This window comes from Empidonax traillii, unplaced genomic scaffold, assembly GCF_003031625.1.
Source record: "Empidonax traillii isolate 1590-97213 ecotype Southwest subspecies unplaced genomic scaffold, ASM303162v1 scaffold1260:size142763, whole genome shotgun sequence".
Classification (NCBI taxonomy): domain Eukaryota; kingdom Metazoa; phylum Chordata; class Aves; order Passeriformes; family Tyrannidae; genus Empidonax; species Empidonax traillii.
In genome coordinates this window covers 52,555-117,613 of record NW_020956453.1, presented here as the reverse complement: position 1 = coordinate 117,613, position 65,059 = coordinate 52,555, and the positions used below count along the sequence as shown (strand labels likewise).

The window sequence follows — 65,059 nt, the reverse complement described above, 5'->3', positions numbered from 1 at the left end:
AAAAAAAAAAAAGAGCCGAGAGGGAGAGAGAGAGAGAGAGAAAGTAGATCCGACGCAGCCGGGCGCCGCCAATGTGCGGACCGGAGCGCTGCGGCAGGAGCGGGGCCGCCCGCGCTCGGGAGGCGGAGCGGCGGCCCGAGGCGCAGCCCCCGCCCCGGGCGCCCCCGGCCCAGGCCCCGCCCCGCACCCCGCGGGGCCCCGCACGGCCCGGGGCAGCCGCGGCCCGCAGCGCCCGGCCCGGCCTCCCGCGGCCCCTGCCCGGGAGCGCCTCCCGAGCGCTCCCGCTCCCTCCCTCCCTCCCTCCCTCCCTTCCCCCCACGCCCGCACTTTTCCATTTAACAAAGCGGCGCAGCCAAAAGTTACGTTTCCATAGACGACGCCGGCCGCTTCCCAGGCGGCCCCTCCTGGGCTCCTGGGGCTGCTCCGGGAAAACCAGGGGTTCACCCCTGAAGATTAGGGTGGGACTTCGGGGATCCCCTTATCCCCCGCACCCCAGCCTCCCCCCAATAGAATCGTTAGGGTTGGACCTCTGGAGATTATCCAGTCCAACCCCCCCCTGCCAAGGCAGGGTCACCTGGAGCAGGTGACACAGGAACGTGTCCAGGTGGGTTTGGATTTTCTCCAGAGATGGAGACTCCACGACCTCCCTGGGCAGCCTGTTCCAGTGCTCTGACACCCTCAACGTAAAGAAGTTCTTCCACATACTGAGGTGAAACTTGTGCTTTAGTCAGTATTTTGTGATTTAGCTTTCCCTTCCCCCCCCACTTCTAACATTTTTCAGGCTGCTCTACACTTCTCCAAAAGAATCTGGAACGGACAAGCTAAGAAAGCAAAACTTGACAAATGTCCATCTACAAGCAGCTCTTTCCTAATCCTTCAAATGCTCCCTGCCAATTTTCTTCTTCTCCTCTAGAGAGAAAAACAAATCAAGAAAACATTACGCAAGTGTCACTTCATTGGTATTGATAGATACTTGCAAACCAATGGGTCTGCCAATTTGAGTAGTAACGCAACTGCCTTTGTTCAACTTCCCTTCACGCAAAAACCCCAAAGCAGCTGTTGTGTAATGCTTTGCTTCTGTCAATCCTAAGTTTTTCTTTAAATTTGTTCAGGTATCAGACATCTGCAAGACACAGGTTGACACGTTGACAACAATAATGTGACTTGCCTGACAAAGAGAAGTAAGACCATGCATTATGTCTATTTTCTCACTCATCTTAGTACTTTCTTTAAATCAAATTCTCTTCTGTCACACTGAGCTGTAGCTGGACATACTTAACCTTGGGCACCCTCTGTTGTGGACAAGCAAGTAAGTTCAATATTGCCTTATCAGTACTGGTTGGAGAAATTCTCAATAAATGCAACCAGGAACTTAAAAAAAGACCATCTCACCTCTGAGGACAAAACCAGCCCAAATTCCCACACCGATTCACACAGTGGGATCTATCCAGGTAGAGGGAGTGGACCAACACTGCCTCTCCTTACATTTCCAGCTGAAACACACTCCAGGTGCCTGGCCTACAGGAAAGTTTTTATCAAACCAATTCTGCAGAGATGAAGATAAAATTTTAAAAAGAAAGCACTCACATGAAAAAATCTCCAGGTGTTTACTCTGAAACAAGTAACTATTGTATAAGAGCCATTGTGCCATGTTAGTACAGGTACGGACACATAAATATATTTGACTACAAGGAGCTATCAAGCTACAGCTTATCAGCACATCTCTGTAACCACACGTATTAGCACACTCAGTCTGCTGCAATGAGAAGGTTAAATATGTTAGTCTAAACCTTAGCAGAGATGGTAAGTGTCAGGGGTTTATTTTGCAGTAAGGATGGGTTGCTTTGGTCCAACCAACAAGTGGTGAATTGTGAAGCCACTACTGAAACATTAATCACTTTGCCTATTCCCTTTGGTGCTCACACTCCTTTGGGTTCAACCAGGACAATCTCCTCTTGGACATCCATCTCCACAGAGTTTAAACATTTTTCTAATGAGTTATTCTGAGATTAAGCTCTTCTTAAACCAAAGGAGATACCAAACAGCAGATAGAAGCTGTGTATCTCCCAAACTGTATTAAGTAAAATGAGTTTTTCTGTTTAGACTCAGCAGGTTAAGCAAGGCTGGAGCACCAAGTTTACTGTGTGTCATCTATCCCATAACTGCCTATTTTGATAAGCTTCCACTACAACCCTGGTTGCAGTACTGTCTGAGGTGACCACCCAGCAGCAGCATCAGATGAGGCTACATCAATTCACAGGGTTGTTTGTGCTGCTGTACCTCAAACCTGCAGATATTTTCAAATGTTACATTCCATTAAAAAATGCAGGTTTTAACAAACATACCAGGTAATGGGTCACCTGACAAGTTTAAGTATGTTAGCGCAAACAAGTTGTAATTTAATAATAGCTGGTTAAAATAATAATATTAAATTACTCTCAGTACTTTCCCCTGCCCTTCATGTGATCCAAGTTGCAAGTTAACAGGTATGAAGCCATGTTAGCTGGCCGCCTTCTTCCCCAGAGTTCTGAACATGGAGATGCATTTTCTAACACACCAGAGACGAGATTCAGTTCTTTTACTGTAAAAGAACATTAATTGCCATGAAAATCTTAGGAAGGACAAAGTGTAATTTTGCTACAGCACAATCAGACATGGTCCAAACACCAGTCATGTCGACACCACACAAATTATCCATACATTGCACTCAGCAGGATTCCACAAGGAGCTAAAGGAACAACCTGGGCAGCAGTTCTAACTGAGGCTGATCCCACCCCACCCCTCTTCTTCCCAGCCTCCAAACTGTTCCCGTTCAGCTGGATGTTGGATCATGTTGAGAACCAGACACATGGGCTGATCCTGCTGCAGGGTAACCCAGCAAGAAGCAGTGGGGCTGGACACCAAGAAAAGGCAAAGCAATTTTGTCTGCAGCAATTCCCTGCCCCGATTCACACGTCTCCACAAACGTGTGTCGCCAGGATGGCAAGGCAGGAACTGTTTAATGCCAATGCCTCTGCCAAGAAAATGTACATGGGGAAAATGGGATCAGTCGCCTCTGATAAGACAGACTTCTTTTTTTTTGTAAGCAACAGAAGCGATAGATTTAATGATTAAGATAAAAACTTATGTCTATACATATGGTGGACTGTTTTTTTCCAAGCTCAAGTTGATTAACTCAAGGATACAACTCTTGAGTTAATCAAGACACGTTGAGTGAACGAAGCTGTATCTCTCTGTATTAGGCCCTAGTTACAATGCCTAACTTTTGGAGAATGTTTCTTCACAGCAACCAAGAGAAATTCAGAAACGGACAAGTCACCACTTCTGGTACATTCCAATTGGAATTTCAGGTGCAACACATACACAAATAAGAGACATGGGCTTCAAACCAGAGTATTACTAGGTTACTCTAGCTAGGTCATACATCTGATTTTTTACTTCATTCATTTTACAACATACCAAAATGGATATATTAAGAGCACAAAAATGTGTTTCTATGTCCAAGATCATCACTGGATTTCTAAGAATATTATATTATAATCACAACAACTCAAGATTAAGCCCTAAGTATCGAGCTACACAAGGACAACAAGCAAAAAAAGGAAGCGCAAATATTTTTCCTTAGCGTGGCAATTCTACTGAAATGTAAAGGCATTTTACCTTCTAGCACCCCTTTATGCTTCCATGCTACTTGAACCATCCTCTCCTGTGAATAGTTTCTCTGTAAATTCCACCTTCCATGCCAAAGGATTAAACAGAAGACGACTGACTTCTTTTTTTATTGCATTTGAAGGGGTATGGAAGTTCTCAGTTTCTAACCTGTACTAAGTCCCTAGAGGTAGATTCCATTTCTAGAAGTAAAAAAATAAAAATGAAAATAAAGGTTCCAAACCGTTTCCAAATGGTATATTTCCTCTTCCCTGTTCTCTCCTCTTGTGAGCATGAACCAGATCATATCTGGACCCCAAGATAGGTTGGCAGCATGTCACACAGCCAAGAAACACATTTGGTGTATTAACTACATACCCACATTAACATACTATGATGAATTTGATTTAAAGCCATAAAATCTAAGATGTCATATCTAGCAAGCTTGCTTTTAGAAATAAAATCTGAACAGAAATGTAAGTTAGGTAATTGAAATAGCTTTCCACAGAGAAAACATCAAATTCTGTCTCTTATTATGGCTATGAGTGACAAGTTTTGGCAAATATAACTGAAAAGGCTCAAGGTGTCCTCCTTCCCTGATGTCTTTCCATGCTTCAGCCAAAGGCTACTGTCCCAGTGGCAGAGATGGCAGAATGGTTCATTTCAAAGCAAAGCCTACCACTACATTTGATTGACTGATGAATATGAATTTGAGGTAAAAACCCTTAAGAACAAGCCACAGTGTCCCCTTTTGCCTCTATGGCTGATATTTACCTGCAGAGCACCAGCACAAATCTCATAAGGGAGCTCGAGCTCACAAAATGTCACCAGTGTCCAGTGCCACAAGGCAAATGGCAATATCAATGGAGAAGCATCGGCTGTATCAGGCTAAAAAGCATTTCAAAACCAAAATATTTGAAAGGAAAAAAATACAGGTCTTCCCATCTTGCATTACCTCTGGGGATCAGATTTCCTTAGTCACCTCTTCGCTTTCCCAACAGCGCTATTTTACCTGGCACTGAAGCAGCACAGCACGTGGTGCTTTCTTAGAGAAACACCACACAAGAGACAGAGTCTCATGACCCGTGTGTTTTACACCATTGCTGAGTGCTGCCAGGGGTAAACTGTGTTACAAAACTGAAATGGTAATCCCTTAGAATCACAGAATAGTTTGGGTTGGAGAAACCTTAAAGATCATCTATTTCCAACCCTCCTGCCGTGGGCAGGGACACGTTCCACTAGGCCAGGCTGCTCAGAGCTCCCTTCAGCCTGGGTTAGATGGTTTCCAGGGACGGGGCTCTCACCATCTCTCTGGAAAGCCTCTTCCAGTGTCTCACCACCCTCACAGTAAAGAATTTCTTCCTAATATCTAATCTAAACCCACCCTCTGTCATTTTGAGCCATTCCCCTTTGTCCTATCACTACAGTTCCTGAAGAAAATTTTCTTTATGAAGAAAAGAAATAAGGAGGTGAGCGAATTAATTCAGAAAAAACTAAAGACCAATATAGATGAAAACACCACAAGCTGAAAAGAAGATGCAAAAAGAGAAGAGGTAGCACACAGACAATAACCAAACACTCTCAGGCCATTAGAAAATGACTCATTGCTACTGACATGCATTGTTAGCTGCTAGCATAGGCAGGACAAAACTGCTTTCAACAGTGCATGATGGAAAACCAATGAGAAAATAAATTATGACATATTTGCTTTAAAGTAATCAAAATAACCCTACCCTTTTCTAGCAGATAAACTTTTAAATATACTCTTTAAATAGAAAATCTGGAGTGCCAAGTGACACGTTTCTGACAAAAAACATCCCAACGTAATAAGGAAGAAATAATTTATTTAGAATATGTGGAATCACACAGATTAATATATAAAGCAAGTATCAGGTGAAAAAGGGAATAAGGAATGCAGACAATGAAATGAAGAGATTTAGTCAATTATTTTCCTTCAAGAAATAATAGGGGAAAACCCCTACAAAATAAAGGTTATTACACATCATTCACCGTGTAAAAGCAATGGGTAGCACATAAATAATGGACAGGACCAAGAGAAGGCGTGCTCACGGAACAGGATCACACAATAACTCAAGTTGAAAAAGACCTCGGGGTCAGCTGGTCCAACCTCCTGCTCTAAGCAGGTCAGAGTCAGCTCCCAAAACGGTTTACAAACATTTTGAAGTTCAATTCCTTGTTTACATAGCTGTGCAATTATACACAGTGCTGAAATCTGATGGGGGGGACCCTATTTGAAATAAATTACGTCAAGTACAGAGAACAGACATCAGGGCATAAAGGTGATACTCAGACAGCCTAAACACCTTTGTCTAGTATTTCCTACTAGATGGCCCTTGCTAAGACCCAACTCCATCAGAACTGCATTTCAGAGATACCTCCTTCTCTTTTCTGACTAAGCATAAAGAGTTCAGCAGAAATTGAGTACACTTACTCCTCCTGTTCATGAGTAAGCTCCCTTAAAATAGTAAAATAAATATCATTATTCCTTTAAAGCTTTTAAAGAAAACAACTCAGACAGAAACTAGACCATCACAGTACTCCTAGAAAATAAAGCTGGGTGGCATGACTACAGGAGCTAGAATTCAGTCTCTGCCCTGTCCCCAAGGCCCATTACTAATAGCTGTCATGGAATATGCTCCCACACCACATGACGTGGTCACATCCACGCAGCTGTATATTCCCCAGGTTCAGCTCAGGCTACATATTGGGTGACAAAAAGGAACAAAAGAAAAAAAAAAAGAGGAAAAAAACCCAGAAAAACTCAACAACTTGATCTAACAACATTTATAGTCTTTAGATAAAAGCCTGCGAACCAACGCCTATCAAAATACTTTCCCAAATTCTAACTACACAAGGAAAACTGCACCTGAAAAGATACAGGATAGCTGAGAGCCAAAGCTTCAGCTCAACAAGTTAAAACATGTCCAAGACAGTTATGACTTCACTTTTTCTAAGTGTGAGCATGTTAACTAAGTATAGACAAGAAAATCTCATTGGTCTAAAAAAAGGCTTTCAAATAACATGGTCAAGCTAACAATTTAAAAACAGGTTATTTTTGCCTATCAAGACAGTCTAAAGCAAGTAAAATAAAAAGAGACACATGAATTGAAAAAAGTAAACTGAAAATATTGCTAAACAAATATTTATTTATGTTATCAGTAATTTAAAACCCCCACTGACAGTGTCTGGTTAACGAGCCTTGAGATCAAGATTTTCTGCTTGTCCATAAAGTAGGTTCACAACCAACAGTACTTTCTCTGTTCTCTTCTACCAGCATAGCCTTGTCTGAGAAGATCACATATAGAGCACACAAAATATGAGGCAATTTACCAAACAAATATGTTGGTAACAAATTAATGTATCTCCAAGCTGTTCATGGCACATCACAGGGGAAAGGATACTCTGCCATTCCATTACAGATAGAGGCAACAGCATAGTCAGCCATGAGACAGCACTTACTGCTACATGAAAGATCTTAGGCATAATTTCTTTAAATAATCTTGCTTACAGATCATTTCTTTTTTGAGTCACCCTTCCATTTCTGGGCCCACTTCTCTCCTAAAGGGTTTCTGGAAGACACTGGCAGAAAAATAAATTAGAATTCCTGCTGAATCTGTTTTGCACTTCCATTTGTATAGATCTCTACCAGGACACCTGATGCAGGGATAATTACACAAAACGTGAACCAGGAAACATTGTGTGTCAGAAGTAGCACTGAAAGCCAGCATTTCCCAGAGCCCCATGGCTTGTACATCCCATCTCCTCTGCTCCCTCTAGAGCAATTCTGCTGTGAGCTGTTCTTCCTAAACTTGCATCCCTATGGGTTAGAGAACATTAACTGTGGCACAGTGTTTGCCCAGGAGGCTGAAAGTAAAAAGGATGATAATTCTATCAGATTCATTGAATTCCTCCTTTAAAAAAAAAAAAAAAAAAACTAAACCAAAAGAAAAACACTGATTATAGTTATACCAGTAAATTAAATTTAGTTGGTGACGTTGGCCTTGAGGCCAACTAGCACTGAACATCCTCCATCCATGCTATCTAATTCCCAAACTCCCACACAAAGCAGCCCCATGCAAACCACGCTGGGAACAACGTGTGGCCCACAGGAAACCTCGGGCCAGCCTTGAGAGCTGTTTGGCAACGTGGTGGCAGGTCTGGGGCAAAAATGCCTGAGCAACTGCTGGAATCATCTGACAATGGGGACAACAGTGAGCAGTGACTCCAAACATTCCCTGTTGTGTTTCTCACGAGTACAGACAAGAAGCCAAGTGCTTCAGGTGCCAGAACACTGCTGCTGGCTACAGCCATGCCACTCATCAACACAAAAGACAAGCAACAGCCATGAACTAGCCCAATTCACAAATGGCAAAATTTAAGGAAACTGAAATGAGCAGCTCTTTTTATTTTGAATTTTATTTCAAAATCCCCTTTCCTCACAATGAAAAGCATCTGGCCCATTTCTAAGTGAAGTCCCAGTCTCATGCAGATCAGTGGGCCACAGTAAGAAAAAAAAATACTCACTTGCTTTTATTACAAGGAAAGGAAAAGAACAGAGAAGGAAAAACATTGGAGCAGAATCAAACGCATAAGCAGCAGAGAATGGGAACTAGGGAATAAGGAACTGGAAAGGCTGGGAGAGAAAAATTTGGGGAAGCTGGTAAGTCTTTGGAATCAGCTAACAGAAGCTTTCAGAGCACGTATCTTGAGGGTAAGAGAAGGCCTTCATCATCCATACGTTTAATAGAAAACCAAAATAACAGAACAAACAGCCCAACATGTTTGTGAAAACGCTGAGGACAACTGTTTCACAAAGTTGAGGGTGCCAGAAGAGCAGTTACTTCACACTTCACTCTATTAGGGCAGGCTCCATTTTAAACATCTCAATGTGTACAGTGATTTGGCTGGAAGTGGTAACAAGAAGCACTCGCTGTGCCAAGGAAGGGGGAAAGTGAGAGCAGTACAGAAAGGAGAGCAAATTTTTATCTTCAATTAACTGAAATAAGAAAAGCAAATTTAAACAAACTCTTTGAACTTGTTACTAGAATCCCTTGAGACTGCGATTTAAAGGAGGACTGGCAGTTATTGTACTGGAATTTGCACAATGGCAAACTATTCCAAAGCAGGGGAGAGATAGGAAATGTAGTATGAACAATACGGGCTGCATCAAAAGCAGCCAGTAATAAGGGTCTGAAACTAGAAAGAATCATATTAGGAAAGGAAACAAGGGCATTTTAATGAATATAAAGGAACAGTATAAACTGTCAGGGATAAAAATCAGAAGAGATAAAAAGCACAGCATGCAGTATTACCACTGCGCAATATAAAAGGCAAACAAAGTTTCAGAAATATTTTAGAAGTAAGAAGAAAAACACAAAAGTCTGTACAAACAGTGTTAAAAAAGAACAAACGGATAACAAAACAGGCTCAAATGCCATTTTCTGTATTCCAGCCTTCATAAAACAGACTTATTGTAGCTAAAAACTGATTTTGTTACTAGGCTAAATAATCAGGGAAATTCAAGTCAGCAGGACTGGAAGGATTTGACACGATGCTTCAGAAACAGACAGAAGTAATCTCTAAGCTATGGACGATCATCTTCCCTAATACAGTCCTGGGGAAAATGCCCTGAGAGAGGCTGACAACAATGAGCTACAGCACTCAAAGGGTATTTATTTGCAAATTCTTTTCAATCGAGGTGGAAAAACACCACGAGAAAGTCCCTTGCTCCAGGACCTGTATGTGGATATTCACACACGCAGGAGAGGTGCATATGACACAGGGCTGAGGCTGTGAATATTTTAGAGGACAAGACCTTAACAAAAATCATCCCAATAAATTGAAAAGTGGTTCATATCAGCCAAGTGAAACTTAATAAAGATTAGCAATCTTTCGAAGGATAAATCAGGTAAATCAATATTAGGTTGCTATAGAGGTGAAGCTTGTTCAGTGCAGAACAAAGGAGACAACCTCCTCACAAACAGAAGTTTATCATAAAAATTGTTTTCCATTTCAGCTGTGGGGTCTTAACTGTGAGTAATACAGGACAAAAGTAGCTTAATCAGCAGTAAAGAATATTTATTTTATACTTTACAGAATTAGTTACTGAAACCAATTGCCTGGAGATACAGGGAATATTGCACTCACTAAATACTTCAAAAACAAGTTAGAGAACCATTTGTCAGAAATGGTACAGACAACACAACACAAAAGGATGAGCAAGATCGCCCTGAAGTCCTTTTTGGCCATACAATTCCATTTATCTGTGGTGACATAAGAAAACTAAATATTAATGTTATTTAAAAGAATTTCATTGTGTTTCTGAACTCCACAATGGGGGGGGGGGGGAAGGACAAAACCAAAACATCTAAATAATTCACATTCTATGACTTGGCTTACTAATCTCCAATTTTTAAAACAGAATTGCTCCTCCCTTTATTAATAACAAAATGGAGCCACCCTACCCCGTTTTGTTGAGAAAACATTCCCTAAGAACACTGCAGAGTCTTCACTCCAAGCCAAGAGAGGGAGGTAGACACAATGATTGGAACATCCCTGGTTCCATGAACCCTGGGACGTTCCAGAAGTCATTCTGGATTAGCTAAGGCTTCCACATGGCACTCCCAAAGAGTCACCTAAGAAGTCAGCAAATGTTCAGTGGCAGAGACAGCACATTTGGACCAGGGCTTCGCTACCAAAAATTCCTACTATCTTATTGTGCCATAGATGTGACTCAACTGCATATGCTCCAAGGAAAACAAAAATATAATAGGTGAAATAAAAAATTGGTAAATTTTCCTAAAGCTGACTGTTGGTTTTTTTTCCTGATAGCCTAATTAAAGCTGGTTTTGGCAAGAATTTATTTTCAGTAACGACGCAGCAGAAGAGAAAAAGGCCTCTTTTTCTCCCCCTGCTCAATGCCAAAAGTCTGGGGGGGAAGCATCCTAGTTTGGTAGGGCTTCCAACAGTTTCTTCAAGAAAAGCAATTAGAATGTTGATGAATACAGCACTGAAAATTAGTAATTATAAGTTCATATTGGAATGGCTGGCAATAGGATTTAGACCACGTGGGATTTAATAAAAATACTTCCAAAAAAATGTGAAAGGAAAGAATATTCTGAAAGAAGCAAGATCTTGTGTGATTTTATTATAATGCCTATATATTGATATACTTGTAGGAAGGAGCTTTTAGAATATTGCTAACTATTGCTAACATAAAAAATTTTACTTACACTGTTATTTTAGGGAACTGTGAATGTTCCATTTAAGAATGATTCTGAAGATCTAAGTGAGAACTGAAATTTCTTATTTAATCAATGCCAATGTCTGGGGCAAGAGAGATGAGAACAACTCCTCTGTCTATCTGCTGTGAAGAACCCTCTAAACATTATTTATTATTTTGAACGACCAGTTAGCCAGCATATATAACCACAGGCTGTAAAAATCTCAATCTTCTGAAACAGCTGCTATATTGAAGAAGTCAAAGGAGTCAGCCTGACAACCAAACACCCTCAAACTTCAGGCAACCAAGGCTCTACCTTCTCAGACACCACTTCAGGCTGGCAGCGCAGCCCAGAGCCGCAGCTCTGCCTCTCCACAGCCTGGCCCTTGCTGTGGCCTCCTCCCTCGTGCTATCACAAACACGTTTCTTTGCCAGGTTAGTCCTAACCCGGCTCAGTTTCCCAACGCAGCTCACCACAAACGCCTGGGTCAGCACAGGGGACAGAACAAACAGCTGGTAGCGGAGGGAGGGCAGCGCTGCTGCTCCTTTTCACCACCAGAACCAGCCTAAGATTTATGGGGCTTGGGGAAAATAACCACCTGATGCACTCCGTACACTCACTGCTCGTGTTTCTCTAACTAATAACTTCTCTAGATTTTTAAGGGGGTTCCTACTTCTCTTTATTTGCTTTCAAAAGCACCAATGCTATTAAAAGAACTTACTCAATGCAGTTCTTTTGAACCAAGTCCCAAAACTTATTTTGACTAACCAAGGAATGGTCATCCTTCTGCTAAAAAAAAAAAAAAAAAAAAAATGCAGAACTCAATGCAAGTTACTAGCAAAAAGTACTTGGTGGAGTAAAATCTTACTTCTCTGTATTTATCCAGGATATATGAATCATGCAGATTGCACAAATTGGTGATCAAATATATTAAACACAGAAAGAGAAAAGCTTTCAGTATTTCCCGAAGTTCTCAGTTGCTTAATTATTTAGCAGTTAATAACATTTTAGTGCACCTATGACGGCATTTCTTAACAAGTTAATTCCGTGGTCTCAGTGTATAATAACATAAGGGAGCAATCATTAGTGATGGATAAGGAAATTCTATTTTCCCTAGTAATACATGACCTTGCTACTCCCCCAGTATTGCTGTGGGACAGCTGGGCCAAGGAGTTAAAAAACAACTCCACCCTGAGAAAGGGAGACCTTACCTATTCTCAGCAAGCAAACTGCCTTGGAAAACCATCTCTCAACTGAAATTATGGCAAAGAATAGAAATGTCCATTTCCAATTACTTATCTTACGAAAGAACAATGACAAGAAGTTAGTAGGAGTTGAACATGCTAACAAAGAAAAAAATCCACAAGCAAAGCCAAGAAAATTGAACTGTTTTATTGTTTTAAGCCGGGAAAAAGTCTCCTGTGTCACTGCACGCAGGGTGAAGAGATGTCTGGTGTGTAGGTGGCTCAGAGAGTAGCAACCAGGAGACTGGGAAAAGACACGCCCTAAGATCAATATATTGAGATTTTGCCATCACACTTGATATGTCATGATACTGTCCAATAGCTCTTGAAGGTCCTCTCACCACAAGTGAAGTTCAGAGGGTCATCAAATACAAACATCAACAAACTAACAACTGCAATGTCAAAAAGAAAAGAAAAAAAAAAAAGGTCTCAATTCTTCACAGCAAGTGCAGAGTCTGTTTCAAATTTTGGAAACTGTGTATCTATTCCCAACATTAAGCCTAACTTCACTCACCCTCAAGACATAAGTGAAAACACCACACGAACCCACATTTTAACAGTTTTGAGAATGTGGCAAAACAATTCAACAAAGCCCACCCATTGCACGAGTCCTTACCAAGAACTAAAAACCTAAAGAGCAATGCAGATATCATTTTCCTACTGAGCAAAACAGCACTGTGAGCAGTTTTAAGCCAGGTTCCTATGCAAGAACTACATAAGGCAGGTGGGGAATGGCTTGGTAATTTGAACGTGGTGGAGGAACTCACTTAACATGGCCTGCCAAAGAAAATGGCACAGGGCTCCCCCGGGACTCCACTCCACGCAGCTCTGCAAGGGACTGGAGAGGCCTCTAAAGAGCCAACGTCGTGTCACAAAGCCTCACCTCCTCACTTTGTGATCCACTGTGCACCTCCTGGCTTTTGGCCAAACAGTTTGATACACGTGGCTTGTACAGGCCACTGTTTGCTTTAATACCTTAACCCTTATCTGCACAAGAGTTGTAACAGAGCCCGTCCATCCACAGACCTCGGTCCTGCCAGGTAGCAACGACCTTCCCTGACTGCGATCGTGTGTTTAGGAACATTTTTATCCTACAACGCAACATAAATTTTACATTTGCAAGTGTTAAATTTTGAAGTGAGAAAAGGGCAGGCAAGTAAAGACACAGATATAACGTAGAAGGTGTCTGATGAACTGAAAAAACACAGCCGAACTCTAAAGCTCCATCCAACGTTAACATTCTTTTGAAGAGCATATATATCTTTAAATACTGGCCTACCCTAATGCAAATGCAACTAAAGTGATAATAAAAACTCTCAAATAATCATTTCCTGGCAAAAACGATATGCTTAAGGCTCCTCAAAACTACCTGCATGTGTGAAATCGATGGCCTTTGCAAACCCACTGCAGCGTACGTTGGCCAAAGTAATGAAAAACTAGGACGGAAATTAAAACACAGATAATTAAAAATAAACACACAAAACCCTTTCCACAAATTTCATGCTTTTTGAAATCATTATCCTGCGCTGTTTCAAACCGCACACATTTGCAGAAATAATTTGTAAAATACATCAAAGTTCAATGGATGCTGAAAATAAAATTTAAAGTGAGCTTAGACACTGAACTACAAAGTGACTGTTATCAGGGTTGCAATCCATGAGACTTCTGCTACTAAATTTTTCTAAGAAGCTACATCTGTTCATGCTGCTTATAACCTGTAGAGATTAAGAAAGCTCTAGTACCTAAAATAGATTTAAAAAATGCTTACTGCACCTGTACAATACTATTCTGATACATTTTCATCAGTAACCAGCTGTTCATACAATGACAAGGTAGTTGAAACAGAACTCCTCCCCTACAACTCCTTTTTGATCACATTCCTATCCTACAGGTCCATACCCTGGAACTTGAGGTATAATCCAAGTACAGGACTTAAGTTTCCAAGATTTCAGGCCATACAATGAGATGGCACCTAATTATTTCCATTTTTCTTATACAATACCAGCAAGAGTTCTGTTTTGACCATGCATCTGAAAGCTTCTTTCTTCTCCATCATGTCCTGGTTTCAGTAATGCAACTTTATTCTCTTTTTTTTTGACTTTTTTAAGTGCAATCTGTCTGCCTTTTAAATGTATTTGTAAGGTGACACTACAAAAACATTTTCCTCATTCACTGTTTTGATGATACTTCTACGTGTTCTTCCTTCTTCCTGATGAGCCATATCATGACCAGCCTCTTTGCTCTCAGTTTCAGGGCTCTGCACAGCCTGTTCTTGCTCCACCTCTCCAACTGGAACCGCTATTCTGCACAGATACCCCCTTGTCACAATTTAAGGGAGAAAATATGAGTGTTGGCCTGGCACTTTGGGCAGGAAACAAGCTATCTGTGAAAATCCTCGGGGTGACAATGTTACCCTCCTCTAAATACATCCTCCAAGTCGGATGCCTATGAATCATTCCCCGATGCTGAGATAGCCAGGGCACTTGAACTTCTGCATGTTCCTTTGCTCACAGCATTCTCACAGCTCCCTTGTGCTTTCCCAATACATTTCTTACATTTACATGCTGTCTTATCTTTACATTTAAATTAAGAAATTGTTTGTGCAGAAGCTATCTTAGCTTATGCATTTGTACTGCCTGTAGTAAAATGGTGCCCTGGCCTCTAGGCACAATTATAATATAAATAATAAAAATGAACTGCTCACCTAAGATCAACTCTCCTGACAACGCTATCATGAAGGTACATCCTTCAAACAGTGATAAAATGCTGTTCCAGCATCACATTCTACCATCTGTACCTCTCCAGGTACTGATGGCACTGATTCCCAGTTCATCACCTACAGGAAGCCTCCACAGTTCCCTGTACCACTGGAGTTTTTCCTGATAACCAGATAAAACACAGAATGAGAGAGACATGGGCAGCACTGTCCTACTGAAGAATCCTGTGCTCCCTTAACATAAGTCTCCTTCTGGGAAGAGTTGAGAATCCTTGGCATCTCACAGGAGCAGATTCGAGGCAGTTTTCCATCTGTCTGCTTAAACTCATTAAATTTACTTAAAAACATGGCCTTCAGGAGGGTAGAACACCAACCTACAGCACTCTCCAATATGGCATCGTTCTTTAATGGAAGCATCCGTGGCTAAGGAATTATTCTATTTTGACTTTGCCAGTTTAATGCAGGGCTCTTCATTTTATCATTACTTAGACTGCACTTAGACTGAACATTCAGTGGAACATTTCCTATAATGGGATAAAGCGGTTGAACAATTTGACTGGCTAATAGTGATTTAGACATGTGATTACAGTACAGAAAATGGTCTGACATATGCTCTTTTATCTGGTTTACACGAGGCACATTAATCCAACTGGAAAGCACAGAAGTGAAAAGGAAGACAAGTCATAAGAAGAAGAGAGAAAATATTTTTACTTGACTTATTTGTACATTTGATAGGCTAGTTGTAATCAGTATTTTGTAAATAGCAAAACTTACAAAATAAAACCATTTTCTCTCCAAAATGGATGCAACTAAAAAAGACCTATATGTACACCATGAAAGTTAGAAAACAACTATTTTTTATAAAATCCTGGTTTCAAAAGCATTTATGACCTTTGCCTTTCCCAACAGTACAGGATTTCCACAAAGATGCAGCAGGATGCTGAGCACCACACCAGCCAGGAACAATCAGAGGGTGAAGAAAAAGAGTATTGATTCATTTTAATTTTTGTCTCACCTAATTTAATTTCCAGCTCTTACACAAACACTCATGTCAGCCTAACTCCACATTTTTACAGGAAAATTGTATTTCCTCCTGAAAGTGTTCAACAACATTTCTATGACAACAAAAACCTAACTGAAGACAAGGAATTACCTCTTTAGCACCCACTTTCCCTCAGGAGTGTGTACACAACCTCAAACTGGCCTAAGAAAATATGCCAATTTTCACAAGTTATACTATTTAGTTTTTTTTGTGCAGACTGGTACATTTCAGTTGCCATTGCATTTTTCTCCCAAAAAACTCCTTTAAAATAAAACATTGAAAGGTTTCCTATGTAAGGTTTGGATTCTGTATGTAGAAATAAAACCAAAGTATATAAAACTAAGCTTTAAAGGAGATGAATACAAGAACTTTACTGCTCGTACATGTTTGCCAACTACTTTCAATGATCACTATATGAAAATTTTGATCAACTGAATAGGTAAGATAATAAAAAGAGGGAGCTGCAACCAATGCACCTTCCCCAAAACCACGTGGGACATAAGAATCTTTGAAGGGAAACTTTCATCAATGACAACAGCTAAAAAAAAAAAAAATCCATGTATCCCAAACTAGTACTAATGCTGTCCATAATATATACACGTAAAAACAAATGGAGGAAAGCATAGCCTTTGCACGTGTTTAGGTCCAGCCCAGCAGAATCCCCTTGTCATGTTTCGGGCTTCCACTGTGACCTTATCGTCGGACTTGACCTTAAAGGTCTTTTCCAACCGGAATGATTCCAACACGGAAACTGGCAGCGAGGTCTGGGGTGGGCGTTCAGGGAAGCGCCAGGAATTCACCGGGACAAACACACTCGAGGGTGTCAAACCGAGCGCGTCCCCCAAAACAAAGGGAACGACCTCTGAACCCCGAGACTCGCACAGACCCCGCAGCGCAGAGGTTGTTTCGGCCACATCACGACACTCCCTTCTCCAAACGCGCTGCCCAGCTTTGCCCTATTACCGCTGCCATCAGCTATGCCATGGCAAGCTCCATCCTACTCAAAAATAACCCATGGGGGAGCGCAGCCAGCGCGGCAGCGGCGCTTCCCGGGAAGCCTCTGGCGGAGCCCGGCCTGGCCCCGCACCTCGGGCACCCACAGCGTGGCCACCCCCGGTCCACCCCACGGCGCTTGGCACTGCGGGATCCCCGCCCGGGGCTGTGGGAGCGGCGGCCCCTCGGGAGCGGCACGACGGGGCGGGGGGAGCGCCGGGGCTGAGGGAGCGCCCGCGCCCCCGGCGGGGAGAGGCCGCGGTGAAGGGAGATGTGCCAGCGCCGGGGAAACCGGGCTCCCCCCGCCATCCTCCTCCTTCTCCACCCCTCTCCCTCCGTGTGTTTGTTGTGCCTCGGCACCGTCCCGACGGCGCGTCCCCTCGGAGCGGCGGCCGCTGACAGCTCCCCCCGCGCCGCCCAGAAACTCCTGCCTCAACTTTGCGTGTGTGTGCGGGGAAAGGAGGCGGGGGGGGGGGGGGATGTCCTCCTCGCCACCCGCCGAGAACCGTGTTTTTCCTTCCCCCAAAAAAAAGAGAGAGGGGGCATAACAAGAGGGAAAAAAAGCGCCGAGGAAACACCGTCAAAGCACAGGGAGCATCCAGGGCGACGCTGAAAGCAGCCGCCGAGCGTCCTGGAAGGGAACGGACCCAAAAAGGAGAAGGGGGAAGGTGTAACAGCAAGGGGGAAAAGGAGGAAGAGGGTGAAGGGGGAAGAGCTAAAGAGAAACTCCGAAGAAGGAGGAGAAGAAAGGAATAGGGACGGTGAAAGAAAAGTGGGAAAGGGAGAGCAGGCGGAGGAAGACAAAGGTGAAAAAGGAGGAGGAGGAGGGGAAAGTGCAAAGGGGAGAGGAGGAGAAGAAAGAAGGGCCCTTCTCAAAATGGCATTAGGCAGAGGGAGGGGGCGACGAGCGGCGAGTCTCCACTGACAGCTCTGCCTGCGCCTGGCCGCCTGCCCCGGCCCCTCTGTGCCTCGCACACACAAACGCTGAACTTACTTCTTTCTGGCTCTCTGGAAAGGGGAAGCGCCATCTTTGCGAGGCCGGCCCCTAGGTCTTTTGTCTGTGGCTGCTGCTGCTGCTGCTGGGGGGGGAGCTCCAGGCTCGGGGGGCTGCTGCTGCTGCTGAGGCGGCTCCACCACCGCCACCACCAGACTCTTGTCCTCCGTTGACATCCTAGTCAGCAGGACGAGAGAGACACATGGATGATGATGATGAGGATGAAGATGAGGATGGTGATGGGGATCCCGATGCTCCTCCTGCTCCCGCGGCTCCTCTCCTCCTCACCTCCGCCTCCTCCACCTCCGCCTCGCATCGCTGGCCTCAGCCGCCGCCGACCAGCACAGGTAGCAGGGGGAGCAGCATGGGGAGAGCAGGAGGAGGAGGAGGAGGGGAGCGGGGAGGGGGGGGGGGGGGGGGGGGGGGGGGGGGGGGGGGGGGGGGGGGGGGGGGGGGGGGGGGGGGGGGGGGGGGGGGGGGGGGGGGGGGGGGGGGGGGGGGGGGGGGGGGGGGGGGGGGAGTTGCAAAGAGAAAGCGCAGAGGAAGGAAGGAAGGGTCTCACACACAATAACCCCCTCCCCGGCTCGGCGGGGTCTGTCGGGGGGCTGGGGGAGGTGAGGAGAGAGAGCGAGCGAGCGAGCGAGAGAGAGAGAGAGAGAGAGACGCGGCTGGTCCCGCCGCTGGGCGCCCCCGCTCAGAGGCCCCGGGCGCTGGCGGCAGCTCCGGCTGCGGCGCTGCCCGGCTGCGGCGGCCGCCGCTTCATTGTACCCTGGCCCTGCGCCCTCCCCCCGCGCAGAGCCCCCGGGGGCGGAGGAGGAGCGGGCGGCGGCGGAGGAGGCGGCGGGGGCCGAGGCCGAGCGGAGGAAGTTTTGACAGCTCCAGCTGTTGTGCGTGTGTGTCGAGGGGCTGAGTCCGGCCGGGCTCCGCGTCCCCTTCCCAGCCGGGCCGGGAGCAGGAAGTTTAACTTCGGGGGAAAAGAAGGAGGAGGAGGAAGGGTGGAAAAAAAAAAAAAAAAAAAAAAAAAAAAAAAAAAGAAAGGGGGAGGAGGAAGGAGGGGGAGGAGGAGGCGGCGCCCTGCCCCCCCTCCCCGCGGGGTGGAGAAGGGATCCCGGCGCTGCCCTGGTGTGTAACCCCCCCCCGCTCCCTCCCCGCCTCCCTTCCCCCCCCAACAGTGCGACACATAGACACAGCGACCGCCCGCCCTCCTCCTCCTCCTCCTCCTCCCCTGCCGCGGCCCCACACTGCGCCTGCCCCGCCCGCCCCCCGCCCGTCCCCCGGCGCAGACACCCATCCGCCGCCACACTGACCTCACGGGCTGGGCCGGGGCCGCGCCGGGCTGCGGGGAAACCGCGGAGCGGCGCCCGGACGGGAGGGGACGGGACGCGGCGCCACGGAGCGCTCCGAGCACCCACCCGCACCGCACCCCCGCGGGGGCTGCACGGCCGCTCCGGCGCTCACACACCCTCTCCCCTCCGCCCTTGCCTTTTTTTTTTTTTAATTATTATTTATTTATTTATTTATTTCCCTCGTGGAAAAAGGAAAAGAAAAAGCCCCGTCTGGATGAGAGTCGCCGCTTCGCAGCGGGTCGCCCCCCCCCCCCCCCCCGCGCTCCCCGGGGGCAGCGCTCGGTGTCCGCCCCGGCGGCGCTCGCTCGGTCTCCGCACTCCCCCCTGAGCCTCAGGGGGACCCCCGGGGAGGCGGCAGGAGCTCGGCGGCTCTCCGGGAGCGCCCCCCTTCCCCCCGCCGCGCGTCTGCGGCTCCGGGGCGGGGGAGGCGGGGGAGCTGCGGGCGCCCCGGGGGATGGGAAGGGAAGGAGGGAGGGAGCAGAGTTCAGCGCTCTGTGCGAGGGAGACAAAGTCTGGGGAGCGTGGCCGCTTTCCAGCAGCTCGGGCTGGAACAGCTGCGGCCGCTCGGGGCGGGGTGAGGGGCGGGGGGGGCTCCCCGGGCAGGGGCCCGGCTGGCTGCCTGCCCGCCCGGCTGCGGGGCGGGGTTAAGCCTCATTACACGGGATTTAACGTGTCCCGGAGGCCAGGAGGGACCCGGGCTCTGAGGGGGGGGGGGGGAGGGAAACACGGCGGCCTCGCAGCCGGAGAAAAGTCCGGCCACGGGGCGAGGAAGCGGCCGCGCCCCCGGACTTTCCTCCCGGGCGCTGCCCCGACTCGCTCCGGCGCCCGCGGCGGGAGCGGCACCGGCGGGGCCGCTGGAGCGGAGCTGGCCCGGGGCCCCCCCGCCCGGCACCGCCCTCAGGGCACCCCCGGAGCCGCCCTCCCCGCCGCGGGGCCCCAGCACGGCCGGCCCTCCCTCCCTCCTTCGCTCTCTCCTTCCCTCCCGGGCTAGGAGCGGAGGGAGCGGTCTCTTTGCCAGATGCTGAATCACGAAACGGGTCGCACGGACAGAAAAGGAAGGCGGTGACTCGTGTTCGGGAACTTCGCCGGACTGGCAGACGTGTTGGGGAGCGATAGCCCCACCAAGGTTCCGAGTAAACACAGCCCGTACTGAGCGTTTCTCCTGTGGTGGTTGGGTTTCTGTGTTTGAATCCCAGTTGATAAAATGGCCCGGGGTAGCACACAGGTACAACGAGGAAGGGAGGTAAGGAGGAGCTGATGTTAGTTGCTTTTTTTTTTTTTTTTTTTTTTTTTTTTTTTTTTTTTTTTTTTTTTTTTTTTTTTTTTTTTTTTTTTTTACGTAAAAATAAACACAAAGCACTCCAGACCTTTACAATGCTCTTCCTTCCCGAGCTTTTCACTTGTCAGCTTCAGAATACTAAATAAAAAAGGTACGCCGTGGCCTTCTGTTCGCCTGTTTTCCTCACAACCACTTCATAATAGAATGCCTTCATTGACTCATTTTCTATGTCTGTGAGTAATTAATTTAGACCTTTGTGCCATTTTCATGTAAGGTATGAAATACATTAGAAAATAACCTCCCTCTATACACATACATATACAAATATATAAAATTATATGAATTATATATCCCTTTTGCTCAGCCATGCAAGGACAGCAGCTGGATTGTTGGTGTGACTTTCTTGGCCCTGTCACTGAAAACGTACTCCTTTATGTCAAATTAAAATATATATCCCTAGGTAAATGTTTGTGTTATGAAGTCTGCAAATGACAGCATGGCTATACTGCTCATACAGCTTCAGATACAGGGTCTTAATCTGTTTATATGTTGTCTAACAGAAGAAAGTGCCTTTGAATTTTGTTAAGTTAGGATAATTTAACTGAAAACATTTAATAGTATACAGGCCCAGACTTGGGTGGAGGAGAGAGAAAAAAGGCGAGGAAGTGGAGGGAGAGGGAAGGGAAAGGCCACAGCCTCTGCACAGTAGGATCTCGCTGGTGTGGCATTTGCTAGAGTTGCCAGGTTGCCATCTGGTCTGCTGAAAAAAATGGCCATCTCCTGGAACACTGGCTGTGTGTGTGCGGATCCGCTGCACATGCGCCACGGCTTGGGTGAGTCTAGGATGTGTCAGAGCCACTCTGCATGTGCAAATTGATTGGAGCTGTGACACGTGAGCACACCGTGGGCTCAGATCAACTGCTCGGTGTATGGGGAATAGCTGTCACATCCCACAGCAGAAATACGTCAGGTGAAATCACTGGATTCGCTTGTCCATGTGTGGTTCATCCAGTCCTCCCATGGGAATGTTTTTTAACACCTTTAGACCACCTGTAAGGGGTTGAGCTTAGGGTTTTGTCTCTTGTAACAAAAACAGATGTGTGATTTTAATTTTTCTCCCCTTTTTAAAATATATTAGCTATGTATGTGTGTAGCTAACACAATGTAAAATCAGTTGGCTTTGTGGTCTGGCACAAGGACTTGTGCCTGTGAGTTTTACTGCTGTTCCTTATCTCATTACGTGTCCAAACACAGCTGGGCAGGTCTGTGCTGTGAACTGCTGCAGCCACTGCTATGGCAATCAAAGGTGTGAAGAACCATGTGGGACTGAGAGACACTCGTGAGCAGGAACCTGAAGCAGGGTTGGAATTGTAGGAGACTGTATTTGCAAGCGTTATCTATCACTCAGAGAAGGCAGAGGGACAAGCTAGGAGACGTGTCGCCAAACATAAATCCAGTGTGGGAGTGCTTTGTTGATTCAGGGTATTTGAACAGTTCTCTCAGGAAAATTTTTATGTTTATACCTTGGCCACACTAACCACCTATTATAAATTATCACTGTCTGGAAAACACACGTTTTTTCAGCAAATATGTAATAATGAACGAACAGGTTCTCTGCTTTACTGTATGTTAAGAGATCCTCCAGCCCATTGTGAAACTAACTCAGGTGAGCTGACACACCTGCTTTTTCTTTTTTTAACTTTCTAGGGCAGGCAGCTCTGAAACATTCAACTAGAATTTTACATTCTAGCCTTCCTTAAAACAAACATTTCTGTGGCTTTGGAGTTGTTTCTGAAATGCGAGACCTTTGCAGTACTGATTAAACAAGGCGTGTTAATGGTTTTAACTTCAAAACATCTTAAATTGTCCCAGTGTGCTCAATGTTCATAATAGAATAAGTTGAAGATGGGACGTTGTCTTAAATCAGCTATTAAGGAAAATGATCCTGTTGTAGAAATAATTAAAGGAAAATGACAACTAGTATGTAAGTACCATTTTGCCTTTATACAACTAGAGTGGTGTATGTAACAGGAATAATGAGAGAAGCATTTTGGATTCTATCAGGAGTGACATCCAGATACTTTCTTTTTTATGACATTAGTTCAGAATTCTGACGGTTTTAGGATTGTTCATCACTCTACATAAAGTAAATAAAAAGTTTAATTTTTGTTCTCTTCGTACGTGTGTTCCCATTGCAGAAACGTTCAAGTTATCAGAAAGGCTTTTATTTAAGCTACACCAGCAACATGCTAACATTTTAGATGTTCAGTATACTGAACCACTTTGCCTTAACCTGTGCTAAATTGATAATTGGCTGTGTTGAACATCTGCTTACCTCCGTGTGCTGCTCTAAAAACTGGGGAGAGCTTGGTGCCAGTCCCATATCCCATATGGCCATCCTTGGAGCAAACTTCAGGATAAAGGTGCAGTGGGCAGTCGAGTGCAGTAACCACAGCAGCTGCCCATGATATTTCTTTTACATCGGCATTCCTTTTCACCCAAGTAGTTCAGAAATAGCCAAATTACCATTTTTTAGAATTAAATAAATAAGCCCATGAATATCTAAAGGAGTTGTAGACAAAGCCTAAGTCAAGTGACAAAATCAGGATTATATCATACGAATACGTGACTCCTAGTTAATTTGCACTAAACTCGGCTGGACCACAAAAAATGTTAGCATATGTTAATTGTCATATGATAATGAATGCATTGTAGAAACCTAGTTTTAAACTTGAAATGTTTGTTTCTTCTTTTCATCAGTTTTGCTTACTTGCCATCTCGTAGACCTGCCTTACTTTAGGAAACAGCACAGCCTGGCTATGGTAGGACATACCCACCCTTGAGCAATGGTGACTTTCCCAGCAGTTCGGTGGGATGCTTTTAGCTGCACGTGGTAGGGAATAAGCCTCACTTCTCATCCCGAGCAGCATTCCCAGGCAGCTGGAGAGCTCCAGTTATCAGGTGCTCTGGAGCAGTGGACAGGTACTGTGGAGGTCCAGCCCGCCTAGAATCCATCTAACTGCTTTCTTTGGAGGCGACTCACAGTCTGTGAGGAAAAAACATTCCATTCTAGTTCATGTTTTCTCACCTGCTCCCCACTGTGAAATCCTCTGCCTTCTGTTCTACAGCAGCTGCTCCCCACACAAACTGACCCAGAGTTCGTATGAACGTGGCCTTGCTCAGCCCAGGCTCCCCATCCCCTGCCTGCTCCCACCTGATTAGTTCAGTGGGTGCTAAAGGCAGCGTATCCCACCTAGTGATGGATGTGCCACCTCACACCTTTACACCTCAGCCTCACCAAAGCCTAAGGCCTTTTCGTCCTAGTAAGCTTCTTTGACTGGGCTAATGTGACTGAGAAACACACCTTTTTTATCCATTAAGACGAGGCCAAAAAATGTTAAGTGCTCAAGATGCAAGCCCCCAGGGCTTGTCTATATATCGAGTTATTACACGTGGAGGCTTTTATCTTCATAAGAGAATGTTCTTTTTGTGCACGCCAAAGTGTGAGTTTAAAACCAGTGGTTATAGTATAACCCTCATGCAGACTCATTCATTCTGACATCTTCTGGCTTTTTTCTGCTCAGATTGAGTCTAACTTCTTTAATTGATGTAAGTGAAATTAGAAAAAAAAAGGTACTTAGGCTGAGTTTGTCCACATGAGGAATTATGGAATTATGCTTGCCTGCCTCTGGTAGTGTTATTAATAATGCCTTGCTATGTGGAGAAGCTTTGTCTATTAGGAATGTTAATTTTGCACACGTTTGCACTTAGCAGGAGCATCACTTATTTACATTTGAATCATCCTATTTTGACAAGTGGTAGCTGATGCACTCTACTGAAATTCATTAAGTTATTCCAAACCCAGGCCATGATTCTGGGGATGCTACGTTAGGCAGATAAGTAACTAGATGCATAAATAAGTTCACTGAAGACAACTACCTCCTGAATAAGGTTTGTTCTGTGTTTAAACATTTGAAGATATGCTTAAAGTCTTCCTAAACTAGCAATTTATTTATTTTGTTCTTAAAAGGAGCTGTGCTGTGAGACATTGTCTCGTTTTAGCATCCCTATGAAGTCAGATAAAGTATCTGCAAGTTACTTGTGAATTCCTGTCTGGTTTACACATTTATGAAACTGTAATTTTATAAACTTTAATATTCTGAGTTTTAGTTTTGACACCTATGTGGCAGTGGGCATCAGAGAAATAATCTTTTATGACATATTATTAGTTGCCTTTTTTTCTTTTTAATCCAAAAAGGTAGAATTCTAATAGTTTGAGTAAAAATCAATTTAGTACCTGAAACCAGTACATGCTAAATACTGGCTGCACTGCAGATAGATCGAAAAGAAAACAGAGCCAGTAGCAAGCACCCAGGGCAGTAGCTGGCCCCTTTGTGTGCACCTCTGGGGAAAGACAATAGATGCTGTGAAGTTGGGACTTTATCATGCAGAAAGTCAAATAAAAGTCTGAACAGTGTTTGCTGTTTGCAGGAGTGGTGCATTACCCTCACATTACTTAGCAGAAATAATACCAATGTGGCCATGAAACAGGGGAAAAGATTTGTTTGTGTGCAATCCTACATTTTGTTGGACTATGTTTTTATTCTGTGGTTTGCACAGCACCTTGTGCACAGGGGTCCTGGTTCCTTATCTGAGATCTTGGGTGCTATGATAATAGGAACCTAAATACTATTAGTAGAAATAAGCTTGTCATATATTGCCAGTTTTGCAAGGAAATAATCAGTCTCAGACAGGATGGCCTCACTTCTAATGGAGCTGTTACAGTGTGGGAGAGGCAGGTGCCTTGGGTTGTAGGGAGGTAAACACCTGGACACAGGTGCCCAATCCTGTTTACAGCTGTTTACTTCAAGAACATTATGTGTCTGAGTAAGAAGGGCAGCATTTGGCCTTTGGTTTTTGAAGTGAATTACAGACAATTAATGGGGACGTGTCCCATACATGAGTTCCAGACAGAATTCAGTCCTTCACTTCTTTAATAACTAATTTTTTAAACTAATTAGCTACATACCCATGTGGAAACAATAGTAGAGCCTTCACAGCCAAGACTATACAGAGATTCTAAATTACATATATAATAAAGGTTGTGCATGTGTTTCCTGGCTGAGAACAATGTTATATTTCAGCCTCAAGCAAAAATTTTCTCCAAGCCGTAGCCCCTCAACAAAAACACACTTTTTAATGAAAGCCTTGACACCACCTTAATTACAGTGCAGCAAATATTACCATCGTAATCCCATTTCATCCTCAGGCAAGGAGAGCATCCCTGGGGGCCCGGCTGCCAGTGACCAGTTCTGCAGAAACAACCTTTTCCCTAATGCATTTTTTAATTTAACCTATGCTGTGCTGCTCGGGGGGGAAGATACATGAGGAGCTGCTCGTGCTCATCTCCCCACGCCCCTTGCAGCCCTCCTGGCACTCCCTGCAGCCCTGGGCCTGGAGGATCAAGTAGCACCCAGGGATGCCCAGCCTGCAGCCAGCTCTTTGTCTTGCCTCCAGCCTCTCTGCCTGCCTCCCATGGGAGAGCAGGAGCCAAAAGTTCAGGTTCAGCACCTTTGTACCACACAAGAGTCCAGTTTTACTTCCAAGCTGCTGGAAGAGTCACCCTGACTTTTTTTTTTTTTTTTTTTTTTTTTTTTGCTGGCTGCCACACTTGAGAAAAATCCTTGTTTTGGATCAAGGAATGCAGGGGGAAGGCTCTCCCAATGGCAGTCCTAATCCAGGTGGGTGAGCACTGAGCTGTTTGAAAAGCAGGGCTGTGCTGTGCCCAGCAGAGTTGTGTTCATTCGAAGCAGCCTTGCAGTGTCTCCGGGCTTTCACAGTGTTTGGGTGGGTGAGTAAAATGTGATTAGTTTCTCGTTACCAAATTGATTCAGTGCATAGATTTTTTGGGGGGAGGGGAGTACAATATTGACAGGAAAAATTTGCAAGGCTGTGTGAACCTGGGGTCTTTTCCTACCAGAAATACGGGGAGATATATATACACACATATTACACAAGGGTATACTTGAGGTGCTTACACTTTTTTCTCCTGCCTTCTTAAATCAAAGTAATAAATCTGTATAATCTAAGGAGCTAGAATAATCAATCTCTCCAAATTGATCTGAAAATCCTAATTAAAGGCTAGAGAGAAATTAAACATGAGGTTTCTTTTTCTCTCTACAGCATTATCAATTACAGTACAGTTTTCTATTATGGAACTCCTACAATTCTTATGTAGAGAGTAAAATCATGCAGCTGAGATGCTTTCTCTAAAAACAAGCAAAAGCCCTATATGTACTGGGAGGACATTTCTATTATCCTGTTCCCTTCTATTTAGGTTCTCATATGGTGTTAATCACCATGGTATCTTACAGCTTTGTGAAAATATAGTGCACCATATGTGATAAATCACTAATATTAAGAATGAAGATGCTGGATAAAAATATTCTTCCCAAATCTAAAGCAGAAAACTTGCAGTAATGGACAAACCCAGACAGGCAGCCTGAGTAAAAGGGGATGTGTGTATGAATACAAGAGATGGGGTCAGAATCATTCCTTGGATGATAATATTGCATCCAGTCATTCTTTGGGAGTGTGAATGGCACACTCACTCCCTTCTTCCCATGCTTCAGCTCACTAAAGCACAGGGACTATGCTCAAGCCATCTCCTGTTCCCTCCTTTTCACTGCAGACCAGTGCTCGCCTTGCAGTGTTCAAGGGCATCAGTCAAAAGAAGATAATTTGCCAATAAATGCAGAGTAAGCTTGTGCATTTGTTGTTAATTAAGTGCGCACATAACTACAATCCAAACGTAAGGCAAGATGTGGGACTGGACTTCCACTGGAAAGAATGCACTGAAGTGGTCATAAGTTATCCCCCCAGTTGGTAATCTCAGTTACATATTTTCTCATGGTTTTTCACTTCCCACTTAGTTTCAGCCAGATCTGTTTTCTATTTATGTTTGAAGTGTCAACACATAAATAATTTTCTCTGTTGTGTCCCTCGCTACTACATTCTTTTTCTTGATGGAATAGCAGAAGTAATTATATTTATAAATGGAATGCCTGTTTTGCCTAAGTATCACATATAATTCCCTTCTGTAAGAGGGATTTTTATAATTCCTCTAAAAATGTCTTGGCAAGGATCAACCCACCAGTTGGTAGTGTGGATCCAGCCTTTAGGGACAGAGCTCGGGATTCTGATCCCTTTGGCCAACAGGCAGGAGGGCACCACATTAAAAATGCTCTAGTTTGTTTGAGAGAATGATGCTGATGTTAAATATGTGCAATTATTAAGCACCCCAGAAAGCAAATACTCTGAGAGTTGCTTCCCACCTGTGGATTTCACTATTCAACACAGAATTATTTTGGCAACTGAAGAATTCTTCATTGTGGATGGCTGTGGGAAGGTATTAATCCTGTTCTTCAAGTAAGATACTTTCACTGATCTACTAGACCTGCTCCACCTCTACTGTGTCATATTGTGAGAGGAAATCAAAGGAATCCCAGGTGAAAGGACAAGTAATCTCAAGGCCTTCTTATCCCCTTTCTACCTGCTTTTTACAGCTGCTTTCTGCAGATAAGTTCAGCTGTCCCTTGTTCAGTGGGAGTAGAGCAGAGGGAGATCTGTTGTGAGCTCTGCATTAAGGGAAGTTCAGTCTTACATCTCTGGGTGCTCCTTGAGGAAACCTCAAGCAAAACCATTATATGGGGATGGTAGATCCCAGCCACGGGCAGCTCACAGCTCAGTCACTGGATGAAACAGCAACGGGGCTCCTGGAGCTGATCCACAGTACAGGAGGAGAAAATCATCATTTTCTTGCTGGGTTCTGCTATCTGTGTGTGCATGGGTGTTCTTTTATTACAGTTTCTCTAATATTTGCTTTGATTAAAGCAAAGAAAGGCAGCGAGACATTCTATTTCTACAGATGTGGCAAGCTTGAGGAAGGTTATATTGGAGCATTCAAAATTCATGTCCTGTGTGGTTTAGGAGCTGAAAATGCATCTGTGTTTGAGAGATGTGGGTGATGTAAGACAGGTCCTTGGCCTTGGTGTAAAAAAGTGCCGAAATGTCTGGAGTCTAACAGGGTTTGAAGCGTGACTCTGCGGTGTGGTGAGCATTTCCATGGGTACCCACTCCTCAGCTGCTGGAGCTTCCACTGCCCAGTTTTCTCATCAACAGAACCAAACACACACTGCTCCTGAAACTCATCAGCTCCCATTGTGGTATCTTTAACATAAATCAGCTTAAACTAACAGGGGAGTTTATTTGCTGCATCACTGACTTGGCAACCAGCACACATTTGTGCCTGCCATCCCTGTGCTAGGGAGGCAGGGATGTCACATCCTCAGCCGCCGCAGTGACATCCAGGAGGGCAGTGAGCTCGGGTCCCACGAGAGCCTGTGCTGCTGTGGCCTAGTTTTGAACAAGCTGGATCCTGCTCCTCCAACAGTGTCAGTCCATCAGTGTCAGCTACAGAATCCATCAAACCGGGAATGCTCCCGGGTGGTTACCCCGGCGAGCCGGGGCTCTGTTCCTGTCCTCTTGCTAAGTCTGACTTAGCTCCTTCTCAGCTCTGGCTCCATAAGCTGCAGCCTCTGAAGCACACAGAGACCCAAGTCCATTTTCCACTTCCCTGTGCATTTAATCAGAAGCTTGTAAGAAGTTTTAGACTGCAGTCTTTCCTTTTCCCTGTGTACCCCCACTGAGGGTTCATGTTTATTTAAGGTTTAACTTAATGACCAGTTTTCCTTTCTCTCAGTATACACGGTACAAATTTGGTCTGTTCCCCCAGCTTTTGCATTCAGCTGGTTTGACTGATTTAACATTGCTGATTTACCGGTGTAATTTAGCTTGTCTGAAAGGAAGGAAGATTGATGTTGGCTGAAATAAAATTCTGAGATGCTTCTGGAGTTTTATTGCCCTAGATTTCTGGATTGCTATTTATTCAAAAAAGTAGGCAGAACTCTGACTTTAGATTTACAGGAATGCCTCCATTATGTCAGTGTTGCTAATCCTTTGAGTCAAGTCATTGTGGTTAGCCAATCTTGTTTTTTGTCTCTGTGGTAAGATTTTACATCCAGAAGGCTAACCTCAATGCTCCCCCATGAAAGCAGGCAGAGATGACAAAGCATTTCCTTCTTTGACCTCTGCAGTTGAGTTTTGCAGAAAGATGGAATCTGTCAAACATCACATCACCTTGCATGAGAACCAAAGGGTGAAACCCTGTTCCTGTAGCAATATGTGGAACAAAAATGGGCTGAAATATATTTCATAAAACTAATTTCTCTTCTAAAATAGTTTTCCTTCTAAATTCAGACTGTGAACTGTGAAATTCTCTCATGCTTGTGAGTTACACATGCTTATGTATCATGTCAGAGAAAACTTGAGGTTATCTGGATTTCTGAATTCTGCATTTCTGTCCTGAAAGATTGTGTAGTACTTGTCTTGAATTTCCTGGGTTTGTAATGTTGGGGGGGGGGGGGAATAATTGCAGTATTCTGATTTCTTTACATAACTCCAGCTTAACATCATTTCATTGGGGAAAAACATGTTGTTCAATGTACACTTCTGATACAGGGAGGGGAGAAGGAAGCTTTAAGGGAGATCTTTCCCTGTTTTGACTTCTGCCTTTGTCTCCTTTCCTAGGGCTGATATTAGTCCAGGGTGCAGAGTTACAGCTTTGTGTGAGCAGTGCTGGTATTGGGGCTTAAAGGGTGGACAGGAGGTGCCTGGTAGAGGGCCTGGACAGCCCTGCTGCCCTCTCACCAAGCATGGATCCCAGGCTTAGGGATGCAGAGTGAGAAGCAGGTCTGTTCCTGCCGGGACAGCGCTGGAATGAATCCCTTCTGCTGCGACAAGGGCCTCGTTGCAGACCCTCAGCACCTCCTCTGGGTTCACTCAGGGGCTGTGTCTCTCCTTCCACTCAGCAACATAATCATCCCTGAACTAAAGAACTCTGTCCCGCCCAGACGGGACTGGGAGCCGGTTTAATGAGTGGAAGATGTTCAATATCAACATGACATCATATAAAAAACCTTGGCTTGTCACCATGAGATTCACTTGTGCGCTTTCTGCTTGGACCACTGGTGCTGTGCAAAGCAGCTGGACCGAGCTGGCCATTTGGGCCAGGCTCAGCTCCTGTTTTAAATCCTGGGATTATCAGAAGAGAGCAGGAGTATTCATTGTGCTGGAGCTGCCTCCAAATTGGGCACTCTGCTGCCCAGGCATTTTTCAGACCAGTGACAGCAGGTGGGTGACCAAGAAACCTGCCACTGACAACCCTTTGCATGTGGTTGAAAGGACTGGTGACTACACAATTCCCTCTAACTGGAGCTTTTCAAGCCATAAAAACACAGTTTGGAAACTACCTCTAATAGTAGTGGAGGGACAGCTGACCACTTTGTCACCCCTGCCGCTTTGGCATCACTTAAGACTGACCTGAATTCTTGATCTGGCCAGTCTGTTGATCTATAATCATAGCAATCCGTTAATTACTCGGCTTAATTACAGCCAATTTATTAGAATGAAAGGTTTCACTATACCTAGCTTTGTGAGTTTCCACGTTATTTTTCATTGAGGTAATTTTCAGGCATAAAAGAACCAGCAAGCGATGCCCTTAAAAAAACCCATTTCACAAAGAACGTGGAGCTTTCCCGGTAAATTCTCAATACAATATCGTCTGCTCAGGCAGTAAATATCCCAGCTGTGAGAAACATCCTGTATTCTTCACACACACACAACAGGGGACTGGAATTCCTCTCAATGCTGTTTGAGCCATGCACTCACGACCTGTACTTCCATAATATCTCTTTGCTGTGATATTAGCACCAGGTGTACCATCAGTACACCCACCTTTTCATGTAATCTCTGATAGAAAGATGCAGTTAGCAAATGGCATCAGGTTTTAATGCAGAAGTGACCTTTTAATGTCATGCACAGATACGCCAAGAAAGAACTGCCACTGAAAACTTCTGATTAAAGATAAAAGTAGACAGCCTGTAAAAACACTAAGATAAAAAGTAAATCCATTTGCCCTGAGTTTCCCCTCCTATCCCACCTCCTACTATAAATTGATGTTGTCAGCACTCATGATTTTATCACAAGTCTTGTGATGTTTGATGTTTCACTTACACTCCAGCTACTACAGTTGTGTAATGAGGTTAGAAACTCAGCTTTCCTCTTCCTTTAATTTAAAGTAAGCTTCTAGTCCTAATGGTTAGAGTATAAAGCTTGCAAGTGTGACCCAGGTGCACCCTAACAGCTCAAAAAACAGAAAGCACAGTAAAAGAGCTCCACATTTATCATCCTACAGACAGGCTTATGATTTTGAGGGTCAAACTGTAGTTCTTGAACATTTGGAGCTGGAAATAGCGACTTGGGGAAAAAAGTGCTTGAACAAAGTGCCGCACCAGGTTGCATTTTCCAGGGAAGCACATCAGTCATTATAACTCAGTGATAATTCTCTTTTCAGACATGCACATTTTCCTATTTACTTTGTTGTGCAGCATCTCTGGGTTCACCCCCAGCCTGACAGGGCTGGAGGGTGTGCAGCGCTCCTCAGTCCCCACAGACTGGCACGTCTGCGCTTAAAAACCTGCAAAACCAGGAATGTTCTGACTTCCAGTCTCGGGAGGTGATCTGCCTTTTGTGAAGCTCCATCAAGAAACAAGGAAACCCCCACCTCTGCCAATGCAGCAACAAAGGGGCAAGCAACAAAAACAAAAAAACCCAAATTGTAAATGGCAGGTTTGACTGCAGGAGCCCAAAATGTGCCAAGTTTTCATGTGCAAACCAAAAATACTTAGCTGTTGGTTTTGGAAAAAGACAAGCTCCCAATACCAATAGTTCAGATTTGAAGAAAGCACAATATTTAAATGCAGTTCCAAATTATCAAAGACAGCATAGCAGTATATATAATTCGTACTAAAATTATGAATTATACCCAGAACTGAAGGAGTATCCAAAGCAGTGAGTGGAGTCTGAGTGTTGTGTGGGCACATTGGTCAAAACTTCTCTGCAGTCACAGACTGGTGGTCCCAAAGGTCCCTCCCCTAAATTATTGTGTAATCCATTCTGGGAGTGACAAAATTACAAATGACCCTGACAAAATCTAACTCCAAATTTAAAAAAAGGTAGAAGTCTCTGAGACTCAACTTCTACATGACTAAACAGAATACTGAGGAAGGTTTTATGTTTCACAAATATAAAATTGTGACAAAAATTGGATAATATTTTCAAAGAACTAAAGAAGCTCAATTGATCCTGCACTGCCCCTACACTGGCCCTGTTATTAATTTTGCCCTTGAATTCAGCAGTAATTTCCATGTGGTAATTTCCATGAGACTGACACTTTGCTTCTCAACTGCTTCTCCCCTAGAAAGCTGAAGAAACCATTATTGACTCTTGATCCCTTGGCTGAGCAGATTTCTGTGCATCACAAGCCACATTATTTAAAGCTGTTGACTTATATTTTTTATCTCATAAATTAAAGGTGCTGTGAAAAATCTGTGTCTTGCAAGAGGTACATTCTTCAGCCTAAGGAACTTCTAAATAACTTGGAAACAGATATGCAAAAACATTGGAAGGGTCTGCATTTTTTATGTTACTTTCTGTAAAGAGGAACTTTGTTTTTAATCTTCTCCAGCTTCTTTCTAGCTCTATTATCTCTAATTACTTTCAAATATACCCAAATCATCATCCCTATATTGAAATGAGCTGTCTGTTACTCTCACCTGTGCAGGTCTCTGGTGCTGTGATAGCAACTTCAGGTGTTTTTTTAAAATCTAAAATTAGTAAGCTTTAAAAGATTTTTCCCACCTGTTTTGTCCCTGCTTCCATGGCAGTCTGTGAGAGGACTCCTGTTGGTCTGGCAGGACAATTTAAATGCTGGTTGTTGTTTTTTAAATAATGGCAAGTGTATAAATTCCTGGTGGCACAGCTCTGTGTAGGTAAAGCTGGGTTCAAGCCATCGATTTGACTTTGGAACTCCACAACACATGAATTAAAATGCTAGAACTGCTGTCCTGTGAGTCTGTCTCCTTTTCTGCCTCACTAAGCATTAATTATTGTGGTCTCAACACTCTGTCCTGCCCTTTGCTTCCCTTTCCTCCTTCCCACTCCCCACTGTTGCTCCCAATGGCTGGGGAGTCTCCCCCCTAAAGCAATCCAGTTCATCTCCCAGTAAAGGGCCATCAGCCAACACATTCTGGGCCTAAATTCATCTCTCAGATATTGGTACAGGCTTAAATAGATGCAGTCCCTCAGTTAATATACTAGATTTCAATGGAATTACATGGGGAATTAATTTTCCTCTGTCTGTAGTCTGAAAAAAACAATGAAATAGGGAAATGCTTAGAATCTACTGCTTGGCCTTCCAAACTGGGTGAAGGACTGGTTCTTGCTTGTTGCCCATTAATGTAGACAGTAGCAAGGTACTCCTGATGTCTTTTCTGTACAAACACATAACATTTTAGGCCTTCCTGACTCGAGGCCAGAAGGATCTGTAGGTGGCAGCTCCCCTGACAATCAGCCTGTAACCTGTCTGTGTCATGTCATGTATTTTAGCGTGTGTCTGTAACTTCTGCCACGTGTGATGACGCCTGTCTTTGTGTGTTTCTCTCCTTGAATAACAACAAGAGCTTTCCTTTGTTACAGGAAGTTCCAGGAGCCAATCTGACAAGGTCCAGCAGGGTGTGAGCGGTTGGTCTGGCGTGTGCTGGCAAGTGCAGCACTGGTTAACTCTGGATGCCTTGTGACTTGCTCTGGTACCTGAGTGAAAAGCTGAATATCAGGATGTTCTAGTACAGCTGGATGGGACGACACACAAGTAAAGAATTTGTGACGAACTTTGCAGCTAAAACTTCATATCCTTTTTTTTTTTTATTCCATTCCTTCATCCCCCATCTTTTCTGTCTCCATATTATGCACTGTTCTCTCTCTTTACCATCTTTCCCCCCATTGCCCTGTGCCATTTCCTTCCCAGATGAAACATCCCTCTTTTTCCCATTGATTGCCCTTTGTAGGTTCTCTCCATGTAGCTCATAATTTCTGTCCCTCGCCTCCCCCACTCATCCCGACATCTTGGGCAGGAGTGATTGAAGCGATGGATTCTGAAAGAGCAAACCAGTCTCCAGAGAGAGAAACACTGCAGATCATTATCTTCCTCACTCTCTTAATGGAGAAACAGAAAATATGTGAAGTCAGCTGACAATACAGTAAATGTGCAGATGAAAGTCCTTTTGCTGCAAGAAGAATCATAATACAAGGTACCTACAGATATTTGATCCGAGCAAAGTCTTCCTTGACTCTCGGTATTCCCATTCCAGGTCCGTGTATAGCTGCTGTCTGTAGGAAGGCACTGCAAGTCTTAATCTGTAAGTTAATTAAATGAATGGGGTTTTAATATGGAAGATGCAGGAAAACATTTTTTATCTCTTCCAGAGTGGGCAGCACATAAATTGTAATGGTTTTCTCAGTTATCATGACCACAATAAAACTGAATCTGCCCACAAGCCTTTTGCTGACTCTTCATAGCTCAGTTAGGTCTGCTCTCACAGTGAAAAGTGTTTGAACTGCAGCATTACCATTTCAAATCATTTTCTAACTGCTCTCTGAAAATAGAAGAAAAATAAGAATACAATAGTTGGGACCCCTTATAAAATCTTCCTAGAGGAGTCCAAGGATACTCACCATTGGTCTCAATGGAGCTTTCACACATCCTTGAAAGGAATTCATTAAGCTGGAAAAGCTGGCTAGAAACCAGTCTTCCTATAATGTCTTCCATAATTTGCTCCAAGGGACACATTTGTAGTCACTCAGCCTTTTTTATAGATCTTGTGCAAGATGAAGGGCTGGGTCACAATTGCAAGACTTTAATGAATAGATGTTTGTTACATGCCACAACCCAAATAATTTTTCAAGCATCTCAGCACTGTGCAGCCTTTTCAGTGTGGACTTCCCCAAGGATATGCAGGGATAGCTGCAGCCTCTGGCATCACAATGATATAGTGACCGTTTTTTGTTCCAGGTGCTCCTTTTTCCATGCTGACCCGTTCAGATGCAAATGGAAAACATCCAGCAATTGCAATTTCTACTCTGGATTTTCTTTCAAGGATTTGAAGATTTAAGTTATTTCTTGTTATTCTTATTAACTTCTCTACAGGCTTGTGTGGAGACACATTACAATAGAAAGGCTCCTCCAATTAACAAAACATCACTGAAATTTTGAATATCTATCGGTCATGGCCAGATCTCAGGATAACACTCTGCTTTTCAAAGAGTCCTGAGATGATCTTCATGAAGTCTGTTTAGTTGTATGAGAATTGTCTGTCAATCCCATTCCACCAAATGGATTATAATTGTTAGAGGGAAAGAGGGGGTGAAAAAAGATTTTTTTTCTTTGGGTGTGAAGCTCATTGGAGTTTTAGGATAGGGTGACCTTTGATTACCAAATACAAATTCGGGCAGAAGCTTTTTATCTGAAGGTAGCCCAAATTAAGAACTAGCTCCCTTCCTCATTCTCCTTATCTTTCTGAGAAAAACTGGCACATAGACACTGGACTTTTTTGCTGGACATTTTCCACCTGGCCATAAACACTGGAAGTCATGTCTTAGCATGGTAAGCCAAGTAGCTGTTGCACAAAAAACACTGAGTGTGTTTGTGTATTGCACCAGAGACAGCCTTGAGTCACCATATTGATATACAAAGGACCAGATAGTAAACTTTTTATTAGCAGCCAGGAATTTCTTTTGAAAATTATTCTTTTTTTGACATCCCCACATATGGGCTGAAGGATGCTGGTACAGTTCTCTTTCTATCAAAATAGGATATAATGTGTGACTGTGTTCTAGAAAAGTGTTACCTTTTTTAACAGATTTATAATTTTTTAATGTCAGACCACCACAGAGCTTTCAAGCAATAGCTGCTGGCCAAAATTACATTAGGAAAGTGCACGTTATGCTCCATTTCCCTCCAGGAAAGGGAGGTAAACATAGGCAATCTGGACTGGGAGGGCCAGAGCAGAGGTAAGGAGGCAGCCAGCTCCCAGCATCTTTGCTTTTAGTGTGCTTTTCCTGGGGCTTCTGCTGGACTGACCCGTGGCGGTTTCAAACAAAGCTAACAGGACCTTTCCTGAAATTATCAGAGCCCTTTTCTTTTCATGCCTGTATCCACATTTAAGAAAAATCTGTCTTATTCAAGAGAGGTAGCTGGGCCTCAGCTTTCCAGGGCTTGGGCACCGAGCCACACTCCTGCAGCCCTGTGGCTCCCAGACAGGGGCTGGCACGAGTCCGGTTGGCTTGGAGCACGGGCAGGGTGAGCTCACATCTGTCTGCACCTGTCTGTGCTGACAGAGTTAAAATTTGGGGTGGAAAAAGAAACAGGAGGAAGCCTAAAGAGAGCACCTCTGAATCCACCTGGGGTTTGCAGCCGCGGTGCTCGGAGCTGGGGGGATGCTGGGGTGCAGCCACACACACTGCCAGAGCTGGATCCTGCCTCTGGAAGAGACAGAGGGAGGCTCTGGAGCCTGCTTGTTCCACACTGCCAGCAGGAGCTCAGCAGGAACAACAGCTCTTGCAGAGTTTCTGCAGGCAGCCCGTACACCCATTTCTTTCCCCAAACGGCAATACAAAAGTAACAATACAAAATACCAAAGCAGGGATATTGTATTCTGCTGGACTCCAGCTACTCCGAGAAATGGGAAGCACAGTGTGGTTGTTGCCTGCTGAAGGAGAGACAGAGAAGGCATCTACAGAGAGGGAAACAGTATTTGTGGTGGATTAGCACTGCTGACAGACATACCTGGTACATGGGGCTGGTGGAGGCTGTTCCTTCCATCCGCAGGGAAAAGCAGTGCTCGGTAAAGCTCAGTGGCATTTTGAAATACTTGTAAAATCAGAGCAGCACAACCTGAAACTATTACTAACCGGTTAGTCACAGTGCTGCTGATTGCAAGTCACCTTATACCAGGGGACTTGGGCTGAGGAGCTGAGCTCAGGACAAACGACCACCTAATTTCGGCACCCATTAGTCATCGCAGCAGCTGAAATTAGGTGACTTGACTCCAGCAGGACAAGCCAGGTCATCTTGGTTAGATACGTGAGCTTCACATGCAGAGAGTGAGGCAAAAAGCCAGTCTGCTTTCCTAGGGGAAGGAGGCACTGGGGGGATGTAGGCAGTGCTAAATGCTGTGTTTGCCATTGCTCCCCTCCCTTTCCCTCACTGAAGCTCCAGCTTTTACCTCAGGGCTGCCCATGGAAACTGCTGTCCTTTGGCCCTGGAGGAACCTCTTTTATTGGGTGCCAGACTGACCTGAGTCCTCTCTGGTTTGAGAAAGAGGGGCACTAAGCTGAGCAGAGCCCGCAGTGCCCTTTTCCTGCTTCCTGAGTGTGTATCCAAACTGCTGTGAAAAAGATGGGCAGAGATTCCACCCCATCGCTGTGTTTCTGTTTGTCAGTGTCTCCTAAGTGTGCCCTTCCAGTAATCTTTCAAGTTATTTGTAGGATTTGGCCTAAATCTAGGTTGGAGAAGAGCTTAGGTGGGAGACTGACCAGGGCCCCTTGGGGATTAGGCAATGATGGTGGTTTAGGCAGTGCTGTCTTTGGCACTTCTGGAACTGAGGTGTCTAAATTCTGTCTAAATCCAGAGGTTAAGGAGCAGGGATAAACTCTGACTACCCTCCTAAAAAAGCACTCAATACATAAATTGCTCCTCCTGCCCACAGACAGCTGCATTGTTTGGTTCTGTGGCAGAAGGAAGCGGGGTCAGGTGTTTCTTTTGTGCTCAGTGAAATGATATCTGTGTGCCCGAGAAGCTGGAAGGGATATCTGAGGTCACTGAGTTCAGCCCTTCACTGCTGCAGACAAACATGATGTAATCCCTTTCATTACATGGGCAAACTTCCATTCTAAAAGTAGTTAGTTTTGCTTGTTTTCCTTTCTTTCCTCCACTTGATTCACTTTCCTGTCCTCCTGCAGTGATGTCCAGCCTTACTTTTAGTTTTTGAGCCTGTGTTCATTTCCTGCTGGTTTTCCTCTTTTATGCATAGCCCTCGTCTACACATTTTTTTATATTTCTGGTGAGTGGAAATGGAAGATGAAATCCACAAGAAGAGAGTTCAGTATCTCTACTTGTGCATATTAACTCCTCAGCCCACTAGTGCTTGATTAGACAATTTTGAGATACAGGCAAATGATAATTACATTGGTCACAATACATTTAACTGAACATCTGAAGTATCCATTAAAGAGAAAACCCTTCTAGAACAAGAAGAACTTTTATTTTATTAAACAATTTAGGATTTTGTCATATGGCTCTTGAAGATACTTATAGCTGAATTATAAAGTAGCTTATTTCACTTAGTGTCACTTTACATTTCACCAGTTGGAAGATCTGCAAAGTGTTTCACAAGGCAGAGAAAAGTCCCCTGGAACCTTCCAATTCCATCTGAAAAACCTGGGCCTCTTTGCTCTCCCTTAGTCTTAGCACAGTCTTACCAGTGATGTCCCATCAGCCAGAGCCCCCACCAGCAATCTGGTGTCTCTTTGCTCTTCATCTCTGTCACATCGAACTTGAGAGATGGTTTGAAGCCAGTTTTGTAATGGAGGTAGAGCAGAAAAGCAATGGCTTGGGAGCAAAATGATGAGGGTAGAAAAAATGTTCTCTAACTGTGTGCAGGTGACTGTGGTTAAAAGGAAGTGTGAACATTTGCTGGCTTGCCCAGCACAACAGAACACTGCGAGCTGCCTTCCCTTGTGATACATTCGAGGCAATTTTAATTTGAATTTCTTTCCAAGTAAAATTTTAAGCTTGTTTTTTTTTGATCAGTTTAACACATCAGTCCCTGGGACATTCTGCTCAGTGGCTGTAGGGGTGCTGCTTCTTCCCATCCGTGCTCAAAGCTTGGCACTCCCCATCAGCTACAAAATGTAAGAACTTGGATGGGTGTAACCAGCACTACGTGTGTTGATTCAGAGTAACACAGGACTGGTTGGAATTTGTGTCCATGAACTATCAGCACTGCATGCATAGATTCACAATCACACGAAGCCAATCTGAATTTATACCTGTGCATAATCAGCACTGCATGTATTGATCCACAACGACAAAAAAACCGATTTGCAAATATCCCACACTGCCCGTGGCCATTGGGATGTCTCGACTCCATCTGGAGGTCTTGACTCGTAGTTTGTTTGGAGTGGTCTCCTCTGTAGGCCAATTCCATGATTATTTAGTTACACAGGTACATGCAGACCCAGGGTGCACCGACTGCCTCTGTAAAACCTTTTCCCATCTCCAAGGGTTTGGCTGCCAATGCTCCAGGGCAGCTCAGATGTGGCGTGGCTGCAGCCTGGGAGCAGGCTGCTGGAAAAAGAGCACGTGGGATGAGCTGGGAGAGGTCCCATTGGCGACTGACCCCTTCACTTGGAGCTGCCAGGGCTCCAGGCCCTGCTCCTTGCCCAAATTACGCTGCAGCTGCATCCGAGCCTGGCCACATCCCTCCCTGACCGTCACCTTCTTGGCTTCTTGGAGCAGCCGCATCCCATGCCCAGGCTGGCGCTCCCTGCCCCTCTGCACAGGGTGGTTCATGTCCATGAAGCCCAGAGGTGTTGTCCCTTCACCTGCTCCAGGTGCTTTGGGGCAGGGAAGGCACAGGCACATCTGCCTCCCCCTCTGGATTAGCAGTACTGGGCCCTGTTCCTGAGCAGGCACCTGAGTGCTGTGGTCATGTATCTTTCTATAAATAATTACTTCATCACTCACAGCCTCTTTTCATCACCTCTTTTCCCTCAGACTGATGACTGTTTTGGGATGGAAGGCTTTTTTCCTCTCTAGCTGGGCCAAGGCCATTCAACGGAGTGAGCAGCGGGAGGTACTGAAAGAGAGATACTGTTAGCACTGTTTCCACATGCCCAAAGACTGATCTTTATGCAGCTGAGACTACAAGGGATATCCCTTAAAATAAAGGCCAGCTTATTACCCATCTTCTCCAACTCCTGTGGAACTAAATATCCTGAAGTTGAGAGAAGCTGCTGCACAAAGCGTCTTTATAGCTCTCAGTGTGCCTTCTTTGCTGGCTCCAGCTGCCCCTACACTCTGTTTTTCCTCAGTCTTTTCTTCAATATTTTTTCCAGTTGACTTAGTTATTACAGTACATGGACCAGACTGAGGAAAATACACTGAAGGTTGGAGCTGGCAGAGCAGGGAGAGCTGCGAGGGAAGTGCTTTTGCCATCCAATGACATCATCTGCGCGTTAATTGGTCACATTCCCGCGGATGGGAGGCACTGGCCGGTGTCCTTGGGCTTACTTCCGTGATACAGAACAGAGACAGTGCCTGTCTCCTGCCAGCCTCTTTCATTGCCAGCCTTCTGGCAAAGCTTAGGACATTTATAAAAACAGTACAGTACTTTATTTAGCCTCTAGTGAGAAAAAGTCACTTCACAGCTCCAGTTTAGGCACAAGGCACTAACAAGCAGATTTTAAAAAAAAAAAAAAAAAGGAAAAATATCCCTTCCATAAAAACATTTCAAATGAATACATGAAAGTTGATTTGTATTCCAGATGACCTCGCAAACCAGGAGATTGAGCTGCGCCTTTTATCTCCAGAGAAATGGGTTCAAATCCTGATTAGCCCATAGAGGAAATTCCATTTAATGGTCTAATTTTGGTGGGCTGAAAAGCTGTTCCCTGCCTAGAACCACTATCTATTATGGCGTGATTGGCAGTCTGTGTTCAAGGCAGAACAAGAACTTCACCTCATCTCTACTCCTATTACTTCACCCTGCCATCAGCTCACACTACCTAACCCTCTGCTTCCAAAGAGCCTGAGAAAACAGAGAGGGTTTGTGGCATGAACGGTCTCCACAGCTGTGCCTGCGGCTAATGGGGCCGTGGTGGTGCCAGGAGAATGGAGAGGTGCCACAGGGGAGCCTGAGAAAACAAGGGAGCTGCTGGAGGGAAGTTTCAGTGGAAGGAGAGGGAAAGTAGAGAAGGGGAGGAAAAAGGGAATGAGGATGGGCAGGGAAAGGATGCATGGATAAGCAAAGAGTGGGATGAAGGTGTGCCCAGAGCTGAAGGCAACAAAGCAGAACAGGTGTAATTCTGTCTAAACAGCACAGGGAAACGTCAGCTGTGGGAGGGAGTCCCCCAGGGTCATGATGTCACTAATTGTTCTCACTGTGTCTGGTGGTCCTGGGTGGTATAGAAATGCCCTTAGTCCTCAGCAGCACTGTTGTTTTCCCAAGTCTTCATTCCTCAGAGCACAAAACACTGTTCTGCAGGGGAGCAGAAAATCTATGAGACTGATCAGCAGCCAGCTCAGGCCTCCATCACACCTTTGCAGAAGCCACAGATTAGGAAAAGAAAAGCTCATCTCCAGTCTAGTCAGTGCAGCACTTCCAAGTTGTCTGTATTTCTTCTGCCAATGGGAGAAGCCCAAGTCTGGTCCTGCCAGGTCTACAGGCACAGCAAGTGCAGGAAGGCAGCAGGAATTTGCCCTGTGACACTGGTGACCCTTATGACCCCATTCTGTATAGGGCTGTGAGCTGGCACAACACTTTCTCACTCTCAGGTGGGTGCAGAAGTGGATGAGAACCTGTAGGTGAAGGCTGTGAAGGTATTGCTGCCACACCAGGGTGGCTTTTCAGCCAAACCTTGCTGTTCTCTTTGTCCTTTTCACAACCACCTTGGGTGTGAGAACAGGGGATGTGTTTACAAAATACCTCTTTGGGATGGTCTTACTTGGGACAATGAAATCTGAATTTAAAAGGGCACTGATAATGGGGGAAAATGCTATAAAATCAGCCTGATGATTAAGTGTAAACCAAAAAACTTTGAGAGGAGAAATACAAAAAGAGGATTTCCCAACTGGGCAGCAGCATCAAGAGGGACTGGGGGTGTGGAGGGGACAAAAGTCTGAGTGTAAGGACAATATCAAGTGTCCTTTTCTGGCTGCATTTCCTCCAGCAGGAAAAGCTGCCATCCATAACCCTGTTGCTCATCATCTCCTCCCACCTCAGGTTTCAGCTTCTTCATATCTGCTTATACCTCAGCATTACCTGGGCCTGTTAAACAGGTGATCAGAAAAGCCCTGTTATTTGAGTTACTGCCTCTAACCTGGATCATTTACCCAGATTGTGTTTGGGAGGGATCCTCTGGCAGTTATGCAGTTGACCTGGGAGGGGGAGAGCCTGCAGCTGAGGGGTGGTGATAAGCAGCTGGAGTGGGTGAAAAGAAATAAACTTTTCACCCAGCTCAGCTGCAGGCAGAACAGGATGTGTGACTGCAACCTAAAACATAGGAGATAATTATTCTACTCCACTTGGCACCGGTAAGGCCTCAGCTGGAATAGAGTGTCCAGTTTTGGGTACTGCGCTGCAAGAAAAATGTACACAAACTGGAGAGGGTCCAGGAGAGAGACACACGAGAAGTATCAGAGGCGTAGAAGGAACAACCTAGGAGGAAATGTTGAAAGGATTGTTTGTTTAGTCTGGGAACAGCAGAGTCTAAAGAAGAGCTGTGATAAAAATCTTGCAATATGTTAAAGTTTATTGTAAGGAGGATGGTGATAAATCTTTCCCCGTGCTCACTGGGGGATAGGGAAAGAAGGAACCAGCTTCATTTACAGCTAATAAAATTTAGGTTTGACATTAGGAAAAACTTTCTAGATAAGAGGGTGATGTAGTAAAGCCAGCCAGGGAGTGCATGGGTCTTGTTAAAATTCACAAGGGTGTTTTATTTTAATAATGAGCATCGAAAGGATAAAGATGTTTCTTGTTTAAATAACTCTTCTGGGCTAACGCCTGGGACTGGGTTTCCACACGTCGACAGTACAGCCGTGTGGATGCACTTGCAAGAAATAGCTCTTGGCCTGCAAGCTCCAGGGCAGACACACTTTTCTGTGATCAGCGTGTACAAAACCCAGCAGCTTGTGACTGATCCCTTGTTGAGGGATTTCTACACGTTGCTGCAATGCAAACAAGCCATCACGGAGCACAAGGATCTGTGTACAGTTTTACAAATACAGGAATAACCTTTCTCTTATGATTTCATTTCTGGCTCCACTGTGTTTTTTTCCTTGCAGGTTCATATCCTATACCTCTAATCCCTTCTTTGTAGATTTGCTGTGTGTGCACAGCTAGAGATATATCCCCGATTGCTGTTAATCCTTTGAGTGTTTTTACATTATACAGCGTATGTCCAGGGAAAGTTCTGCCGTGGGGTTTAGCAGTGCTCGCTGATCCTCCAGCGACACTCCTGGAAACAGAAAATCACACCATTGTGTTTCCATCCCGGGGAGTTTCTCAGGCTGTGAATTGGGTTTTCTTCCACGGCAGAGAAACACAGAACCTCTGAATATTTTCAGAGGTTCAATCTGATGTTTTTTGCAGACCTAGGAATAAAATAGAAGGTTGGTCTAGAGGCTGAATGTGGAGGTATGAAGATGGCACACAAAGGTCCCACGCTGGGTCTTTGGACCTCACAGAGGTCAAAATCTGTGACTGGAGCTGGTCAAATTTTTTTCCTGAGGCTTATGGTAGAATGTGGGGTTTTCTCTTGAAATAAACTCTAACAGGGAATAAATTTATTTGCTACTGTGAGGATGGTGAGGCACCACAACAGGTTGCTCAGAGTAGTCGTGGATGCCCCATCCCTGAAAATGTTCAAGGCCAGGTTGGATGGGGCTTGGAGCAACCTGGTCTAATGGAAGATGTCTGTCCATGGCAGGGGATTAGACTAGATGATCTTTAAAGTTTCTCTCAATCCAAACCCTTCTATGACTCTAATCCTAAGTGGTTTGGATTTGAAGTTTAACTTCAGGTATGAGTACTTTGTATTTTCTGCTGCAGTGTTTTAGTTTAGTTGCAAAATCTGTTAGAGGTGTTTTATTTTAAATTCCTGATATATGTGCTTCACCTTCATTCCTCCTTGAGGTAATTTATCTGTAAATGAAGACTAATCAAGAAATCTGAAGTCATGTGGGATGCTTCTAATATTTTGGAGATAAGTAATATTAAGCCTAAGTCACATTTAAAGAGTATATTAATTGGAGTAGTAGAGCAGGACAAATCAGTAAAACAGAGCATACAGTTAAACAAGGTTATAGTTGCTTTGCTTTCCACAAAAGCACAAAGCACCCATGGGGTATTAATTACCATAGTAATTAATATTTTTTACAGTTCTTTGCAGAACATTGGTGTCTACAGCATCTGTTGTGAAGCACCAAGAAGTGGTCAGTCTTGTCTATGAAAATAAACTGGGAAAGGAAACCGTATATTAGGAACCTCCCATCAGGAACCTCCCTGCTTGGGGGGTCTCTGGGTCACGGGAGAACTCCTGGGGATGGTTCGATACCACAGTTCCAGAGCGAGCCTTCCAACCCCTAGCTCTCAGCAGTTCTACAGGGGATTAGGATAACTGTGTGCTCCCAGGCCTTCCTGTTAGAGCAACAGCAACATGAAAGGTTTACTGGGACAGAAAGAGAAGGCAGGGACAGGTTGGAGGGAGGAGAGGGAGAACTCATCAGCCCTGATGTAGATATTGAACAACTGGACTTCAAAGACTGCATTAGTCACCCCAGGCTCCACGTACAGTCAGTGGAGAGGAAAAGGAGCTCAAGAGAGAGATTTGTCTCCTTTCAGGACAGGAAATGCCTGTTTCCCTGCTGCCTATGGGAAACATGTCGGTACTTGGATCCTTAATACGTGAAGTTAGCTGAGGTGACCTTGCATGGCCTCTTGGTTATGGCACTCTGCTGGGAGGAGAGATCCTGAGCTCTGGCCTCTGCTTCAGGGACTTCTGATGGAGTTTGTGCAGATTACAGGTCATAGGGACGCAAGGAATAGTGAAGGCAGAGTGTCCCTTCTTCGTCCTGCTGAGGAGAGTGCGTTATCCCAGGGGCTGAGGCACCACTGGGGAAAGCAGGAGATGTGTATTTGAATGTTCTCTACAGGAGAAGGGACTTGCTCTGTGTGCTGCTTCCTGGAGAGTGATTTGACCATTAAGCCACTGTCTCAAAGTGGCAACCACCTCCCCTACAGTCCCTGCTCTGTCTCTGAGGCAGCAGCGACTGCCGGTACCTTTCGGAAGGAGGTAACAGAGGAGGACCTGCCACTGAGGTCTTGCCATGACCCAGCAGCCCTGACAGACTGGTTGCTTCAGGGGGTTTAGGATGAAGAGCAATTTCAGGGGCCCACGGGACTTGGAAGTGAGCTGGGTGCCGAAATTTCCAGGCTTGTCAGGCCTGGGGCTCTACCTGGGGACGAGCATGAGACGTCACAGTTACAAAGATTGGCTCTTCCCTGTCCATACCTGACATCTGGGCAGAGCAAACCTGACATCTCTCCCACAAGGGTATCAAACCAAGCTCTTGCCGGCTTCCCCTGGGTTTCTGGCAGCCCTTTGGACAATCCGTGGCAGATCACAGGGATGAGGCACCAGCTGAAGGGCTCTGGGTGACAGCTGCTCCAGGGCTCTGCTGTTTTTCCAGAGCCCTGCAGCACACCAGGGCAAAAGCCTTGCAGGCAGAAGGCTGTGCTGCAGGGCCAGTGGGAGGGAGAGCAGGAGGAGGAACGACACAACACATTAGAGCCAGGGAAGAGAAAAGGATTCTGCATCAAGGATTATGTAACTTTTGACATGTCCTATATATCACAGCCCGCTGCCAGGGAGCTGATGCCGTGCCCTGCCACGTTAGCAGGGCTCACTTTTGACAACCACTGTTAAATGACATTCCTGTCTTGTCAGAGCTTCTCCAGTTTCATGTCTACTTCATCCTCTGAGGGGCAGCTCCTCAGATCCCGTGTGCTGCGTGGCACAGGCTGGAGCTGCGCGTTGCAGGTGAGTGTGCCCGGGCAGTGCCAGGGGGAGCTGCTCTTACCTCCCACTCCAGCTCCTTGCAGAGGCAGGGAGGACTCCAGGCGAGCCCTTCACCCCACTGCAGACACAGCACCCATTAGGACCTGGTTTGCATTTAACTGCGCCTCAGGAATAGGAATCCTCATTTGGGAAGCAAAAATCCTTTGGCTCTGTAACCAGACCAAACCCATCCTTGCTGGCTTTATGGCCCCTGATGGCTTTTCCACATTTCACATGGGACTGAGCTCTCAAACGCGTTTTACAAACCTGACCAACTCCCTCCAGCGTCCGCTGGGGTTTGTTTTCCCACTGATATTTTTCCTTATTCCAAACGAACTCCACACCTCGTTTTTTTTTTTTTTTTTCATTATTATTGTTTTATTTCTTTTCAGCGGAGAAACGGGCAAGTGAAAATGCATCACGTGTAAGGTCTGGGAACAGCAGAGAGGCAGCCAGGCAGCCATTGCAGGGGTTTGGCACCTCGCACGGGAATGAGCACATGCAGGTAGAATGTTATTCCACTGCTCCTGCTGAGAGCTCGGCAATCCGCTCTCTGCTGAATCCTAAAGTGGAGCAAAAAGCAGCTGGTTAAGGTGGAATTTGAAAATCAGTCATAAGATAAACAGGTTGCAACATTAAGCACTCTCCAAGGGAAAAGCAGTGTGCAGCATATGTTCTTACTTTGGAAGATATTAAAAAAAAAAAACAAAACACAACAAAAAACAACCAAAACTTTAATGGACTCTTTACTGGCTTATGCTAGTGGAGCTGTTAATTAATTAAATAACTATATGTGAATGGCATCCATTGGGAAAGAGCCTCACAGCTTCCAGATGCCAGTTATTGGCCCCATTATGGGCCTAAAACTATTACAGTAAATCATTACATGCTCCAAGATGAGCTGGCACAAGATTGCTGTGAGGAAGGATGGAGCTATTCTCACTTGTGCCATTTTGTGCCAGTTTTTATCTAGTGAGATTAATTAGTACTTTTAGAAGTGCAAGTCAGAGCTATAAAATATTAAAGGATATTCCATCAATGGAGTGGAGACCTGCTTAAGCAGGGCTTTTAAAACTTTTGGATGTTCACGGGTAGATGGAAGTTGGAAGAGATAATGAGCAACATCTGATTTTGATTTTTTTTATTTTTTAGAAAGATCAGATTTATAGGTAGTGGGACTGCATGAAGTCTCCTTTGTGTGCTGTGGGAATACTCAGAGGAGGACATTAAACTTTATCACTGAAGTTCAGGTGCCAGGTAAGCAAACAGTTTCTCAGGCCAAACCCAATCATTTCAGGCACTTATGCCAAATAGAAAATCAACCAGAAAGTATTAAATAACCTTTTAGCCTGGATCCCCTGCTGAGAGGAGAACGTTTCCTGACATTGGATGGCAGCCTAGAATCTATGATCTGGCCTTGAAACATTTTTTTTTTTTTTAATTAATAAGCTATAAATTTTCACCCCAAATGACCACGACAGACCTCTCTGTCTTTTTAGGCTGTGAGAGGGAAAACCACTGAGTCACCTACATCATCACTTGGCCAGACAGAGCGTCCTTTGAAAATCCTCTTGCCTGCTCCGTCTGTTCTGAGCCCAAAAGCCAAGTACTGAAGAGGCACTCCAGGGACTGTTTATACAGTTTACCCAATAATTAGTTCTTAGAGGCATTAATTCATGGGCAGATACTTCCTATGAAAAATTATTCCACAGCTGAAATTCCTCCCACAGCTGGACGAGGCAGGCTGAGCACACGGGCCTGGAGATTTTACAGTCCATCCTCCGGAGCTGGGAGGAGCAGTGCCCAGGGATCCTGCTGCTGTCCTCTTGCTCCAAGCCCCGGTCTGGACCACTTGTGAGCTCCCTGGGCTGAGCCTGAGTTCAGGTGGGGTTCAAGCAGGGCCAAAGGGGCCAAGGGGCTACAGGGAGTCCAAGAAATGCCTTTGATGATGCTGATAACCAGCAATAGCCTTCCCACGTGGCCCCGCTGGGGCAGACCCAGAGATGCCACCACTGATAGAGCTCTGCCGCTCACCACAACAACCTGTTTGTCCAGAAGGACAGACAAGATCTCCCACGGCTCAGTGGGAAAGTGCCCTGCACTGCTCCAGCACAAAGAGCCTCTGCAAACGCCCCTGGGACACTCACTGGGGTGGCAGAGGGGCTGCAAGGGAAATACAGCTCTGCCGCTCGGCCCCTCACATCCCTCACATCCCTCACAGCCAGGCCAGCCCAGCTGCTCAGAGGACAACATTCCCTCCCTACACCACGGTCCCACATTGGAACCAATGACTCTTCGTTATGGGCAGAAAAGTCAAGCCTTTATTGGCTGGGAGGAGTCACAAGAGAATGGATATCTCGGGAAAACCAACCTCATCTCGCTGCTTCTCCTAAAGAGAAGGTGAGGCCACAGTCGGAAGCTCCACTCACACCAACCCTACCAGGAAGTGGGACCTGCTGTATGAGAAGTGTATGAGTAAGGGTTTGCTGACTAACCCCTGGCTGAAGGGAATAAATTGATTTATTATACGAGCATGACAAATTGAGGCACCAGTCTTGCAAGTTGGGCTGTGTGAGCAGATCCCGGCGTACACGTGGCTCTGGTAGGGGCCAGTAAGGCTGAGAAGTGGGAGCTGTATTTGCCAAACAGGGAATATAGCTGGAATGCATACATGGCTTGATAGCAAAAGCTTGGAAAGTTTGTGTTTCTAGGTTTCTGATTTGGGTGGGAGCCATGGGACCTACGGCACCTCAGCTGCAGCCCAAGGACAGACAGCTGCTTTGTCAGCAGGGCAGCCTTCCCCAGCGTGTGTGCTCGTAGGAAAGCACGGCCTTTTCTGGTTTTAAACGAAAACAAATTGCTTCTAGGACCTTGGATCCGATGAGGGGAGTGTCATCATGTGTCCAACACAAACAAAAACTGGGCTGAGCCAAGACTAGCCCAGTGCTTGTCTCCCATTCCCTGGCTGTAAACACAAGAGACTCCTCTTGGCTCATGTGAGAGTGGGAGGGAATGCAATCATTGAGCGAAAGATGTTGTTTCTACTTGATAGTTTAACGTTACATAGGCAGCAGTTGTGCTTTTCTACTGAGCATACTCTTCTACTCTGTGGAGTCTTTGACTGGCCTGTCCTTGCAGAAAAGAAAAATAAGATAGGAAAAACGCAGCCACTTTTTTTTTTCCTGTGACAAAGCATTATTTACACTTTGTTAGATTTTTTTCCTGCGTGAAACATTTATAGCAAAAATACCAGCATGGCCTTAAGCCACCAACACCATGGCTGATGTGTTGGGTGGGAAGGGGCTCCAAGTCACCAGGGCATGAAGAGTACAAAGGGCTGGGGGAGAGAAGACGTTTAGATCATGGATTTTGATCCAGAACAAGGTGGAAGTGAGTATCAGTCACCACAGGCTGTCAGGAGGACACTCCCCTCTGTGCAGTGAGCCTGTGGGAACCGCTACAGGCGTCTGAATCACAACATGAGACAAAACCACTGCCAGCACGGCCTGACATCCTTCTCCAGCCATCACCACCTGGCTGTGCCTGTGCATGTGCTTTCCTAACAGCTACAATAATTTTTTCACGCCCCACAGTCTCAGTTATTTGGGAAAGAAGTAGAAAAAAAGAAGACAGCCATCTATAATGATCGTACAGTTCACAGTGGATTTCGAGTTTCCAGGTGGAGGAATAATGGACTAGTGTTGGAAGTCTGGTTCAGTTATGTGTGTTCTGGCAGACACGGCTGGAGAAAACCTTTAGGTGTAGATGCAAAGTCCATTTTCACTTTGTAAAGATGTATGCACACCCTTAACTTTAAAGGTATAAATTTTCCCCTTGACTTCCCTGGAACTATTCATGCATTAAACATATGCATGAGCCTTTCTAGAAATAGGGAATATAAATGAGGCTACCAAAATAGTTAACCAGAAATACTTTCTGTACAATGGAATAGAAAAATTTACAAGAGGTGTGCACATAGGAGCTCTTGGGAACAGACAAATGCAGGCCACTCAGATAAAGGACAAGGCATTGTTGCTTGTGTACGAGCGGGTGTTTCCAGCTACCTATAGAGCAGACTAGAGTGCAGTTTGCATTCGTTACGTTAATTAAGCAATTTACTGGAATTTAGCATGTGGCAGGTTGGCAGGAGGCAAGTTTAACTTGGGTTGTGTGGCTGAGATCCTTTCATTGCGTTGACAGCCCCGAGTCCTGCCAACAGAGCAGCGCTCTCGGCAGTGCGTTCCTGTTGGTGGCTTCTGTGCTAAGTCCAACTTAAACAATTCCACTGGGGCCTGACAAAGGGAATGGATAAAAATGAACAAGGTCTGCATTACTTGAGCTGTCTTTTGTGGGCAAGATATCCAGAGCCTGGTCATGAGTCTTCATTTAAGGACTAGCTTCTCTGGGTTAGTAAGAATTCTGTTAGTTATTAACCTCTATTTATTTTTTTTTTAAATATTCACATGGGAAATGTTTCTATTTTTATTGTCTGTGTCTGTTTCTTCACAGTGTTTCAAGCCAGATTTCTTTGACAGGTTTATTGTTTGGGTTATGCTGTAGACATTAGTATATAAATCTATAGGTTGTTCTGGAGTTACTATGGCCCATTTGGGAATGTCAGCTACACAAACTTCCAGCAAACAAGCAACACTGTGACGTGAGCGGGTGGTTGGAGATGAACATGAACCCAGCCAGAGCACTACCAAATCCATTTTTGGGGTGAAGGCCACTTGTTTTGGCAAAGTTGCCCTGTAGTCAAGCCTTTTAGACCAGTGTTTGCTAAACCATCTTAAAACAGACCTTTAAGCTTTGTTGTTTCATGGCAGAAGTTTGAGCAAACTGCATTCTCACCTACCTTCCGTGTTTCCCTTGATACATTAAAAATGAGTAATTAAACAAGAGCATCTACTAGAAATCTACAAAAAAGCAGTTCCTTATTCAGGAGTACTTGAGGCTTTTGTACAGTTGCACAGGATTGGGGGAGTTTGTTTCTTTGTATCAAGGCCACACTCTGACCTCTCTTTTCTTCTGCATTCAAAACCTAATGTCACCCTGCCCAGGATTATCCGGATCTGCTTTCGAGTATCACGACCAATGAACTGGTGAAAAGGAAAGCTGCGGGGAAACAAGGCAAATCCAAAATGAGATGAAGTTCTATTCCCTACTCCAGTCTCCACTTGTATATGTTCTGGTTTACAGCGGGCTTCTTTTGGCAAGGCCAGATTCACTGCTTGAGCTTTGGGACAGCATTTCAGACAGGGAGGAGATCTGGGACAGGAGACCACAGAGTAAGAAAATGTACCTTGAATTCAGTTTTCATTAAACAAAAGGATTTCTCCATTCCCTTTGAATGTTCTCTTTTGTATTGTGATGGCTTTGCAAGATGAAATGCCTTCTGTCCTGTGTGTTGCTGTTGTTCACAAGAGTCCTAGAGGCAGCTAAATGCATGGTTTAGTGTGTGGATGAATTAACATTTTAGCTTTAGTGCATCCTACACCATAATTATACTGAATTGGTTTTGGAGAGACTGAAAGCCTACCTGCTTCCCAAAAATAATGGGTTTGGCTTCAGATAAATGACAGGACAACAGTGACACTGAAATCATCCAGAGCAGGGAGTAGTCAGGACCAATTCTAAGTACTGGGAATTCAGCAGGTTTTGAACTACTGCATTGATATTTGATGATTTCTTATCCTAACAGAAAGCATTTCCATTTGTGTCACCTTTATTTTCCTGGAAGCTAAATCTTGCTCTTGGAGAAAACAGGTTGTGGGACCAAAAGATCTAGAAAATCAGCCTTGATGTTCTTGTCTGCATTTGTTCCATCTTCAGACTCTAACTCAGCCCTGCTGTTTATGTAAAAGTGCAAATTCAGAAGGAATAGTTCAAAGTTTGACTTTTGGCTTTCAGAGGCTGCAGAATTCTGTTCTCTTTATATCCAGTGTGTTCATTTAAATACCTGTCTGCAGCCTCACCTGCACTGTGTTCAAGTACTCCCTCCTGCTTCTCCAATTGTCCATGATATCCTTGATCAATCCATGAGGGAAACAGCACTGTTGTGTAATGCCCTAACTGGAGTATGGCTTCAGTCCAGAAAATAAACCCAGAGATTGTCCCTTTCTTGCCTTTTGCCTCTCAAATCTCCTGTGGGGAGGATACCACACACATTATATGACTTACCAGAAGAGGAAGTATTGGGAAATTTTGTTTCTTAGAAGAGATATTAGAAGCGGCAATAAAACCCCAAACCAACAGAGAAAGAAAAGCCAGTTTTGAAATCCTGACACTCTTTTGTGCTGCACTTACTCGTTAATATTTGGTTCAGCACTGCCATGAGGGTTGGGTGAAGTGTCACCGAGACTGGTGGATGCCACCTCTGTCCTTCATTCACAGCAGCAAAACCACCTGAGCTCCTTCACAAAACAGAAGAGGTTTTAACACGAAACACAGGCACGAGATCCCAGCAGAGCAGAGCCGTGAGCAGAGCCATGGGATTGGATCAGTGTGAGACAAAGGCATTTCCGTGGTGGTTTCTGCGCTCTGTGACAGAGGTCAGGAGTCACTGCCACCACATCTGAGCACTGTGCTCTAGAGTGCCAGGAGGAATCCCAGCACCAGTGCCTTGGTCCAGGAGCTGTGCTGGACCTCCCAGCAGGTGCCTCCAGGTGAAAATCTCCTTTGGGCTCTGCTGTGGTGGTCAGTCACTGGTGTGATTTACTGACACCAGTATGAGCTGCTCTGCAACCAGCAACGACCCGAGCATGTCAGAAATCCCCATTTCCACCACGGAGAAAGGCTGATTTTCTACTGTGGCACAATGAAAATCAGGCAAATTATGATTTCTCTTCTGAGTCCAGGGGGGTCTCACTGAATCCTCTGCTGTGGTGGGAGATGGAACCTCTCCTGAGCATTTAGCAGCCAGCAGAGCCTTTGGGAGGCTGAGCAACGGATTAAGGGCACTCTCTGGCAGGCACCAGGCAGCTGAACCCTGCCTGCCTCCAGCTAGCACTGACTGCTCCTTGATCTAACCACACCTGCAGGAGCGAAGGAGAGAGTTCAGCCACTTGTTAGGATGCTTATGGAATCCCACAGGACATTTTCACAAAATTGACAGCTGTACTAGCAAGTACTTTTTTTGTGTCTGCTCGAGGGACTGGCACGTTTAAGTTATTATCTGCAGCAAGGACTTCAGGCTTAATATGCTCAGAGTGCTTGTGGAGGCCATACAATCAATGGGAAGGGTCACGTAGTGTCAGCCAGCAAGATTTGTTGTGAACAGGATTGCAGAATAATCATATTCGGAATGCCTCCATGGATTTTAAAGATGGTGAGCCCTTTCCTTTAACTGCGTGGGCTATTCAAATTCCTGGCTCCACTGGCTTCTGTAACTTCATTGCCTATGCAACTGGTCTATGGCATTTGCTTAGGGGATTCATAAATTTTATTAAAAGCCTCATTTTTTTCTGATGGGTGAAAATACAAGCACCTATATAATTTCACAAAACGTGATTTTATTGTCAGAAAAGTGCCACTGATGCATATGGTAATCAAAGTGCAAGCAGTGGCAGGAGTATCACTGCAGAGCCACCAAATTAAGGCATTAAAATAAAGGATGAGGGAAAGTTCAGCCATGACTTTGTAAGTGAATGCTCCTCATCACGGGCAGGGTTGCTCAACAGCCTTGGGGATGGAGTTGCCTCCCATTGCTGCCCACTTCCCAGAAGGGGATGAACGGTGTCCCATCTCATCTGGAAGGAGCTGTGACAGGAGCTTTGAGTGGCAATATGTGCTGTTCAGCCAGGACAGGCTCAGATGAGTTCAGAGGGGCAGAACAGCAGCTCTAGTGCTGTCTGATCTCTGGCCTGGTTTTCTTCTTCACTGTGGCCACGGACTGCTCCTGCAACCTCCAGACCCTTTTAGAGTCTGCTGTTTCCAGCTAAGCCATTCCTCTCCACTAAGGGCATTTTTCTACAGACTCTGGAGAGAAATGAAGCCCTTTGCCTGCCAACTTTTGATGACCACATGGCTTTCCTGTTTCCCATGCTTTAGCAAAGTCTTTAGGAGTTTCCTAAACAGCCTCCCCTCTCCTCTACCCCTTCCTCTCTCACTTGCCTCCTCAGTCTGGGCAGTAGTTAACACCCAGCTGCTGGATGGTTTGGCTGTGTGAGTTGACAGCCCTGCTTGGTGATAAATTAAAAAGCCCTTAATCATTATTCAGCCCTTGCAACAGACAGTTTTTATAAAATACTCCTCAGTTTTATACCCCAGAGCCTCTTCCCATTTGTGCTCTACCTTGGAGACTCTTTCCTGTTTTGAACATGGAGTAGAAGAAACCTCCATCACTTCAGGGTTGCCCGAGAGCAGCTGGGCTGTTTCTGCACTGCCCTGCATTTCACATCCAGCAGGGCTGCACAGGGTCAGCCTTCAGACTGGAACCCGCTGAAGTCCAGTTAGGGAATGGCATCACAAGTGCACTGCTACAGCCTGAATGTTCACTGGAGGGCATGACCCTGCCCATGAACCGAAGGTATCTGGCTTTTTGACATGGCCAAGGCAAGCCCAGCAAATGACACACCGCTGGAGTTCACCGGACTTACACCTCCCACTGTTGTGCAGCTGCCACTGTGCAAAGAAACGAGAAGGTTCTCCTGGCCTTAGAATGCTGGGGACAGGCCAGAGTAATTTCTGTACCTAAAAATCCCATTTTATATTCCCTGGGAAGATGGTTGTGCTTTTTTTTTTTTTTTTGGTTCTGCTAATGCTGTTTTACAGCAAGTTGTGGGTCTGTGGGACTAATCCTACCTGTGCCTCGTGAACTGTGGTGAGCCATGTGGCATCTTGTTTACTTACTTCTGCAATTGTTCTTTACCAGATCAGAAAAACACTCTGCTGATATTTTTCAAGAGTTGATAAAACTGCCTAAGATTCTACTGGGAACCCATGGAGAAGTCAGGATGGAGACAGAACTGTCACCGAGGGAGTTTGAGCAGAGCCTTTGAGATGGACTCTAGAGACAGCACTGCCCACTGTAGCATGGTCTTCTGTCTCAGCAGGATGAAGAGTGTGCAGATAATTTTAGTCAAAAATCCTATTCACCCCTTCCTGGGAGATGGAGTCTGTTCCTTGACCTTTGCCAAGCCACCTTCGAGGCCTTGACTGCAGGAGCCTCATGGCCTTGCCGGGCCTCTTTTTGTAGCAATGGCCTAAAATCTTGTCCCTCCTATACTCAAACACCAAGATTTCTCCTCTTTCCTGTCTCCCCCCAGGGCTAGGAGGTCTTTAGCATTGGCCCAGTGAGACGTACGAGAAAGAAGCCTGGCAAACGGTTTATATTAACAGCTATAGGGGTTGTGCCAACTCCTGCTGTAGGAGGGTGCCAAGATCCAGAACGTGGCTGTTCACCAGCATTTGGCAAAGCAGTGACATCTTGTCACCGCTATCCCTGAGCACTGAGGCCCACACAGGTACACCGACCAGTTGGTTGGGGCAGGATGCAAGGCAGGGTGGGAAAGAAGAGGGAAGACTGCCAAACTTTTCCCAGGGAAAGTCACAGCCATGATTCTTCGAAATCATCTGCTCTGATGTGACATCACTCCTGACTGCAAACAGAATCGAGTCTCCAAAGCTGTTTACCAGTTACACTGATGTGGGTTCAGTCTTCCCTATCTGGGTAGCCCAGCCTGCACGAGTAATAAAGAGTGTACATAAACTCCTAGCAAAGCAGAAAACTACCCACTTCCAGTGAAGCTGGATGCTGCCACAGAAGGCTGTGAGAGAGCTTTGGAGCTAAGTGCTGATTGTTGGGAAGGTGCCTAGAGCTGGAGAGGAAAAAACCCCCAACACATAAGAAGGAAGTCTGTTTTTACATTTAATTCCTCCTGGGTCCAGAGAAGCAGGGGTTTATATTTTCATTATAAATGAGCTATAAAGCATCTACATAGTGGAATCCATATTCCCAGTTGGGAAGAGCCTGCAGGTCAACTATGGTCAAGTTTCCCTTTGAAAGCATTACCATTCCAAGTTAGTGAACAGTTCACGGGTCCTTTTGTTGTAGCCACGTTATTCACAGCTCTGTGCCACTCAGCTGCCTTCTTTCACCCACAGGGATGCCCAGACCTTTGATTTCAGAGACTGCTGCAGGGCATCAGAGTTCTCCATCCAGAAGATCATGAAGATACTTTGTACTGATGCTACTTTCCCTGTCTGAAAATTTTTTCCACTGCCAAAGTCTTCCAAGCCCTTTGAATGTTTCCCCTTTTTGAAGCAAACACGCGTGTCCTGTGCTACTACTGTGTAGCTGCTGGAAACACCACAACTGTCTGCAGCTTTTACACAGGTGAGAATTCTCTCTGCCCATTACTCTCCAGGAAAAATAAAACTGCAGGTATGTTTCCACAGGAGAACCTTTATCTTCTGCCATTTCCAAACTCCAGGGAAAACTAAGTGGCTGGAATCAGTTATTTAAGAGAAAGGAAATTTTATTTTGCAAGTACAAACTTAAACCAAGCAAACCGCTATTTGTATTTTATTTGCTCTATAAAAGTCTAGGCATACAAAAGAACTTTTTACTGGATATAAAACCTCACATTTTCTTTTCAGGTATTCATAGAAATATTAGTTTAGTTGAAAATAAATATAAAACCTGCAAAATACCTTAATTTGGTTTTGCTAAGAACTATTAAAAGGATGGGGGAAAAGGGTGGACTAGTTCCTCTTTATTTCAAGCTCGTTGCTTTAATTCCATATGGCATATGAAGCAACAAACTCTAAGGAATGTAAGAAGTTCCTATGCCTACAAAAGCCTTAACAATACCACACTGAGCTGAAGAACAATGGCACTGACATGAAAGGATTTTCATTTCCAAGAAATACCTGGCTACATCAGAGTTTAGGGTAGGGATACATGCATTCCATCCCCTTCTGCAGGGCTGAATTCCAGCAGCACAGACCTACTAACCCAAAATGAGCTTCCTCCCCGGGAGTCTGAGCTGCAGCAGCACAGGGCACTCCAGGTGAGACAGTGGGATGGAGACGGGGCGGTAACTTGGGTCTGGGTGAAAGAGGAGAATCTGCATTTAACAGCACATTCTAAGCATTATGCTACGTTTGAAATACTGTTCCTGGCTCACAGGGACAAACTGCCTTCTCCACTAACCGCAATTTGTACAAAACTTTGAGAAAATTCCCCACTTAGAAAATGGTAAACTCCCTTTTTCACACTCACAGTGCATTGAGGGACAAACAGCATTGCCGCTTCCCAGGTTTTTTATCGCTGCATCTTTCTTAGACTTGTATCCTAAAGGTTAATTTTTCCAAATGGCATAATTTTGGCAGAGGCTGAGGTCAGTGCACTCCCAGACTGCATACTGCCTATCCCTCCTGCAGTATTACAGGGATATGTAGATGTTCAGCACCTTGAAATCTAGGCTTGCTATTCAGCTGAAACAAATGTGCAGAGCATGAATATTACAATTATCAGAGAAGTCAAAAAATCTGTCTGCATTCAAAGCAAAAATAAAACTGGGAAATTTCTAAATTTCCTGAGGTGCTCTTTTTGATCAACTAGAACTTTGGCTTCCTTCCAATTTAGGCATTTCTTCTACAGTACAACGCAAAATATAAACTACATTGTGAATGATATAAAAGCACTTTTTCCAGATGGGAACGACGGAACATATCCATTGTTTTTTTTTCCTCAACCACATTTTTTAGCAAGAATGATTTTCTGAAGCAGTTATGAATCAGTGGAGCTGTATTCTCCTATGGAAAGGGGGCTGCTTTTCTCCTAGTAGAAGTTATATAGTCCTGTAATTTTCACCTTTTAGAGTTCTGTAGTTCTATTTGAATCTTTCTGTTCTTTTTTTTTTAGAAAAAAATTGAAGAATGCCTTTTATAACAGTTCCTAGTGGGAGTGTTTGCTCATGGTAAACCATCTAACTCAGGTCCAGTCTAGGCTGAATGGCTGCTGTGTGTTTTTTCATGTATTTGTGTTCTTATGCAAGTCTGAAACAAAATACATGTTCTGATGGAAAAGAAAGCACACATGAAACAACAATCTATAAAATCATCAGCTCTGTGGAGATGCTGAAAAGGCAAGGTTCACTCATGTGTCACAGTAAAGGAACAGACGGTGTAAAGAAGTGATCAGATGGAAAGTTTGAAATCAAGGGGGGAAAAAAAGGGAAGTTTTCCTACAGAAAGAATAATTAAACTGAACTCATTGTGAACAGACACAGTGGAACCCAAGAGGGTAAATGAACTATACACAGCTGGGAATCCAGACATACATTCAGCTTGAAAAAGCTGCCTCAGAAGTCAGGAAATTCAAAGGTAGGTGTCTCACAACAGAGTTTTTTGGGCATCTTCCCCAAAAAGATTCGTACTCAAAAGAGCTCGATACTTCTTAATATGCATTTTTGTTAATAATCTGCTCAATCTAAACTATAAAACGTGCTGTGCAACATGACTGAACGAATATCGCTGTGAGAAATATTTCCCCCATGTTTGAGTAATTTGAATTTGTAAGCTAACGTTAAGTTTTTGTATAAAATAATGTTCTGTGTGCAATTTTCTTTCTTGTAAAGCACTTTGAAGCTTTCAAAGGGCACTCTGGGTTCATAAATAATATGGTATTCTTTGCCAGAACTGTAGGGCATTTCCCATAAATTCTGAATCTTCTTTGCCAGAATTGCAACACGTTGCATGCCAAATCCTGCACACAAATGTTCTACATGTGGCAAATACATATTGGTAAAGACCAGAGGCATGGCATTCCTGGATTTCTTAGAGAGACTGGGGGCAGAGGAAGAAGTGGGAAGGAATAACAAGGGAGGGAAGAGAGAAAAAAATGTTCATACATCATTTAAAAAAAAAAAAAAAAAAAAGCAAAAAACCCCAAACAACCCCTAACCAGCACTTAATTATTTTCAAAGGCTAAACTGTTTGCTGCATGCAGCACAAACTCACAGGTACCCAGAGCTGGGTCTTTACTTTACCTTCAGTTATGGAAATCAGGCCCCTTTTTCTGAGCTGGGTGTAGATTTTCCAAACCCAGATGTCTGTAAGGGTCAGAACGCCTGCAATCCCCGCTCCTCCCAGAACATGCCAAGGGAAACAGAGAGGCTGCGAGCCTGGAGAAGCAGAGTCAGGATTGCCACTACTTCCCAGGCTGTGAAAACGAATCCCCTTCTTCAGGCAAAGCCGTGAACGCATTTCTTATGCCCAGGGCTACAGGGAATAAACCAAAGCCAGTGTTTATAAAGTGAACTCTCGCCTCCCTCTCTGCAGCCTCCCCCGTGGACAGCCAGGCTGGAGCTTGGAAGAGGAGGAGTGTAAAGCAGCAAGACCCAGAAATTCAATCAGTGTGTTTGGCCACGTACCACACAGGTTAGATTACTGAAGGATACTCGGAGTTTAATGTGTCTTTGGTTAAGTATGAACAAAAATTTCACTAAATTTAAAGAACATGATAAATGACAAAAGAAATGACAAAAATTCTTAGTCACTCAGCAACAACCAGCTACTTTTAAAGGTACCAGAAACTACTTAGACCTGATCAGGCCTTAAGCACCAAGATTTGCTCAATGTTTACAAAGCAAGCTGAACTTAAAACTGAACTCCACATTCTGCAACACTAAATGAACGTTTTACTACCTGGTTTCTTTTGAGGTGGCAAGAAATGACTGTAAAACCATTGCTGCTGCCAGAACTACACTGCTTAGAGAAAAATATCCTGTGGGTTACCATTTGTTGCCATGATTTACAAAGATACGGTCTATAATCTGTATCGGTTTCATGTGGAAGTTTTAAAGGGAAAAAGCCTTCTGCAGAGTTTGCAGATTTCTGCATAAGGGTCTGTGATGTTGCAAAGAGGACCAAGTGGTGCTGTCTCACAAGCTTTTCAAGCAAGTTGGCACATTTCTTCAGATTCATCTCCTGCAAGGTAAGACTCTCCCCTCCATTGCTTCTGTCTATCCAGTAAAAAGCTGATATACTGTCTAAAAGCAGAACACAGAGCGAGGGGTGAGCACAAAACAGGTTTTCTAAGGAGTAGAGAGTGAGCAGTAACTGAGTGCTGCTGTTGCAGTTCACAAGGAAAAGCCTTCCCAGGCACTGCTTTATCATTTCCTCCGTCCTCTGTGCCAGCCTGTTCTCCAGAACCGTAACCAGGCGGAGCATGTCGAAGTGGTAGTCTGTGTCAATGAACATGACTTCCACCTCCAGTCCTCCTCCTGACTTTGGAATGATGCAGCGGGCTATGAGGTGATAGAGCATTTCCGTTTTTCCTGTCCCTTCTGCACCGTGGAATTCAATGACGTCTCCTGTTCAAAAACAAGGCAGCAGGTTGTCAGGTAAGAGCATTTTTAGCCCAGGGTCACTTTCCAGTGTTTACTGAACCAATACTCGCCATTCCACGAATTGGAACGTGCATTTTGGAAAGTCTGATATGCATTAAAAATGTTTAAATCCTGGTTAGCACCTACAAAGAGACATTTCAATTTTCAAGAAAGGCCTCTAAAGTAAAAAAAAAAAAAAAAAATCAACTGGGAAGAAAGGTTGAAAACCTCTGCCAATAGCACCTAGGATACCAGCCTCAGTAAAACATTGGCAACTGGATTTCATCCATATCATCACAGGTCAATGAAAGCAGAGGAGGAAGATGTTTATACAGAAGTGGCTAAGAAACCATCTACACTATGCACACACAATTAAGGAATAAATTAAAGAGGAGAGGACAAGCGAAACACAAAAAAATTTATATATCAGAGGTCCAAGTCATGTTGGCACATCTATTTTTACAGCACAGCCTGTCCTTCAGCATCTCATGCCTGCTATAAGCTCGTTCAGTACCTCCAGATGTCACAAGATACCTACAGGAATCTGTGACGGGTGAAGAGAGCACCAGTGGGTTTATTTAGCCCTGATATTCTTCTGTGATCTTAATATGAAACTGCTTTTTTTTGACAAAGGGGACTCAGATTCCTTCAACTGCAGGCAACACCTCTGTCTGAAGCAAAGGATCTCTGTTCATAAAAGGATTCAGTCTGGTTGCCTCATCCATGTAGGTCAGTAAAACACATATCACATAAATTTAAAATGTTAATTAAAAACAGCATTACACTTCAGCAGGAAACCAGGTCTTTTGTTGGATGTGAATGCAAGATATTTTTAAGTGTTATCCAAAGTTTCCTGATGTCTTGATCCAGAATCTAAAAAAACATTAATTTATTAGTCATGTTTTATAAATTTTTAATTTTGGGTTCTGGATTATTTATTTATGACATTTTGGATTTTAGGCAGAAGGGTAAATACATGCAGTAAGGAGAATCACACAACTGTAATTGCAGGAAGGTGAGAGATTTCCATGGCCTTGGCAAGTGCAAATGGCATAACAGCTTTTCATAGGGAGATGTGAGAGTAGAAAATTAATTGCAACTTTCCTTAAACATGTTTGTGCCTGCCTGAGTTAACAGGGTTTTTCAAGCCACTGCTCAACTTCCAGAGGACGTCCTTGTTCACAAATGTGTATAATGTCAAGATGCAGCTCAGGATGAAGGGCAGAAGGTGGTGGGGAAGAAACCAAGCTCTTACTTCACCCTTTGCAAGTGTTAAAAGCAATTTACACCTGATGTGCCAAGGCTGTCCATTTCCGTGGAGCTCAGACTGCCCGCCTCTCCATAATGGAATTCCTGCTGCTCCACGACTGCAATTCCATTTCTATGAATTTCTGATCCTTCAAAATTTATTAAAAAGCTTGATTGCTTCAAAAACCTTTACTAAGCTGTTTTGAATGGCTCACTCACTTTTGAGATGAAAGACCACTAGACTTGCTGGGACATAAATCTTCATTTTCTCTTCCTGCCCAGGGGTCAAATGTCCAACTCAGGCACTTTCAGCCAGTGGCTGCTCTGCTGTCACACAGCCTGTGCCAGCAACATAACCACGCCCTGGTAGGGTGAGATACCAGCTTGGAAGAACTCCTCCTAAATGTCCTGGTAGGTCATTCCCTCATATTTCATTTACTGAAATATTTTAGAGCAATTGCATAAGGCAGCTCTTGTTAAGGTACAAAGTGTGTCTTCTGTCTGCCGCTGGCTTCGTGCCACCCTGACTGGCATTTCTGATTCCACACCAGAAAGTGAATGGGGCCAACATGCAAGGCAGGTGCCTCACCTGCCTTTACAGCAAAATGTGACCTGTCTGATTCACAAAGTTATTCTGGGAAATAAATGCTCCACTTTTTCCATTTGGAGATGTTCTAACAGGACGTCTGTGTGCTACAGAATAGCACTGGACGAGATTTTGTTATTGGCAGAACTAATGAACTTATTTAAGTAAAAATTCTAAAAGTTGAGTGATAAAAATCAGTCTCAGAACTTTTTGTGGTGGTGGTTTATAAATGTTGACAGCAAGACAGCCAAGCACCCCTCAAAGTTTGTTCAACATTGCTGAGAAAGATACTCAGCTGCATTGTAGTTTGACCAAGATACTTGAGTTACTCTGAAAAGAGTAACAGCTTGGACTGCAAGAAAACCTCAAGAGGGCTGGGGATTTCTGTGCCTTCCTGATTATCCCAGAGGCTGCCCACAAGAAGAACGGGTGCAAAACAGAAGCCATTTATAGCAACATCCATAAATGTAGGGTTTCACTGAATTAGTAACCAGGCTGTTAGAGTAAGATAAGAGGGGAAATTCATTCCTCTGGATCAGAGAGGACAAACCATGACACAGCAGAGGAGGAAGTGAGGCCAGCAACATTTTCAAGAAGCCTTTGACACTCTCACAATAGGTCACAGAAGAGACTGAGTGATCAGTGCTAGCATCAGCCATTAATGTCAAAACAACTTTGAAAGGAGGATTAGTAAAAAGTCACTGTCACAGGATGAGAAAGGCTGAGAGGGAGAGGAGGAACAGACACTTTAAATGTGGAAGAAGGTTAATGGGAACTTTTTCTATTAGAGCTGGTGTTGGCAGACGTTAAACATATCAGTAGATGAATGTTCCATTAGCTTGGCAAAACATGTAGAAGACAAACTAATTGGGTTAATAAAGACTTAAGTTCGTGAAGACTTAACAGATGGAGATGGATAAGCAGAGTGATTTCATATGAAATTCAGCACTGATGAATTCAAGAAGTAGATTCTAAGGAGTCACCCAACACTTTGTTTGGCTCATGGTAGCCTGAACTGGCCCACTGTGGGCAGAATAAAGAGAACAATAGTCCACTGGTATGAACTGGCGTGCAGGACGAGCTAAACGCTGCTGCATAAATGTAAATATTTATGAAACACTAATATATTTTTAACTGAAACTTTGTGCTCAGTCTTGGTCATCAATTCGGTGGTACCTTTTGAATGAGAAGAGCCTTGTTGCTGTCTGTAATCATTCCACTGGCAAATGCTGGTTAAACTGTTTCCTGACACTGCAGTTCCAAACAGGCTGTTGGAATACTCAGCAATAACTCTGTGGATTTCACATCACCCGATACCTTGAAGTTATTGGGCTGGTGATTTACAACAGAGTGCTGAAGCTGTCACTAATATTTATACCATTTATAAGTGAAGTAGAAGGGCCCCATATTTATTCCAAGTTAATGTTGGGTGTCATGCTGAACATCAGAGCTTTACACTGACACCCACACCTTCGTGCCAGTGGCACAGTGGAAATATGATTGGTAAGAGGGGAAGATTATTTAAAGCTTGTGTCACTTTTGCTCCATTCCAGAAGAGCTTAAATGGTATGTAATTAATGTGCTTATGTGTTCTTAAATATGCAAGTCCATTGTAATTAGAGGCAGTGGCTAGAACATCACAGCAGTACCTATATTACCCGCCCCTATTTTATAGTACTGACACAGATGTAACGAACACTTAACTACAATGTAACATTTTGTACTTTATTGAAATTTCGTGTATGTGTTTGCTTTAAATGCCATCAAGAAAAACAAAATTTAGGCCCTTGCATTACTTTATTTACAGCATTTTAGATTAGGAGCTGTTCAGTACAGACTTCATGAGCAATCCATCACAGCATTCCACAGTGACCCACTAAAAGTCAAGTTCATGACAAATGGAGAGGAAGGCCTTCAGCAGGGATTTAGGACTGAATAAATGAGAACACACATCAAAACAACACATGGGCTCACATGAATACTGTGGTATTAAAAGACAAAGCAAAAACGTAATAGAAGGTGAAGTCTATTTATCTATACACAGCTAAAGATCTGTGCTAATACGTTATGCAGCTTCATTGGTGTCAGCCAAAAAGCGTGGCAAATTATGGGTAATAATCGACGCCATTTGTTCAGTGCAGAAGAAAAATACAAGTGCTTCAAAAGCTCAATGACTCTGCTGGCACAGAGAAACCAGTGATGACTTTTATAAGGTTTCCAGCCATCTTAGATCTGAGATTCTGGAACAGTCTTTGGACAGACAGGAACAACCTACTTAACTTTAAGAGCAAAGCAAATAAATTTACATGAAATAATCTAATGCTGTGGACTGCAGGCAATTACTAACCCTCAAGAAGGCTTCTTAATGTCTGTTTGACCAGAATATGGACAGTTTAGTCTCAAATATTTGTTTCTTGTGTGTAAAGTTGAGCAGAAAAAATCCCAGACTAAAATATCAGTATTTTCTATTACTGCATTTTTTAAAAACATAAATACCTCATCTCTTAAAACAATTAAGAATTTGAG

General features: G+C 44.5%; 2 protein-coding genes and 1 long non-coding RNA gene across 3 annotated transcripts in view; all 3 read right to left on the bottom strand.

The window, feature by feature from the left end:
* Window positions 1–7,153: 7,153 nt before the first annotated feature.
* LOC114069438 (histone-lysine N-methyltransferase 2C-like) lies at window positions 7,154–18,265 on the bottom strand. The gene is made up of 3 exons (XM_027906218.1): window positions 18,170–18,265; window positions 17,882–18,058; window positions 7,154–7,238 (listed from the first exon to the last, which is right to left on the bottom strand). The coding sequence occupies exons 2-3, from the start codon at window positions 18,055–18,057 to the stop codon at window positions 7,181–7,183; spliced, it is 234 nt and encodes a 77-aa protein (XP_027762019.1). The 5' UTR covers window position 18,058; window positions 18,170–18,265; the 3' UTR covers window positions 7,154–7,180.
* Window positions 18,266–46,531: 28,266 nt separating this feature from the next.
* LOC114069439 lies at window positions 46,532–49,378 on the bottom strand. Its single transcript, XR_003573775.1, has 3 exons — window positions 49,234–49,378; window positions 48,735–48,819; window positions 46,532–46,926 (listed from the first exon to the last, which is right to left on the bottom strand). It is a non-coding gene; the product is annotated as an uncharacterized LOC114069439 (long non-coding RNA).
* Window positions 49,379–58,146: 8,768 nt separating this feature from the next.
* The window catches only part of XRCC2 (X-ray repair cross complementing 2), a 12,713-nt gene continuing 5,800 nt past the window's right edge, over window positions 58,147–65,059 (bottom strand). Inside the window, exon 3 of the mRNA XM_027906217.1 lies at window positions 58,147–60,684. Coding sequence (XP_027762018.1) covers window positions 59,969–60,684 — 716 coding nt within the window. The 3' untranslated portion in view covers window positions 58,147–59,968. The remainder of the gene's footprint in view (window positions 60,685–65,059) is intronic.

Coding starts and splice junctions, on each gene's coding strand:
- LOC114069438 (XM_027906218.1), bottom strand. CDS start 18,057: ATGTCAACGGAGGACAAGAGTCTGGTGGTGGCGGTGGTGGAGCCGCCT. Junction 7,239..17,881: donor TTCCAGAGAGCCAGAAAGAA/GTAAGTTCAGCG, acceptor AGTGTCTTCCAG/AAACCCTTTAGGAGAGAAGT.